Source organism: Camelus bactrianus, chromosome 13 (assembly GCF_048773025.1).
Source record: "Camelus bactrianus isolate YW-2024 breed Bactrian camel chromosome 13, ASM4877302v1, whole genome shotgun sequence".
NCBI classification, from domain to species: Eukaryota; Metazoa; Chordata; class Mammalia; order Artiodactyla; family Camelidae; genus Camelus; species Camelus bactrianus.
In genome coordinates this window covers 51,230,038-51,299,853 of record NC_133551.1, presented here as the reverse complement: position 1 = coordinate 51,299,853, position 69,816 = coordinate 51,230,038, and the positions used below count along the sequence as shown (strand labels likewise).

The window sequence follows — 69,816 nt, the reverse complement described above, 5'->3', positions numbered from 1 at the left end:
AAACATGGCCTTTGTCCCCCTAGGCCGGATAAGGCCTCTCTAGGGGTATTGGGTTAGCACTGCCCACGTCACTGCCTCTCAGTCTGATCCCTCCTCAGGGACCATCTGTTGAAGGCTGACACACCCTTTTCAGGGCACAGCAGTCTGGCCATCCCTTTACCCACTCTCCTAGTTCTCTGCAGTATTGTCCCTCTCCCTCCACTCCCACATCCCACAGGCAAACCTCACTTCACAGCTTCCTTGGCATTGCTACATACATTTCCCTCCTTTGAGGGAAAGCCCCATTTCACAGATGAGGATGCGGAGCACTGGGGGGGCTAAGGCAGCTTGCCCAGCCTACGCAGCTGCTGAGGAGCAAAGCCAGCATGGGAATCCGTGTCTTCTGGCTCCAAAGTCAGCATTGTTTTCCCTCCTAATTCGTATTTCCTGTCTGTCTGAATAGCCCTCCAGTCCCCCCAACCTTAAAGCTCCCAAGAGCTCAGCCAGACCTTGCTCGCTCCCAGGCTGTGATCTGGCCCTAACACTGGAAGGAGGTGTGAGAGCTTCTTGTCTGAGAGTCTGAAAATAAGGCAGATTTTCAAGGACCCAGGGAAGATATGTTGACCCCCAGGATCTGCTCCATGGGCCTCGAGGGGTCCCTAGCCAGAATTCTGGGGTGGTCTCCTGGGGGGAGGGGCAGCTTTCTAGGTGGTCTGGCGGCCAGTCCTGACCACCCTCAGCGCTCACCCTCAGTTCCTTTTTGGGAACTCCCCCATGAAGCCCTGGCAGGTGACCCCACTCATTTCCCATCAACCAGAGGCAGAATCACAAAGTCTCCAATGAAGGGCTCTCAGAGAGCACTGAGCCCACTGGTAAAATAAGGAAACTCAGAGAGGGGGAAGGATCTGCTTCAGGCCACACAGCAAATTAGAGGAAATTCCAGAACTGGAGCCAAGTCTACTGGCTTTTAATCCAGTGCTCTCCCCAGCGCACCCCATATCGTCATTGTCCCATCATGTATATTTCATAGCCAGTACTTTTTGCTCTAGACAGCACTTCTGTGTTCACTTGTCTCATTTATTGTGCAATAGCCCTGTGAGGGAAGTAGTATTGGGGCCATTTCCCATTTAGGAAAAATAATCATTTTATAGCTGGAGTGATAGAGACACAAAGTTCAGTCTTCAGACTTCTGGCTTTTCATTAGACCATGCTGCCTCAAGAATATAGCACCCTCTACCGAATGGGGACCCCTTAAGGAGCAGCATTAATTGGAAGTTACCTCGTGCCAAAGCAGGGAGCTGTGTGCCTTAGGTCCATTACCTCATCAAAGCCTTACCCTGTGAGGCTTTTATTAACATCACCATTTTGCAGAGGAGAAAACTGAGGTAGTTACGTGTCCAAGTTAATGGTAGTAAGAGTCACGCTCAGGTCTCTCTAACTTCAAAGGGTACCAGGAACGACCCGCAGACCCTGACCCAGTGCCTGACATGTAGCAGATGCTCATTAAATTTTTGCAGAGGGGGATGGGAGATGCTATATTCTCAGTTCAGACCCACATGTGTCAGGGGGCTGGGTTAGATAGAAGCTCTGAGGGTGATTCCCATATGTGGGTCCGGATACCACCACCAGGCAGATGCCCACAGTGACAGGGGCACCCTGCTCTTTATTCTTACATCTCTGAGTGTGGGGGATTTGCGCCCTGCCTCTGACCCTGGGGAGGCTGGCTGCTTCAGTCCCATGGCTCCTGCCACTGTTTATCTGGCTTTCTTTGTGCATGAAGCTCTTCTGTGAGAGATCCCTGAGGGCAGAGGCTGAGCAGGATACATCTGGGCCCCCCACGCCCAGCCCAGGGTCTGGGCCACAGCAGGCAGCATTCAGCGCTCCCTGAATTGAAGCATTGATATTTGCTGGGGGGAGGGCACTTTGGTGAGTGCTACAAAGAGGGGTCTAATAAGTCAGCTTCTGCCAGATGTCCAACTGCTTTCTCTCTTCTTGGTGGGGGTGGGGGGTCTGCTTGTCTAAGAATCTAGATAGTCTTCAAAAAATGGGCTCTGGGTTGGTTGAAAGGACAAAATGTAGTATAGGAAAAAGACTGCCCACTGATCCTTTATGCCATAGTCCAAATGCCACCACCTTCAGGAAGCCCTCCTTGCCACATTTGGTTGTGAGTGATCTGTCCCTCCTTAGGTTGCTTTCTCACAGCCCCAAGTCGGTCTCTCCTTCCATTTTCCATTTTGTCCATGGTTTTTGTGTGATCTGGCAGGTCACTGACCAGTCTGCAAATTCTTGGAGGACAGAAGCCAGCTCTGATCAGCCTAGCTCTCTGACACCAATTTCATGCCTCTGATTCATGAAGACCCAATGACACTGAATTTGAGACACTACCACCACCACATGGTGCTGGGCCCTTCCCCTGCTCCTAGCAGGCACAGACTCAAGGAATTGATTCTCTAAATAGCAGTTTCTGCTAAATAATTTTAAAAGGCTAATAAGTTGCACAGGAAATTGCACTGTATACCCCCAAACCTAATGCACTGGACATTACCTCCTATTATAAACCAGAAATAACTGGAAGCAGGTGGCAGTTTACTTGGGCTTGTGATTGAGGCAGGACCCCCTGGTCTCAGAAAACTGGAGATCACTGAAATTATGAAATACCCTCAAAAACACCCCTAAGAATGAACTGAATCCCCCTTCCAAATCTATTCTACAGTCAGGTTTGAATGAGCCAGGAGAGACCAGATAGGCCTCCTTTTCCCACTCACTGTCCTTTATTTTACTGATGAGGAGACTGGCTCACAAAGGGAAAGCAGTAGCCCAAGGTCACTGTGAGTTGGTGGCAGACTTGGGGCAGGGACCCAGGCCTGCAGACTCCTAGTCCGTTCCCTGCTGCTTTTTCAAGTGTTCTGGGTCCCTGACACTAATGCGCTGAGCTCTGTGCTAAACCCTTGACACAGGTTACCTCATTTGATTTTCCTAATAATCCTATGAGGTCGGTTCTCTTATTTAGACCCGTTTTGCAGATGAGGAAGCTGAAGCTTTGATTGTTCACAGAACTGGGAAGTAGCAGAACTATATAAATCCAGTTTATTCTACAGGTTTGAAACAGGGTCAGAAAATGTATCAAGGGCTGAAAGACATTGGCAAGGGTGGTTCAGTGGAAAGTGCACTGGAATTGGAGACTAGGACCCTGCACTGACGATGGGCAAATCAGCTACTATTTTCTGCAATACTAAAACCTTAATTCTCAAGTGCAATTTGCTCAAGGGAGATTTTCTTCCCCTGGAAGTCTTCCCCACCCCACCCCCCGCCTCGTGTATGTGTGTGTGTGTGTGTGTAACTATATGAAAAGTGCTAGGGTAAAATTAAGAGAGTATGGTTACTCTGAATAGTCAGTATAGTCCAGCCAAGAGGGTGGGATTCCAACAGTCCATGGGGGTTTCCTAAGATTTTCAGGGAAAAGTCCTCTCCGGTAGCCTCACCTGGCACTTGGACGGAAAGAGATCGCCAATCGGACCTCAGACTTCGACCTGAACTCTTCCTCCATCCCAGCATCCCGAGCCCTAAAGGGCCAAGAGCGCACCGGATCCCCGGCACTCGTGCGCGTAACCGTGGCGCCACACCTGCGTCTCCCGGGCCGCCCCAAATATAAGCCCCGCGCTCGCCGCCCGTCTGGCCGCTCCCCAGCCCGCTCGCCCCGGCGCGCCCCGTGCCCCCAGCCCGCCTTACCTCAGCTCGCCCTCGCGGCCCACGTCGATGGGTCCTTCGGATTCGCTGTCGGAGCCGATCGGCTCCCGGGGCCGCTTCATGGCGAGCGCGGGCTGCGCGGGTCTCCGCCAGGCGCTGCGGGCGGCGAGCCGGGAAGTCGGGCCCCGCCCCGGCCCCGCCCCGGGGGCGCCGCCGCCGCCCTTTCCCAGGGCCCTTTCCTGCGCCGCAGCCCCGGGCGCCCCCTCGCCCCCGCCGTGACGCGCTGGCCGAGCCGTGGGAAGGCCCCGGGCGGTCGCCGCCCCCGCCGACGGCTGGGAGGTCCGGCTCTGCTGGCCATCTTGGCCGCCACGCGCTGGGTGGCCTTGGGCAGGTGCCCTTGGAGGCCTCCGGGGAAGCCGGGGGTCCCCTACTGTCCCTGGTTCGCCCCGGGGCGCTGCCAGCCTGTGGAGGCGCGGCTCCACGATGCCCCAGCTTCTACAGAGGTCCACCCACCGCTCCAGCCTCCTGGGGTTCTGGGGACGGCAGACACGTCCGGTTTGGGGAGGTTGGTGGTGGTGGCAATGGCCTGATCCTCAGCAAGAATCCTCCAGCTTCTCCCAAAGGGGTGGAGAGTAAGTGGAATGTGTATGAGGGGGAGCTGCCCTCCCCCAAAGGGATGGCCGAAGTTGTAGCTGCACCACCTGAGCAGGACCAGCTCTGGCCAAGTTGCCTGAGGCCCTGTCTTGGTGGTGGGTGTGGTAGGTGTTCCTGGGAATTGATTCCCAGTTCACCAGAGGCAGAGCTGTCCTGGGAGGCCAAGAGCTTCTGGAGAGGGCCCATTCCTGAGGCTGTGGCAGGGCCTCAAAAGGGGGTGGGGAGACATCCTCCAGCCTTTCTTCCTCAGACCCCCTCTCCAACAATAAACCAAACTGTTCACTCAGTAGGGCCTCCAGCTGCCCTGCCCCTAGGGAAGGAGACTCAAGGAAGAGTCTCAGATTCATTTATCATCCTTATGGGCCAGTACCTCAGAGGGGCCCCCCAAGGCTCAGAAGGAAATGGAAAGGGGACATCCTAGAAGGTGGACTTCATGAGCAGGGAGGGGGAGACGGGAAAGCAGACTGATGTGGTGGGTCAGACACCAGTGAAGTGTCTCCCTTTGACTCACCCACCAGGACGCAGAGGAAGCCACCTCCTCACTTGGGACAATGGAATTGGTCATCTGAGAATTATTGCACTTTCACTCCCACAATAAGACCTGCTTGGGGACACTGGATAATGGTGGTGGGAAGGAACAGTCCTGTGCCCTCTTCCGCACATGTCCACAGACACTACCACGTGGCTGAGTACACATATGCAGACAGACACACGTGGCTGGCATGTGCAGTCAGAACCTGCAGCCTGTGCTTCCTCAGGAGGCCCTGGTGGTCACCCCAGCCACACCTATGGACTCTTCTTCCAGATGCCCTCAGCGCTTACATAACTTCTGTGAGCACGAACTAGTGGAGTGGAAACCTCAACCAACACAGAAGTTGTGCAATCCGTGCACCACACATTCCATGGAAAGGCAGAAATCAACCTTGCCACCTAGAGATCCGCCCTATGTAATGACTCAGGTCACAGGGACTGGCAGTGGAGCAGATTTGCTAGGGAAGGTCAAGGGCTCTGCTATAGGTATGTTCATGTGGGATGCCCCGGCTCATCAAAATGGAATGCACAGATGAAAAGGGAGTCTGAAGCTCAGAAAAAGGGGCTAAGTTGGATATATAAAGTTGGAAGTCATTAGGTAATAGGTGGCACTTAATGCTATAGGGGTAGAGGGATTACCCGGAAAATGTGGATGGAGACAGAGGAGGGGTTAACATTTGGCAAACACTTATTATAACACCTGAAACTGTTTTAAGTGTTAACTCACTTCATCCTCAACAACTCTATAAAGTAGTAATATTATTATCATCCCCACTTTACAAGTGGGAAACTAAGGAACAGAGAGGTGGAGTAACTCTAGCCAAGAGGGACAGAGGGTAGCTGGGTGGAAGGTCTAGCTCAGTGGTAGAGTGTGTGCCTAGCATGCACAAGGTCCTGGGTTCAATCCCCAGTGCCTCCAATAACTAAGTAAACAAACCTATTACCCCCCAAAACAAAAACAAAAAAACCCAAGATGGGCAAAGGGTAAATGGAAAAGCTGGAATTCAATAACTCAGTTTGTTTCCAGAGCCAAACCATGAGGCTTTATTTCCTATGCAGCTCTTAAACATCAGGCTATTAATATATTATATTATCTAGTACTGAGCTTAGAGCTGTGCCATCAATACAGCAGCCATGAGACACATGCAGCTACTAAGCACTTGAAATGTGTCTGGTCCGAATTACTTTGTGTAGTAAGTGTGAGATGAAAGAAAGAAAGGCCTGCAGGAAGGAAGAAACTATAGCGCAGGGAAATATATTCAATTTCTCATAATAAGCTATAATGGAAAAGAATCTGAAAAAAAAAGTATATATGCATATGTAGAACTGAACCACTTTTCTGTACACCTGAAACTAACATTATAAATCAACTATACTTCAATAAAAAATAAAATTAAAAAAAGAAAGGAAGGAAGGAAATCTCATTCATATTTTTGATATTGATAACATGTTGAAATGATAATATTTTATACACATAGGACTAAATAAAATATTAAAACTAACTTCACTTGTTTTCTTTTTAGTTTTCTTTTAATGTGGCTGCTAGAAAGTATTTAATTGTATATGCCACTCCCATTATATTTTTATTGGACAGTGCTAATGTAGTACAGGGTTTCTGGACCTCAGTCCCACTGACATGTGGGGCTGGAAAATTCTTTATTGTGTGGGGCTGTTCTGTGCAGTGTAGAAGGCTTAGCAACCCTGGCTCCTGCCTGTAATACCTGCCCCAGTCATGACAATGAAAAATGTCTCTAGTCAGGGGAGGGTATAGCTCAGTGGTAGTGCACATGCTTAGTGTGCATAAGGTCCTGGGTTCAATCCCCAGTACCTCCTCTAAAAATAAATAAGTAGTTAAACCTAATTACCTTCCCCGCCAAAAATTTTTTTAAAAAGAAAAATGACTCGAGATAATAGCAAATGTGCCTGGAGGAAGAAATCACCCTTGGTGGAGAACCACTGGTCTAGAAACATTCCAAGATTTCGATGTTGAGCAGAAGAGAGAGAGAGAGAGAGCTGCCTGAGGAGACTGAGCAGGAACAGCTGGGAGGTGGAGGAGAGCCAAGAGGCGGTGTCACAGGGGCCAGGGAGTGTTTCAAGTCCTTGGTCAAGATCATTTAAAATGTCAGTCAGGCCATGTCTCATCCTGCTCAAAACCATCCATAAGCCTCCCATTGCATTCAGAACAAAATGCCAACAGCTTACCATGGCCTGTACATTGGGTGACCATATCATTTATCATCTAAGCCAGGGATGCCTTTGAGAGTGAAAGGAGGCCACAGTACAAACTATGCCAGGACAGTCCGGAGCATCCGGGTATATGGCCACCCAAGCTCTGGGCCTTGCCTCTGCCTTGCTCACTCAGCCACGAGAGCCCTTCTTGCCCTTCCTCTGATATTTCATGCTTGTTGCTGCTGCAGGACTTCACATCTGTTGTTCTGTCTACCTGGAATCCTGTTCCCCCTGATCATCTCAGATTAGCTCACTCCATTCAGGTCTTGGCTCAAATGTTACATCCTCAGAGAGGACTCTCCTGGCCCCTTTCCAAAGAGGGAACTGATGCCTCAGTCACTCTGTGTCCCCTGACTCACATCATCTTACTTGATGGCATCTATTAATCTCACTGACGTTATATCATATAAGTTGATATGTCTGTTTATACAACTGGTAGTATGTCCTCCAGCAGAAGACAAGCTCCTGGAGGGTAGAGACTTGTCTCTCCTGTTCTGTGCTGACCCTCCAGCACCAAGCACAGTGCCTGGCATGTAGCAGGTGTGCAATAAATTCTTGCTGGCAGAATAAACTCATTTGAGAAGCTTGACTCTGATGGGAAAGTAAGCGAGGGCAATAGCTGGAGGGAGATGTGGACTCAGGGTTTGTTTGGTTTTTGCTTTTGTTTTGTTTTAAGATGGAATTGAGTAGGACATGGCTCAAGTAGCAGGAAACCATCCCTCCGTGGGACTTTTATGGAAAGGCTTCCACACTGACTGTAAAGTTCTTGGGGGTGGGAATCCTTTGTGTTATTCATTATTCTGTCCCTTAGTACCTAGTAAATTGTCTAGCACATAGTAAGCATTTAAAATTGTTGTGAAATAAATAAATGATAATAATAACCATAATAAAATGCATTTTTCGTCCACTCACCATGTGCCAGGCACTGTACTATTGGACATATATTAACTCATTTAAACCTTACAACAACACTATGAAAGAAGTTACTATTGTGTTAATCCCATTTCACTAGGACATAAGCAAGTTAAGTATTTTATCCAAGATCACACAGCTAGCAAGTGGTAGAGCTGGGAATCTACCCAGGCAGGTTGGCACCAGAATTCTTGCTGGTAACCACTGCATCATGCATTAGACTGGGGTGGACCAATCAGAAGCCTCCTATGGTAGGCCTGACAATAAGACTGGTTTAGAGGGGGAAGAAGACAGAACAGATTCCCGTGATGCTGGGCTCCTGTCTGAGTGATCGAGTGGTGAAGGTGATGGGCACCAATGGGAAACACAGGAGAAGGTGAGAAGTTCAGTGTGGCCATGCTGTTCACAAGACCCATGGGACACCTAGGAGGAGAACCTGAGGAGACATCTGGGCTGGAGTAGAGATTTGGGGGCTGGTAGCTTAAGCCACGGAGTACATGAGACGTCTCAAGGAGCTAGTGCAGAACAAGAAGGAGGAGAACCTAGCATAGAACCCCAGGAGCAACAGCCAGAGAAACTCTGAGAGGAGGAGGAAGATTGAACAACAATGAGCATCTGGGGCCAAGGTCAGAGAGGGCTGAAAACAAAGGCTCAGTGGCCAGTCCAGGGGCTCTAAGAAGAAGATGTGCAAACACGAGGTCACAGAGGCTTTGGCATAAATAGAGGAGGCAGAGGCAGGGGCCATACCTCACGGATCCAGAAGTTCTGTGGAGGATGCAGAAGCAGGTTTGAAGAAGGGGCAGGTCAATAAGAGAGGGCAGCACAGGCAACTCCAGAGGCCGGCAGGTCCTTAGGAGGAGTTTGCTTGCTGATGGAGAGGGGGCCAGAGAGATGCAGAGGGCAACTAGCCTCAGTCCAAAGGGAGGGAGGCAGAGAAAGGACCTCTACCTTCTCCACTTCCCCTGCCCCCTGCCCCAGAGTGGAGAGAGCAGGGGAAGATTTTCAGGGGCAGGTCTCAGCTCTAGTGACACTTTCTCAATCCCTGATCACACACTGGGTCAGCCCCTGTCTTCTCTCAGGACTGGCATTCAGACTGCTAGACTGACATGGCCTGGGCTCCAATGGTTGTGTTGCACGTGGGCCATATGCTGGAACATGGTTAGAGAACCTTTTGCTGGGCTAGATGCTGAGCCTCTAACTGCCAGATGGTAGAGGTATCAAGAGTCCCGGAGGGGAGGATGGTCATCAAAGAGATGCTCAGGGCAGTGGCTCATAGTTATTAACTGTGCAATAATTTATGTCTGTCTCTGGGACCTAAAGGCTAAAACCAGGCTGTTTGCTCACCTTGGCTCTCCACACCTTGCAGTGTCTGGCACATAGTAGGTGCTTGGTAAATATTGGCCAAGTGACTAGTGATGGGGAGGGGAGCTGGGGGGCTCCTGAAGGCTTCTGCCTTCTAAGTGGAGGAGGCAGGATCCAGCCCCCCAGGAAAACACCAGGGTCACAATGGACCTTGGGCCTGGGGAGAGGTAGTGGGTGGGAGAGTAGCTGGAGTATCTGGGTACCACTCAGCCCTCCCTCTGAGGCCCTTGCCCCTCTCCTTGTGTCTGTGGACACTGAGACGCAGAGAGGGGCAGAAACATCCCTAGGGCCACACAGTGAGGTGAGAGGTGAGCCAGGATAAGAGAGGACTTCCTGTGCCTTAGCCTTAGCTGTAAAATGGGATGATAACGGCTGTTCACTCCATAGGCTTGTTTTTTTTGTTTTTTTGTTTTTTTTTGAATTATGTTTATCTTCAAGGCATTTATTTTTGGAATTTTTTTTTGAAGTTGACAACACTGATTTAAAGTCTAGATATTTAAGCAAAATTTTATGAAGTCCAGCTCTGATAAAACCCCCATGTTCTTACATGTGCTAGGAAGGAATGGGGTGGAGGGTGGTTATTCTTGTATCTCATGTTCAGCAAGATGTGTACTTGAAGTTGACTAAAATTGTACAAGTTCACATGTCCATAGGATTGTTGTGAGGATTAGATGAGGTAAGATGCATAGAACAGTGCCTGGTGTTTAGAGTGAGTGTTTGGTAATGTTAGCCTTGGGCTCAGCCTCTGTCTCTATGCATTTTATCCCTCGGTAAGTCATCCACATCCATGGCTTTATACCTTTACCTATAAGCCAGTGATTTCCAAATTCATATCTCTAACGCAGACCACTTTTTTCTGAGCTTCAGATCCATATATCCAACTGTACTGTCCTTCTCCTTACACTCAAGTTGGTCCACCTATGTGCCAAGTCCTAGCCGGGTGTGCCGGGCCAGCCCTGGGTCTCCCCCAGGCTCTCTTTGCCAAGGCCCACATCTACAGGGCCTCCAGGCAAGATGTCAGGCATCCCCATCACCACTTTTCTGCTTGCCATTCCATCCTGAGAACAATCTGAGCCTCCTGGCCTCACCCACTCCCTGACCCCAGCTCCTCCCAGGCTCTTCCTGTCCTTCCCTTGCCCTCCTCCCCTGCTCCCCTGGGACCCATCAGTGCTCACTCCCCACCTCCCCAGCTGCCGCCACAGCTGGTCCCTGACGGAATGTACAGCTGCTGGGAGCCACATGTGCAGAACAGGCGGTGTGCAGCCACCCCTGGGGCCAGCGGGGGTGGGGGGTGGGGTGGGACCATCTGTCTGTGTCTGTCTGTCTGCCAGCAACACACACATGCACTCACACACTCTACAGCTCCTTTTCCAGGGAAGGTGGTGGACAGTATTGCTTTGGTTCCCTTCCCCATCCCTGGGCTGCAGGGTTCACCAGGGTCTTGCTCTACTTATGGGGGTCCAGAGGCCTCAGCTCGGGACCCCTGAGAGCAGACAGGCTGGGCTGGCTCAGCTGTCTTGATGCCCATACGCTCCCCAAGCCCCTGTGCCGACCGCCCAAAGCTCCGCAGAGGCTGCCTGGGGCCAGGATGGCCGGCTGGGTCATCAGAGCCTTCCCAGCTTTCCCAGGCCCCGGGTGGGGGGGGGCGGCGGCGGCCTGCAACAGAGGAAGCCGCAGGCCCGGCCACATTCCGGAGCCCAGCGCCCAGAGGCTCCCGAGGAGTCGCAGCCCTCAGGCAGCGCCAGCAGCATCTGTGCCGGTTCCCACACTCTGGCCTTTCTGGAATCTCCACAGATTTCTCTTCCATGTGTACATGATGTCAGCAGGACAGGGACACTGGGACTGGAGGGGGGGAGGGACTGAGGACACCAAGCTCCCTGAAGTCAGGTGGCCATGACGGGGTGGGAGTGGGGAGCCTGATCTTTGGTATTGCCCACCCCGTAAGGACCGGGCGACTTGGCCTCTGGCTCCCAAGCCTGACTGGGCCCTGACACTGACCAGTGTGTTCCTGTCAGAGCCCCTCAACATCTCTGGGGCCACAGTGTCCTCATCTGTACAATGGAGGTAAGACGAGAGTCTACCTTCTAAGTATAATATACAAGTGGTAGAATCCCAGCCTTGCTGGAGGCCCTTCATGGTCTGGACACAACTCACTCTCTCACCCCTTCCCTGATTTCCACTCCAGTCCTGCCATTTCTCATATGTTCTAGAACAGATAACATAGGTTTATGCTTCTGAGTCTTTGTCTTCTGTCCATCTTAAAAGCCTTTTCCTTTTATATCTGGAAAGCTCCTACTCAGCCTTCAAAGCCCAGCATAAAAGTCCCTCTCCAGGAATCTTGTCCAGTCTCCCTTGGGTGCTGGTGCTGCCTCCATGTACTTCCGTGGTGCCCTGCATGGCAGCTAGACCTCTCCACACCACTACTGTCTGCTTACCTCCCCTGATTGTGGCTCCTTGGGGAGCTGTCCTTCCTGGGATGGAAAGCCACCCGCAGGAATCCAGGCATAGCACCCCAAAACCTGTGGTATCAGAGCACAATCAGGACATGGCTCTAGGCCTGGCCCCTGCCCTGGTACTACCAGGTAGAGCTTCCAGCCTGTACCCTCTAGGCTGGTCTTCACAGGCAGAAGTAGCTTAGTCCTCACCAGAAAACAGCCACTGTCCCCCTTCCCCAACCCAGGCCAGCCAAGCTGAAGTCCCACTATACAGATGGGGAAAACTGAAGCCCAGAGAAGCAAAGTTAGCAGTAGAGACTGGATTAGACGCCAGGGCTCCTACCCCAGTCCAAAGCCCTGAGGCGTTTTTCCCTACGCCAACCTCCCTCCTGGGTGGTGGCTGGGAAGTGATGATGGGGTTGAGGCAGGGCATGGGTCAGGCGGGAGCCCCAGACTGGGAAAGCAGCTGTCCCTCGCCTCTGGCTGTGGCAGGAATTGGATTCCACCATATTCCCTGGTGGTGAAGGGAAACCACACTTCTATTCTACTACTTAGTTAATGATGGAGAATTTTAAGACCATCGGACTTAAAGCTATCCTGAGGGGCAGATGGGTGGTGGCGCAGGGCCTGTGGCCCAGAGAGGGTGTGTCATTCAGGCCTTCGAGGAGACAGATGCTAAGATAAATCAGAAATGCAAGAGATTTATTGAGGAAACCACTCATAAGGATGAAGGGAGGAGGCAGGAAGAGCCTTCTGACCATGATGGAGGTCTGACATCCACGAAGGAGGGTTGGGTAGGAAGAGCCTCAGACGGCGATGCAGTTCTGAGAAAGTCTTGTTCAGGCCCAGGGTAAAGGCTGTCCTTTAGAGGAGCCCCACGTAGGGCAGAAAGAGTCTGTCTCTAGTATCCCCACTGTGCCCAGTCACTGATGGGGAGCAGCCCGGGAACACGTGCTATCTGCAGGCCCGCAGGTGTAGCAGATGAAGGGGCTACTACACTCCTTGCAGCCAGTCCTCTGTCTCTCTGTCTCTGTTTTAATGGAGGGACTGTGGATTGAACCAAGGACCACGTGCATGCTAAGCATGCACTTTACCACTGAGCTATTTCCCTCCCTGCTGCAACCAGTTGCTTTGAAGGCAGATACGAGTGGTATCTCCTCCCAGCAGCTACAGAGGGTTGGTTCATGCTTTGCAGGTCACCCAGCCTGGTGAGCAGGTGACAGGTTCACATGCCCAGCTGTAGCTGCACCATCCCAACATTGGGGCGAGCTTTAAACCCTTTGGATCTTCACAGGGCTTCTAAGGAGGACTTTGTCAGATGAATGAAAGCATGAAGATTCAGATGAAGTTGGGTGAAATTACAGCGTTTCAGAGGGAACGGCACTGAATTTGGAGCAACTGCCTGGCATTCCATTTCCTTTTTGCATTTACTGGTGTGTGCCCTTGGACACGCTGCTCCCTGTCTCTAAGACTTTGTTTTCATTTTTTCAAGATGTGGATGAAAACATCTCATCCATGCCTCTTCTGCCCAGATCCAAAAACAATGGGGCAAGGGGAACCAGTAGTTTTATCTCTGAAAAGACGGTTCTGCTTCTTATGAAGTACCCATTAAAGGCCACTCCTCAAGCTTTTCCCCTGGAGTAACCCAAACAGCAGAAAATTATTTGTACCACCCCTGAGATTCAGGGGGGCGTACCTTAAACTAACAATGCCAGTTCATATTTTCTTATGTGTGTTTAATCTTAAAATATACACGAGAGAGTCAGTACTGCAGCACGTAAGATACACAGTCTGGAGCCAGACAACTTGAGTTTATAATTCTATTTTTTAAAATTATTTTCTAGTGGAGGTAGTGGGGACTGAACCCAGGACCTCACACTTCATGTGCTCTGTCACCGAGCTATCACGTTCCCCCAGACATAGTGAGTTTAAATCAAGCTCTGTGACCAACCATGGGCCCCGTGTGAGTTAGCTTACCTCTCTGGTCCTCGGTCTCCTCATCTGTAAAATGAGGATAACAATGGTAGGTGCTTCCTAGAGTGATGGGGAGGATGGAATGAATTGATTTGGATTACGTGTTTAGAACAGTCTATTCTCTTCACTGTTATGATGTGAATTTGTAATTTTATTTCTTGAGTTACCTGATTTTAAAAAAACAGATTTTTAAAAATGATTTGTGGGCAAGTAAAACTGACCAACAATAAGCAAAAGCAAAAAAAAAAAAAAAAAAGACAAAGAAAGAAAACATGTAGCTCTCAGGTCTTGGAAGAGCTTTGCAAGTGAAAAGGGGAGGGCACAGAGGAGGAGAAAGTCCCCCCTTCTCTGTCTCGTTGCTCCTTCTTTTTCTGCTCTAAGTCACAGTCACATCCCCACCCTGTTACAAGGATTTTGCTCTCAAATTCAGTCCAAGATTTGGTCATATCAGAAAATACAATATTCAGTTATGGCACCAGAGGGTTCAGTCTGTTCATCCAAGGTCCAGACAGGAAAGGGTGTCGAGCCACCACCCCTGCCCTTTCCTTCATCCTAGACATGGTCCACTGGCTACAAACCAGTGTAAGCAGCTCTGGTACCGCTGGCCATACAGACATAATAAAAACTTCACAGTGAGACCATGACATCTCAGAACACAAAGTTTCCATGACATTCCCAAGTAGGTGACCCCAGGCCCCCAGGAGAATCTGCTGGATGGGAGGTATAAGGAAGGGAGCAGGCGAGGAGACACATTTCTCCTTATCCCTGGTGACTGGGTGGAAAGTGGAGGCCTTTGGGTTGGAGAATCATGGAGGTAGTCTTTTTTTTTTTTTTAGTTTTCTTTTTATTATTATTATTGTTGTTGTTATTGTTGTTATTATTATTTGCATTTGGGTCTAGAGACAAAGGATTGATTAAAATAAACCCCCAGTGATACCAGGGTGATGGGGGTATAACAATATGTGGGAGCCAACCTCCAAGATGGGCTTCGGTTATCTCCACTTCCTGGCGTTTCACACCCTTGGGTAGTCCCCTCTCACACCATATCAGATTGGTCTTTGTGATCAATAGAATATGGCAGAAGCGAGAATATGTCACTTCCGAGGCTAGATCAGAAAAGACAGTTTTTTAAAGCAAGTCTGTCTTGCTCTCTCTTGGATTACTCTGGGGGAAGCTCAGGCCACCCTGTGACAAGGAACTGAAGCTACCTGCCAATAGCCATGTGAATGTGCCTTCTTGGAAGCAGATCCTCCAGCCCCAGTCAAATCTTCAGATGACTGCAGCCCCAGATGGCAGCTTGATGACAACCTCATGAGACACTCTGAGCCAGAACCACCTGGCTAAGCTGCTCCTGGATTCCTGCCCCACAGAGGCTGTGAGATAATAAATGTTTGTTGCTTTAAGCAGCTAAGTGTTGGGGTAATTTGTTACATAGCAATAGATAACTAATACATCATAAGACTCCCATGCCTCTGGTTTCCTTTTAGGAGATGTATTTAAAATACTTTACAATCAGTTCAGAAATGACATTGGCTGCTAACAGCTGGCCCCATCCTATTAGTCTTGAATTCAATCATTCGATTACAGGAATGATTGACAGCCACTGAGGCTGGGGGACACCGAAATAAAGCTGGAGATACTCCATTGGGCTGTGGGAGAAAGAATCGTGGACCTAAATATTGTTCAAGGGAGGATGTGATCTGTCTCTCATGATATATGGCTTTGAGGGGGCCTAGCTGAGGAAGTTGTGTTTGAGATGCCTGGAGGGGACCTCAGCAGACAGAGGTGAAGGAGACCTCAGGAGGAATGAAGGTGGTGGACAGAATGGAACAGAGGTATTGGCCCTGGGCTGGGTGGGCTGTGGAATGGGGCTGAGGTGCAGAAGGAAGGATGATGTGAGGGCTGAGGCTGGAGTCTGAGGTACCCGCTTCCTCCTCCACCTCCCCTGATTTCTTAGCTCCTCTTTTTCCTCCCACTCTATTCTCCCCCCCCAACCCCCAACCCCCAACCAGATAGTTCCAGATGGGGACATTGAGTCCACACCAAGAGCTCTGATGGAAGAATCTTGTCTTCTGATGGGCTCAGGCTACTGCCCATAAAATAATCTCTGAAGGTGGTCTTCCTGTGGGTGGGGAGGGTCTACAGAGAGACACTGGCACCCATGGATGGAACTGATCCCAGGTCTGCTCACTCCATGTGTCCCCATTGGCATTTCTTGAAGGGACCCTAATACAGTTTGTGAATACAATTGTGAGGGGGAGGAACAAGGCCACATTAGCTTATTTTAAAGGGCTTCTATTTATTCAAATGGCTTTTAAGAAGCGAAAGGCCACTATAACCTTGGGTACAGAACAAGCATGAGCAGTCAGAGGGATCCACACTGACAAGCTCGTAGCACCCTTTATCAAGCGACTGGGTGAAGGCTGCAGAGCCAGACAGAGCTGGGGCCCACGGGGGGCTGTTGGCGGACCATGGAGGGGCCAAGCTGGGGAAAGCATGAGCAGCCTCATCCTCAGAGAAGGGAAGTCCCACAGACAAAGCAGCACAGACCCCAACCATTTAAGGAGGCACTTAGCGGTTTACCATGGAAAGCAGAGAAGTTAGGTTATAAGGAAGACCAGGGCAGCCCATGTTTGCAAAAGACAGAAGTAGCGCTATCATAAAGCAGATGGTCTAAAACAGGGCTTCTGACAGACAGATACAAGCACACTATGTATAGAAGCTTCATTTAAAAATCTTGTTCTAAATTGTGGGTGCCAAGATGCTCTTATGTAGAAACTAGAAATTTGTAATATGTATGCTGTTAAGTTAATAAAGAAATTTGTGTGTACATAGTTTAAAACACAGCACGGACAGGTGCTGAGAATGAAAACAACCTTGGTGAGTTGTACAAATGACAGATAAAGCATTGCATCTGGAAAGTGTATCCAGTCTCTATTTTTAAAATCAGTAGTACTGTTGCTGAGTAATACTAGGTTTGTACGGAGGAAAATGAATACTTTTGAAACATTAGGGCTTCAAAGTCCAGTTTTTCTGTAAGTATGTAAAGTCGGTATATAGATACATCTTTTTTCTTGAAATTTTAATTGAATTTGTAATGAAAAATAGATTACCTTTTCACTAAAATTTAAAGGTGTTGCAAAACAAAATTTTTAAATTAAAAAAATTAAACACACAAGAGACAAATTAGGTTATCTCTAAAGTCTCTTGAAGATCTAAAATTCTCTGAGTCTAAGTTTAACTTCCTTACACTTTCAGTTACTCAGTTCTAAAACACCCAATTCACGGGGCCTGGGCTGGAGGGTGCAAACTGGAAACTCCAAGGCCAGATTTAGCCTGCAAGATATGTTTTCCTTGGCCTGCACAGTGTTTTCTAGTTCAAAATAGCTGCCAACATTTGAAAGTCAAAATTTCTAGCTTCTCTTGAAAAATGGTGTGGAATATCCAGAGAGAGCAGCCCACACTCCCACACGGCAGCAACCGTGTCAGACGACAGCGTATGTGTTCACCGTTTCACACACACCTTGCCTTATCCTCTTTGCTCACTGAAGGTTCCTGCCTGATCTTTAGAGGCTTGGGGATTTGTGACCCAGGCCTCCAGTCTATGGTGACCTCTTGATTTTCTACCTGGTGCAGCTACAAGCCTAGTCTTGAGGGCTTTGCCCTAATTCTGGCCCATGAAGGTGTATTCACCTGCTCGCCAGGAGTGTGGGAGTCAGTGACCCCATCTGTAGAGTTTTGGTTTGTTTCACAGTAACTGAAAATTCACCAGCTATATTTCACTTTCATAACTTGAGTCCCAAAGTGTTGGGGATGTCCTATCAGGAAGATACTTCCTGGTCAAGGCCAAGGGCCTGACTAGAACGTCCAAGCAAAGGAAGGACTCCCCGTCTAGGCTGGCCTGGGCCAGGAGGAAAGGGAAGAAAGCAGCTTCCCTAGCCATGGCCATGAGATGATCAGGGCAGCTGCATACAGTTGGCAGGTTTTACACGTGTTTAAGAGGTACCACTCATGATATGAATGGCTCCACCTGCATTTATGCGGTGCACAATCTGCCCAACTGTACATGTTGGCCTTGCGACTGTCAAGGGGAAGGAAGAAACAAATGGAGATGGTGAGGCAAGTGCAGCCAAAAGGGGTAACCCCAATTCTACCACTTTGTCCCCAAGGCTGCAGAGATAAGGAGTGGAAGGCAGAGGGTTAGGAGCCAAGACCTTGTTTGGCCAGAGGCTAGAAGCTGGAGAGATAGATAAGGGGCCTGGCCTCAGAGGCCCACATGCTGCACATGTGCAAATGCCCATGAGATGATAGCAAGGGCCAGAATTAGTCCCTGGAAGCAGGGCTGGCAGCCAGTATATGGGGCCCAGAACCTATAGTTAACAGAGATAACCATCCTGTACACACACACACACACAGAGTCATCAGCAGAGTTATCTGCCCCATTACACACACCCACATAAACATACATGCAGTTTTTATTCTGTTGCACACTCATACGAGTGTGTCCATACATGCAGTCACAGTGGTTGTTGGTAACAGCAATCAGCTTGTCACACAGGTCTGCTGAGCAAACATTTTTAGAGCACCTGAAGTCCCTTTTGGCTAAGCTACCTGCAAGAGTCCACGACAGCACCAAGGAACATGGAAGGAGAGAAAAGTTACCAGTGAATAAAACCATGAACTATCACCAGCAACGGCGTGTTGGCCTGCAGTGCCACCTAGTGGTGGAAAGGGTATTTGTACTTTGAAGACCAGGTGAAACCTTGGACACTGCTTCTCAGGCACCCCTTCTAAGGAAGCTGCCAACACAGAATGCCATTCTCTCTCCTCTTTGTGTTCTGCTTGAGTGGGGTGAGACCCTGGCATCCTCAGAGTTGCATCAGAGCATCAGAGAATGAACATTCAGAGCCTTGCATGCCCCTTGGAAAGCAATATCCAACTCCAATAGGGATGGCAAAATAGGTGTTCCATCTTTCATGCCAACTCCAAGCCACCAGCAGTGGCTGCCTGCAATGCTGGGTTGAGAAGGATTCTGAAGCCAAATCTAGGCTTAGCCTAGAAGAGTGTCACAGTGGAATAGCGCCGGCAATCATTCTGTAGGTAGGACTGCTGCCACAGTTGCCAGTCCCTAAATCTGCAGGTTTCTCCTGATCCACAATTCCATCATGAGGGTATGTGTGTTTGTTGCTCACACCTTCATACCACAAGAAAACTGCCATTCCACCTTGCACCAGAGTTTCACCTCTGACTTGATCAATAACTTCTGAGCCAGCTAAAATCCTCGCTGGGACCACCTTCGTGAAGAGTATGTTCTTGCTTCCACAGAGTATATGGATGACTTGTTAGATCTGAGTACTTACATCACTTCAGTTCATCCAAAACTAATATTCAGCTAAGGCCCATCCATCTAAGGGCACTTGTCAGTTTCCGAGAGGCCCCATGAGGGCAACCACGAGCTGACAAAAACAGAGCCATGCTGAGCAGATGCTGGACAGCCAGCTGGGCTCAGCCCTAGCCAGGGGTCCTGCTCCTGGCCCCTCACCCAGAAGCTTGGGAGAGCACACCCCAGTCAAACGTGTGCATCAACATTTCATATTACAACCGGCCATGAGTCACTCAAAGATAGTCAAAACTTGTAATCTTCAGTCCTCAGATGCCAAGGGTCTGCTGTGTTTAGCATCAAGGTTCTCAGTTAGTGCCTGCAACCCCTGACAATGCCTGCCAGTGGGCACGGAGCACCCTCCTGCTGCCCGCTCTGCAAATGCTTGGATGAACGTAGGCTCGTCTGTCCCACTGAGGAGTGGGCCAGGGATATATGCCTTAACCCAGGGGTCGGCAAACTCTTTCCGCAAAGAGCCAGAGAAATATTTTCAGCTCCTTGGCCTCTGTTGAAACAACTGAACTCTGTTGTTGTAGTTCAAAAGCCAAAGACATACGTAAACAAATGGGTATGGCTGTATTCCAGTAAGTTACTTTACAGAGCAGGTGGTGGACTAGACTGGGCTTAAGGAACCGTAGTTTGCTAAATCCAGTGTTAGCCCAATACAAACTGGGTTCCACAGAACTTGAGGTTGTCAAGAGGTGCTTCGGCTATGCAAACGTTTGGCCCTAATTTAAATTCCTCTTAGCAATTTAGGAAGCTATAGTAAAGATGTACCCACTCAAGTCTATCACAGCATTTTAACATGCAGGGGGTCAACAGTTAACAGGCTGTCAGGTGAACGCCTTTGCTCTGAAGCTTCTCTTGCTGTTTTCTATGCACGTGTATGGGTCATACGGCAAAACAGTTACGAGCCTGAGTCCCAGAGTCAGACAGACATGAGCTTGAGTCTTCCCGCTGCCACTTACTAGTTGTATGAATTTGGACAACTAACTTCACCTTTAGACCAAAGTGAGTGGACACTGACCATCACGCTGGCACAGCCTCCCAGAGGTCCTTTTTACTGGATCGTGGGAAGATGGAGCGACCAGGGGGCAGCTGAGACCGTGGCAGGGGTGGGGAGAGGGGATCTCAGGGGCTCAGGCCAGCGCTGTTGACAACCATATGGCAGCATTTCAGTATTTTAATCACCAGTTCGACTGGACTGGTGCACGCCAGTTGAATATCACGAATGCTGGATTCATCTTGGATTTAAACTTCTTGTTGGCTTTGACTTCTGGTGTTTTCCACTGCATCCCCCTCATTCTGATTGGGATCTCAGGAAGGGGAGGGGCTGTTTCGTAGGGACCTTAGTAGTCCCAGCGCCTAGTAACCGGGCTTCTGTTTTCCTAAGTGGCAGTTTCCATTGGGCCTGGGACTTTGTTGGCAAGCATCTCCTGGGACGTGTTTGTTCTGCGGGGCTCGTTGTGCTGCGATGCTTCTGGTTCAGCGTGTCAGGAGCCGGGGCCTCTGCCATGGTGCTGCAGGCCACGGTTGGGTCTGTGGCTTAAGTGCTCACTTGGCTTTATAATTTGCCTGGTGATACAATAAACAGCGCTCTTGTCCCCAGGACGTCTCCTGACCACTTCAAACAATCCGAAGGTGTGTCTGGCAGTTGCCTAAGCCTGCCCCCAGGACTTCTGGCCTTTTATTCCAGCCACTGAGAGCTGTCTTCCAGGCCTCAAATGCTCTTTTATGGTTTCAATAATAGAATTTGGACCCTAGTGTCTCTCACTGCCCAGGGCTGTCCAAGTCTATTAATGATGTTCCAGTGAAATCCACGGCTTGTATCTTGCTGCTTCTCACATCATATTTTCCTGCTTCCTGAGAGACCTGGAAGAATCAGCAGTGTTTATCACCAGGCCCTGGGGGCAGGACCTCTTGGTCTCAGAATCCCTGGGGTTCATCTTAACGAGGTGACATCTGGTGCTGCCTTCCCAGGGCTCCTGTCCACGCCAGTCACGTAGCCTGATGCCATGCAGTGAGCCTTGGTTGTGCCCAGTCTTGCAGGCATCTTATGGCTACCAGCTGGCTCTGTGAGCCCTGGAGGGTCAGCCCAGGGGTGATTCTGACCCCAGGGGGAGGGGAGGCAGAAGGCCTTTGTGTGGCTCAGCCAAGATCAAGGGTGACTGGGGTTAAGTTCCCTCTCTCACTTCCTCTTTGTTTCCTCCAGGCTTTTCTTAGGAAACGCTGTATATCTGGCTGGGCTGGGAGCTTTGGTTCTGCCCCGAGGCCTCCTCTCTTGCCAGAAGGCTCCTGGCTGTGGGTGGGAATGAACTTGTGCAAAGATGTCCTCATCACATGCCCTCCCCTGATAACAGCAATGCCGCCTCTGCCCAGCCACCCACGCAGTCTTGCCTTCCTCCCCTGGACCTGCCCCTTGGTGGCTCCAGCACTGAGAGGGAAAGCCCAGCCTGGACTCTTCTGACCCAAACTGTTGCTCATTTCCAGAACCATCTCAGTCTTCTCACTTTGTTTTCCCTTCTGGATTATCTTTCTGACACTACTACCTGGCCTTACACTGTCCAGAACCTTTGCCCAATCAAACCTTGGGCTGAGTCCTCACAAGGACAAAGGTCAGACCCCAGGTGGCCTGTCACCCCCTTTCCTGACCCAACAAGTGTTCCAGCTCTCCTGCACACACCTCCAGGCTCCTGGGCCCTCTGATGATACTGCAAAGTAAATTTCATATTTTATGATGAGACAAGAAAAATTTAAACATAAAAATGTTTTTTCTGCCTTTTGGCCTCCTCTTCCCCAACACTGTGCTTTATGTGTCTGCATTATGCATTTTTGACCAAACCTCCCCACCAGCAGGAATGCCTGCTCAGCCATAAAGAGCAACATTCTCCCAGCATCAACAGGACAACTCCTTAAAAGATAACATTCCTTCTTGATCTTGTAAGGGGTCACATGACCTGCCAGGATGATGCTTAGAGCTGGATTATGTAAACTGTCAATAATACATCATTGGATGTACAGCCCTGTCTCTCAAAAAACTTTTAAAACTGTGCCTTGATTTCTAACCGGCAGGACAGTTCTCAGAGCTTTCTGAGATGCTTCCCAGGTTATCATCTTCAAATTTGGCTCAAATAAGATTTTTCCATTTCTTTCTTAGATCGACTGATTAATTTTTCATTGACAATACCTTTGGCTTTCTTCATAAAGTGCTTGCTTACAGGTAGGATTCCACACACATACACACCCCCGCCTCGGGGAGCAGGGCAATCAGTCCCCATCACTGCGTCTGCTCACCCCTCTGGGTCTTCCTGAGGGACTAGCCGTTGGAGCTCCCACCCTCCTCCTGAGAGAGCCAGGCTGGTCAGCAAAGGAGGAGGCTGACTCACCAAGCAGTGACAGTGCTCCCTTGGAAGTGGTGACAAAGAGGCTGCAGGGGCTCCTGCAAGGACGGGGAGTTAGTTCATTAGTGCACCGCAGGGGGAGGTCACCTCATCCTGGAGTCCCCTGCACAGCCTCCTAGTGATGGAGAGCTCATTACCTCCACTCACAGTCCTGTAGCTGGAGAATCTTGCTAGTGCACCTTTCAGCTCCTTCCTCTCTATCTGGTCACTGCCCCAGACCAGACCTCCGCACACTTCCTGCATCACTCCAGGCAGGCCTTCCCTCCGGCTCAGCCTGGGCCATATCCCACCTCAGCCACTGAACTGTCTTCCCTGCACTGGAGCTCACGACAGTAAACACCAATTCTCCACCTCTCCCCCTCTAGCAGGGGCTGCCTGGCAGCCCAGCAGGATGCAATAATTGAGGGAGTGAGGGTTGAGGTGAGGGGTTTGGCAGGCAGGAACAACTGAACTTTGGCTAAAAGGCAAAAATTACAGGAAGCGCTGCGCAGGCCCACTACAGCTCCTTCCCAGGGAGAGCCTGCAGTGCCCCCTGCTGGCCGGAAGAGAGTTTGCGGGCAGGTTAAAGTCACTCCCTCCCTCCTTTCACTAACCCTGCACCAGGAATCTGATCTTGATGACTCAGATTAGGGGATCGCAGGAAGCAGATAGGTCATCTTGTCCAGGGGTCTCCAAATGCGTCAAATTATAGGTACGGCTGCTGTGGATGACTGTGCATCTTGCCCATTTGACAAAGGCCTCTGGGCTGAGGAGCCAGTTGGGGCTGAAATCCTGCCTACATCCTGCTAAGTAAGCTGTGTACCCCAGTGTGGTCTGGGTCAGCCCAGACAAAGGCCTGTCTTTTCATGATTCATTCTAGAGACAGCATACTTCTGGAATTTGTGCAAAAGGTGTCACATCTCCCAGTAGCAGCCCTGGCACAGAATGCTTCCTTCAAAGAGTGTGATCTTATAAAACCAAGCTTCTTTAGCTAAAGGAGAGTTGAAAACCTACCTAAAAGATGGAGAAACTGAGGCCCATGAAGGGGAGTCATGCAGTCAATGCCAGGACGGAGCTTAGAAGCCAGATCCCTTATCTCTCAAAGCAGTGTTCCTTGCATCACACTGAGCTAGTTTTAGCCCAAGCCTGTTTTGAAGCATCTTGGCTGCTCTGCCCCTCCCACTCTCAGTCTCATCAGCCCCATCAGCTTCCCCCTGCAACCCAGCTACTCTGCTGTCTTATTTCCCTCGCCAGGAGCATGGCACAGTGTTTGCCCAAAAGGAGAGCCGGTGAGAGTGCTGGCCCTGTCTGCATAATTTCCTACAAGTACCTCAATCCCAAGGATGAGGGCAGACATGCAGGAGGGCAGGGTGGTGACATGGAAGACAGGGAGCAACGTGGGCCAGTGAAGCTGGTGGCCCAGTTACTGGGCAGATGGGGCTTGCTTTGGAGGTGCAGTCCGCCGGGGTGTCTGTGCCACGCCGTAAGGCACGTGGGCAGCCACTGTGCCCATCTCCTGAGCCCCAGCCACATGGAACATCTGGTCATCAAAGAAGATATGTGGGCGGATCTTCTCCAGGAGGGGGCCCTTGGGTGCTCCCGCCAGGAACAGGGCCTCATCCGTCTCCAGGCCCCAGCTGCGCAGGGTCTTGAGAGCCCGGGCCCCAGAACTGGCTGCACTGCGAGCCGTCACCAAGTAGGTGCGGATGGGACACTCCAGCCGCAGGCCTTTGGAGTAGAACTTCTTCTGCAGCCTACCCAGTGCTTCCAGAAAACCCTTTAAGGGGCCCTACGGGAAGGCAAAGGAACACCATGAACTCACCACTCTCCCAAACATGTGGCCCCTCTCCAGCTGGGCTCCTCCCCAAAGCACTAGTGTCTTGGTGTGTAGGATGAGGGAGCTTCTCAGGATCCCTTCACCTCTCAGGTCTGCTATGCCTGTTTGGGCCACCATTGTGCATCCGTGAGACTGTAGGCACTTGGGACAGTCTGGGTGTCATACAGCTGTGACTGGGCATGCCTGTGTCAGAATAACCATACCAGGGCCACTGTTACTACAGCAGCCCACCAGGTCCATGGGTGTCTGTCCTGCAGCTCTGTAACTGTGGCCTTTGTGTTCGTCAGCAGGGAGGATATTAAAAATATTTAGTGACTCTGGCTTGGGCGCCCTTCCATCAGAATGGACTCCAGCTGCAAACAACTGGGACAGATGGACCAATGTGTCACTGCCGAATATCGAGCTTGCCCTGGGGGCACACAGGTGGCTCAGGGTGTCCTGCTCCAGCTCTGCAGGGCCAGGGAAAGGATTTACTTTCTATGGTGCCCGGAACAATGAAGCGTCATGAGGTCATGTGAATAAAGAACCAGGCGATGATGAGGAAGAACACAGTAAGGGCAGCTGGAAATCAGGAAGTGTGGGCTTCTAATCTTGGAGACCCCTCACTTGCTGGGTGACCTGGAGCCAGCAACAGTCCCCTGGGGCTCTGCCTACCACTTGGTGGAAAAACTGTTTTGCTCTGGGTTCCCAAGGATTTCGGAGGCAGCCAATGAGAGAAGTGAAATGAATACTGAGGGGTCACACCTGAAGCCAGCTGAGTTCTGGCAGAGAGGGGCTCTGGGTTACTGAGCACCGAGATTTTTGTTAAAAGCACAGATAGGGCTCCCAGGAGGGCTGGAGAATCCCAGCAGGTCCCACCTCAGGGAATTTCCACCAGGCTCTAGGGTGTATTCTGCTCTCAGGGAGACTCCGAGCAGTTTGAGGGGGAGCGAGGGTCCCTGCGCCTCCGGCCAAAGGATGGATGGCAGGAAGTGGGAAGTGCTGGTGTGGCCCTAAACAGAGGGCTCTCCCGGCCACCACACCAGCTGGTCTCCCTGCCCCGATAAGGCGTGCCAGCTCAGCCCTTCCTTTTCTCCAGTGAGGGAAACACGGGCTTCTTGAGAGGGTGGGAACACTCTCAGAGTGGTGGGGGAAATCCTAGAGAGTGGACAGGGTTCTGGAGAGAGGATGGCAGCTTCAGAAAGAGAGGGTGAGGCCTTCAGAAAGGGATGGGAACTTTAGAGAAGTGATGGAGACCTCAGAAAGAGGGTGGAGGCTTTGAGAGGGGATGCGAGCTTAGAGAGAGGATGCGGGTAGGACTGCAGTGAGGGGGATGGGGGCTCAAAGTCAGGGTAGAAGCTCACTGAGGGGTCAAGTGAGAGGGAGGAGGGCTGCAGGTCTAAGGAGGGGACCTGGCTGGATTCTGGGTCCAGTTTGGGGTTTGGTTCTGGACTGCAGGTTCCAGCCAAGGGCAGGTTCTGAGGAGAAACCTTGCTCCACCCAAGGGGTCCCGGAAGTGTGTGTAGCACCTGGGCCAAAGGTTTATTCTCGTGGGCTTTCTCATGCTCAAAGAACCTGTCCAGCCCGTGGGCCTTCACGATGCGCTCCGACTCATCCGAGAAGAGCACAGCATCTCCGTCGAAGGCCACCCGCAGCTGACTCTGGGATACAGCCACGTCCCTGCTGGGGCTGAAGATGGTGGCGGCTGCGATCCCTGGGCAGAGAGAGGCAAGCATTGTCTGCCTCCATCTAGGTAATGGGGTCCCCAGACACACGCCTCAGCTGCCTGTGGGCCAACAGAGGGCTATCTCAGGCTGTCCTTGCCCCACCTACTCACCCAGGACTCAGGGCCAGGCTAATGAGGGCTAATATTCAGAATATTTCAAAATTGACCAACAAGAATAGACAGTGGCTTTTGCTTTGAGTAAGGCTCTGAGGGCCCAGGCCTATGCCAGGGTTTCCTGTTTAGTTGCTGCTTTGAGGGAAGGTCTGGGAGGGGAGGGAGTCCCAGGAAACAGAGGGGCACTCAAAGCACTCAGGGCAGGAGCTATTTAACAATCAGTACAGAGGAATTTCAATAGCTTAATATCTAGGAAGGTTATGCTGTTATGGACCAGTTGAATGTCAGTCCCAGCTGGAAGGAAGGGTCCCCATGGCCCCTGCTGTCCTTCCAGGAGTTCCTCACGGGCCCTCGATGTAGATCTACAGAGGAGCCAGGAAAGAGCCCCAACCTTGGCTGGGCCTCAGTTAATCTCTTGCTGTTGATTCTGGCAAGTCACTCACTTTCTCTGCACCAAGATAAAATGAACGGTGGCCAGCCTCACAGAAACCTCACTAGCCTAAGGGTGCTATAATTAGGCCCAAGCCCTAGGCATCAGGCTAGGCACCTCCTCAGCTCTGAACCAAGCTAACATAAACCAGAACCACCTGACCCTGGGCTGGACCTCCCTCCTGACCATCCCCTGCTCCCTAGCCTGAGCTTAAACTATAGACATATAGAGGCACGCACGCAGGCCAGTGCCAAGGCCCTGACCAGAGGGCATATCTGTCTAGGGAAATGGCTTCTGGTTCCTGGTTAGAGAAAACCTCTTGGAGCTGGGAGTATATAGTTCAGTGGTAGAGTGCATGCTTAGGATGCACGAGGTCCTGGGTTCAATCCCTAGTACTTCCATTAAAATACATAAATAGATAAATACATCCTAATTACCTCCCGCTCCAAAAAAAAAAAAAAAAAAAAAGAAGAAGAAGAAGAAGAAGGAGAGCCTCTTGGAGCCCCAAGCAGCTCAGGGAAATAAGGCATCAGCGGGGAGAAAGGCCAGGCTTCTAGTCAGGAGACCTCATGAAAGAGGAAGAGAAAAGTGAATATATTGTTGGTTGATGAAGAAACCTGCCAGTAGCATTCAGCTTGGGGTTCTCAGAATTTATAGGGCAGGTTGTAGGAATTAAGGAAGGTACTCCCCTTCCAGTTACTATGGCAACCCCTAGCACCTGCTCAGAGATTTAGGACCAGGCCTCCCATCTCTGGAATCCCTTTGCCAGACCTCCTACTCTCCTTCCCCAGTTTGACTCACCTTCATCAATGGCTTCCTGTACTTTTTCTGCATCAGCCGACAAGTAGAGGTTGGTGTGGTAGGCCTTGAGGTAGCAGATGGGGCTGTTCCCGCCTGTCATGCAGAACCTTTCAATGAACAGGTCTGGAGAGGAGGTAGAGAGTACCCAGGTGATGCCTGGGTCAACCCTCAGCACCTCAGAGTGGTTTCTCCGTGTCCGATGGATGCCATCTTGGTTCTGAGTGTTGGTGGGGCAGCAGAGTGATTCTGAGTGGTTTTAGGCCAACATTCTCCCTCTCTGAGCCCCTCCATCCCTTATACTCTGGAGGGACTGCCTGGCTCCCAGTAATATCCCCTTGTCAGGGAATCACAGTACTACAAAAGTGAGTCCCCAGCCATGACTTGTGGTCCCTCCTGGCCATGGCTAATTGGACAGGGGCAGGCACCTGACCCAAGCTGGACCAATCGGATTCTCTCCCAGCCTGGACTGATAGTCACCTCGTATCCATGTCTGTGCAGGTTGTAAAATGTAGTTTGTTGGTAAATGGCTGCTTCTCTGAGCTCACTGAGTCACCCTATTTCTACCCCAGCTCTTCACTCAGGAGGATCCACAATAGAAGGGCACAGCGGGAGCCCGTCAGGACCCTGCCCCAGGACCATAGGTGGTGCCTGTCCTGATTCCTCGGCACCTATGTCACAAGGGGGTTAAATATTTTGAATATCATCCCTGTTGCCAGCAATTAGGATTAAAAAATGCCAACTGGCAAACCAAATCTTACAACCCATAAAAAAGATCATACACCATAGTCAGGTTGGATTCATCCCAGAGTCACAAGGATGGTTCATACACAACTTAATCAATGTGATACACCACATCAACAAAAGCAAAGACAAAAACCGCATGATCATCCCAATAGACGCAGAAAAAGCATCTGAGAAAATTCAACATGCATTCACGATAAAGACTCTCACCAAAGTGTGTGTAGAGGGAATATAGCTCAACATAATAAAAGCTATTTATGACAAACCCACAGCCAACATAATGCTCAACATTGAAAAGCTGAGAGCCTTCCTGCTAAGGTCTGGGACAAGACAAGGATGCCCACTCTCACCACTTCTATTCAGCCTAGTATTGGAAGTCCTAACCACAGCAATCAGACAAGGAAAAGAGATAGAAGGTATTCAAATTGGAAGGGAAGAGGTAAAATTGTCATCATATGCAGATGACATGCTACCCTATACAGAAAACCCTAAAGGTTCCACACAAAAGCTATTAGAACTGATGAATGAATTCAGGATACAAAATTAACACACAAAAATCTGTTGCATTTCTTTACACTAACAATGAAATATCCGAAAGAAAGTTAAAAATATCAATTCTTGTACTAGCTTGCAAGAGCCAGATGTTAAACTTCCAGGGATTTTTGGAGCCAGTTAGTGTTCAACTGTGGGTAGCTTGACATCAGCTATGGTTGGAATATTTACACCCTGAAGATAACAGTGCTACAATCAGGGCTCTTTGGTTTGTTTTTTTTTTTTTTTTTCTTGAAAGAGCCAGTTTACTAGCATCTGGCTGGGCTTGAGGTTCATGGGTATACCTGCATCCTGCAGAGGTGAGGCCCCCGCTCGGGGAGTCTGGCAGGGGCCATGCCATGGCCAGACCCACATGCTCACCGTAGTGGTTGATGCTGTTGATGAGACGGACCCCCACTTGAGCGTGGTTGTTGGTCACAAGGACGATGTCAAAGACATCCTCACTCTCGGGGTACAGCTCCCGCAGCCGCTTGTTCACAGCCTCCAGAGCCTGGATGGAAGAGTGGACCCTCCAGCTCAGACCCCCAGGGACTGATGCCTGGAGTTGGTATCCAGGGTTGGGGAGGAAGGGTAAGCTGGGATCCAACAGCAGGGAGAGGAGGGGAGGTCAGGGGCCAGGCTCGGGGTAAGATCAGTGGACACGAACTATCTTCTAATCTCTGCCATTGTGTGGGTTAATTATTGCCCAGGGCTGCGGCACTAAATGGGTGAGTGGGAGCCAAAACCCAGCCCATGTTCCATATACCAAGCTGGTCGCCTGGCGTGGGGCTGCATCAATCCAGAGGGTGGGGTGACCTCGTCTTCTCACGATGGCTGCCACCTCACCAAGCTGTGCTCCTGTGGCATCTACTCAGAGGGGACCCCTTGTCCTTACTCAAACACCCGTGGGGGCGCTTTAATCTAATGCCCACGAAGGCGCTGTGTGGCCAGTGGTGGAGCGGCGCCTCACCTTCACGAAGGGGAAGGCCGGCCCGGGGCTGAAGGGCTCGTTCTCATGTTCCAGCTGGTAGCGCACGTACTCCTCCACGCCCTGCTCCGTGTAGATCCGCTGCTCCTCGTCCATGCGGAACAAGGCTCGGGAGGACACGGCAATGGTGACCGCATTCTGAGGCTTGGGCTGCATGGGTGCAGGGGAAAGGGCCGTCCCTCAGGAGGCAGGTCTCATGTGCCAGTCTCTCTGGGGACTGGAGACTGGGGACAGGGAGAAGACCCAGATCCAGCCTCTGGCCTAAGGAGCTCCGCCTTGGGCAGCAACAGACCTAGATCAGCACCCTTCGTGCAGGCCCCAGCTGGGAAATGAGGAAGATGATGGCTCCCTGCTGAGGAGGACAATCTGACAGGAGGCACATGCCCCTGGGGCGTTTGCAATCTCCTGGACCGTCTGGACATAACAGAAAAATGAACATAGTGTGTACACCCAAAGTATAACTGATGCTCAAGATGGTTTCCATTATAAAATGAGAGCTACATGTCCTGAGGAAGAAATGTTCCTAGAAACATGACCATTATATAAGAACATCTGTCTCCAGCCCAGATCTTTCTCCTGAGCTCCAGACTCATATATCTAACTGCCCCAGCTGACTAACAGAAACTCAAACTCATCATGCCCAAGGCTGAAGTCCCAGCATTCTCTCCACCCCCAAACCTGCTCCCCTCCCCAATTCCTCATGCTCACCATCCACTCATCACCTAGGCCAGAAGCCCAGAATTCAACCTCAAGTCTTCCTTCTTCCTCATCTCCCTTCCCCCATCATTCAATCACCAAAACCTATCAACTCCATTAGAATGCATCCACTTCTTTCTGTCTTCCCTACCATGGTCCAGTCCATCACCATCTCTCATCCCCTCCAATCTGGGGTCTATATAGTTGTCAGGGGATTTTTCTCAAGCTCAGATCTGATCATGCCCCTTCTTACCCACTTTCAATGGTGCCCACTCTTCTCACACTTTGGTCGGCAGCCTTGAGTATGAAACAGGAAGCCCTTTACAACAGACCCCTACCTCTCTCTCCACTCTCCCCTTCCTGTTAACCCACTTTGCTCTATCTGAACTTTCTCATGTCTAAGCACACCCTCCCCTCCTTCTCTGAGCTTCTGCACATGACGTTTCCTCTGCGTGATCTGCTCTTTCCCTGACTCTCCATCCACCTAACTTCTAGCCAACCTTCAGGTCTCAAACTAATGCCATCCCTAGGAAGCCTTCTCTTACCTGTAGTCATGGGCTTGCTACCTTTCCTTTGGATTTCTTTTTTAGTAAAATTTAACACTAAATTATAATTGTTTACTTAACTACTTGTATTTCCAGACAGAGTTCTGGAGGCAGGGGCCAGGCTTAAGCTCTCAGGGAGCAGGAACCAGGATGATCCTGTTCATTTATTGCATCTCTAGTGCTCAGAACTCTGTCTAGTACATAGTAAGTGCTCAGTAAATAGTTAATGTCTCTGAACATTTTAAATAATGTATTTTAATGAGAAACAGTATTTGCCATGACAAATTTAACATGAACTAGAAACTCCACTGCAGTGCCCTCAACTGTTCAATTGCTTGATATATACAGTACAAGCTCAGAGAATATTGTTTTGGTTGATGCAAATTTGACAAACATTCATTGGTTCTTTGTGCTCAGCACCTGGGCTCTGCCTGGGAATGGTCCTGGTAGAGACTTGGCTCTCGACCTCAGAGTCACAGGCTGATAGGGGAGAAAGATGGGTAAGCAGAGAGGCAAAGGGGACTGAAATGAGTGCTAGAACACAAGTGAAAGCAAAGTCTCAATGTCCAGGGCTCAGAGGAAGTTGTCATGGGAGAGGGAGACATTTCAGCAGAGCCTTGAAGGAGGAGCGGGATGAAGGAAGGCATGAGGGGGTGTGCACATGCACTGGCCTTCACAAAGGTGAGCAGAGCTTTGGGGATATAAGTACAGTTGAGTTTGGAAGAGTAGGCAGGTGCTAGATTGTAGAAGGCCTTTCAGGGCCCCTGGGGGCACTCAGAACTCCTTCAGCACCTCCAGAGGAATGAGGAGAGGGGAACGCCAACACTGGCAGCAGCTGGACCCTTCATAATCCCTGGGGAGGACCAGAATGTGGGTCCCCAAGGGCCTCACAGACACCCGGAGTCCCACCACATGTCTGTGACTTGAGCAGCCCTGGGACCACGGTTCCCACTTTACAGATGAGGAAATGTGCTCAAGTTGGGGGCAGGACTCAAAAATGGACCTCACATTTGGGCCTGCTCCTGAGAGCCCTGTGGGCCATACACTCAACCCCATTGCCTCTCTAGAGTCAATCCTGGGTCCCAATCAGTTGACAACATTGAGTGATTATTATGTGACAGGCACTATGCTGGGGACATGGCAGGAAACCATACAGGTGTGATCCCTCCCCCTATGGGGCTTGTGATGTACGCCCAAGGCAGAGATTTGTGCATCCTTTTGAAGATCACGGTCCAATAGACCTTTCTGTGATAACAGAAATACCTGGTGCTCTCTGTCTCTCCATGTGGCTGCATGTGACTAGGGAGCTACTTAAATGTGACCCAGTGAGACAAAGGAACTGAATTTTTAATTGTATTTAATTTTAATCAATTTAAATTTTAGTATCTATGAATGGCTAGTGGCTAATGAAACTTTAGAATTTCAAAGTAAGAATGGAAGACCAAAGAGTCCCCAAGTTCATGAGGCAGACCTCAGTTCGCATTTGACTTTTACTCCAATCAAGATGGTGTGTAGGGCCAGCAGGGTGAGATAAGGCATTGGCAGAACAGGTGTCTGTCCTCTGGGGCTCAGCCCAAGTGCCTCTCCCAGCTGCCAGGTTCCCCCGTGTGTCTGTGTGTCCTTGGGCTGGGTACCATCCAGCCCCCTCAGCCACAGTGAGGAGGAAGGAAGCAAGGGAAAGTTAAAGAAAAGGGGTGTAGAGGGATGGCCAGGGATGCTAAGGGTATGGTTGGAGGAGCGGGCAGACCCACTCTTATAAACCCAGGAAGCCTGTTGGCCTTCAGAGCAGGAGCTGAGCTTGCCTCGCTCCCCTGGGTTATTGCCCCAGGGACAGGCCCATCACCCCTTCAAGGACAGAGAGCCAACTACCCTCCCAACCCCTTCAGGCAGGTTCCCAAGCCGGCCGCTCCAGCCCAGGCAGCCAGCCAAGGTCTCGCTTCTCACTTTCTGTCTCACAGTCCCTGCCAGACTGCCTCATTCTGGGCCTCCTCTGGCTGACCTGCCCAGACCCCATCCCATCCCACCTCTGGCCATTGTGAGAAAAATATCCCAGCTGCCTTGGTCCCAGGAGTCTCCACTTCCCTGTTTACAGATGGGGAAATAGGCCCAGAGAGGGGCTGAGTATTACTCTAGGTCATACAGGAAAGTCAAGGCAAATCCAGGATAGGATCTCAAGTCTCCAGCCTCTAGTCTGGTCTCTGTCTACACAGTAGAACCCCCCTCCCCACCATATACCCCTCCAATCACTCCCAGAAGACCTCAACCCCCACTACTTCAGGTAGTGCCCTGGGACACTCCCTCTACACATGGCCTTTCCTTTCCAGATTTGGGAGAAATGGTGAGGGGCACCATGTCCTCAGACTGAGGTTCTAAGGGCAGGGCTCTCATTTCCCCCAAGAATGGAGGTCCTCAGGAAGGACCCTGCTTCCCCGCTCAGCCTGCTCTGACACTGTACAAGTGAAGAGGAGTCTAAGGGCATGGAGGGAGTCAGCTGCTGTGGGAAATACGGATCCCAGCTGGGAGAGACGAGAGGCCTGTCCTGGCTCCAGGCAGAGGCGAAGAACAGGCGAAAGAGGCTGGTCAGAGCTGGGGAGAAGCCAGGCACTTAGAGACCCTCTTGGACCTCACTGCAGACGGGGCCACCAGTTCCTCCAGAAATCAGAAAGAAGCCCAGATGCCAGACTGAGTCTTCGGTCAGAAAGCCCCTTACCCCAGACCAGGGACTCAGCCTGGGAACACTGGGCTCCAGGGAGCCAGGGTCCTGCCAGCTCTCTCTGCTTCCACTGGGCTGGGTTGGGGGGCCCAGCTATTATTCTGGTTTGGGGGGACAGGGGTGGAAGGATAATGGAGGGCAGCCTAGCCCCACCCAGCCTGCCTGGGGAGCTCTCATTTAGGCCGACGTGATTCTAGTATTGGGCCCAAGATAGGAGCATAGCCAAAAGCTATTATTTCTAGAAGGACTTAAAGGGAGAAGGGCTGCTGGAGGAGAGAGGAACCAGACAGGTCTAGACTGAAAAAGTCACCTGACCTCCTGAGGTGAGGGCCTCTTATAGACCTTCAGAGGCTAAATATTTCATTCAGGCTCCTGGGGATGAGAATAACCCTAGGCCAGGCCCTAATGGGGCCCAGGAGGCCCAAAGACCCCGAAATAGCCTGTGGGGGGAGGGGCTACTGCAGGAAGGAGTAGGGGCTGGGAAGCCACCAGTCTCCTTGCCTTCCAGAGAACAGCCAGGGTCGGGGCGGACCGAGCGGTCATAACTGATGACTGGGCCCAAGCCCCCAGGTTCTTTGGTGCTTGGAGAGGAAACAGATTCCTGTGCTCCACTCACCACCCTCATCCCCATTGTCCAAACCCTCCTTTCCATCCCCCAGGTGGTGACATTAGCCCAGCTTCCTTCTCAGGCAGGGACCAGCCTCCTCACTGATCTGCCTGCTGCCAGATGCGTCCTCTCCAACCCATTCACCACCACACACCCTTGGTAAAATGGACCAAGTTAATCCTTTGTTGAAAAATCTTACAATAGCTCCGTAATAGTTTTTATATACTTTTTAAAGTAGGTTGACATTTTTTGCAAATGAACTGAGGGGAACCCCAATATGTAAACCATATAGTACTATATTTTACTGGTATAAATTTACTTTACAAATTCAAATGTATTACATGTTTACAATATGTTTATTGTAATGTCAACCAAAGAAAACAACACAGTTGTTTGGGCGATGACAGATTTGAAACTAGGGGTTTAGGAGGCCAGGGCAGATTTAAGCTTCATCATCTAGTCAATTTGTTTCTGCGTTTGTCGGTTTTTGCATAGCATCGAGAACACCCCGATTCACACCAATAAGTGGTTGCAAATGGTAAGAGGTTTTTTGTTTTGTTCTATTTTAAACCACAAATTTCAGGAGACACAGCAACAATTTTCGGCAATCTCAAGATACTACTGTTCTGTTAAAACAAATCACAGGAAAAGCTTCATACTGAGGTTTGCTAATAAAATAAAAAATCAACTTGTAACATTAGTTAATATGTTAGAAGTCTCCAAGGTGCTAAAATGTCCAAAAACACCTTTGAGTGAGTTGAGTTTTATTACATATTTTTACTTGTTTAAAACATAGTTTGAGGGGGGAAGATATAGCTCAGTGGTAGAGCACATGCTTAGTATGCATGAGATCCTGGATTCAATTCCCAGTACCTCTATAAAAAAAAAAAAGTTAAATGAATAACCTAATTACCCCCCCCAAAAAAACCCACTAAATAAATAAATAATTTTTAAAAATAGTTTGGGGAAGAAAGAAAATGAATTGACTTCACATGTGTGCAGACCCCCTGAAACATGGGGCTTCATGGAGCCTAGTTTTAAGACCTGTGACCCTACTGAATAAGGTCCAGACTCCTTACTGTGGCACTCAAGGCCTTCTGTAGGTCACCGGCATTCTCTCCAACCCTTCTCCTAAAGATCCTGCATTCTCTCACTCAGTTTCAAAGACATCATCGCGCCTTTTACCCATCCTGTTTCCCTCTCTGCCTTGGAAAGCCTGCCTACTCAGGCTTTAAGGTCAGCTCAAACACCACCTTTAAAAGCCTTCCTTAGTTGACAGCCACTCCCTCCCTTAAGCTCCCAGTAGGGTCTTTCACCTGAGCACTCACCACGTCCAGGGTCTCTGTGAGCTCCTGAGGCAGGGACTCAGCTTAATTCATCTCTCAATCCCCAGTGCTAAGCAGGACTGGAGATGCTGCAGGGAATGACTGTTGACAAGGTGGGCCTCATGGGAAGGGTCTTTGATGGAAGCAGCAGGATGCTTTAAGGTCAAGCTGGAGTTCTTTGGAGGATGCTCAGAGCCAGCTTCTATCCTCCATCCCTATCCCAGGCTCTGAGATCTGGGAAGCTGGAGTGAGCAAGGCCCAGGGGCCAACCAGGGCATCATGAACTTGTCCAATGGGGAGAGGAGATTTCCGCTCTGTGTGAGTACCGGAGGACTGAGACGACCACGCGGGTCGCGGAAACGTTGATGTCAGCGAGCCTATGAGGGGAGCAGAGCCCGGACCTGGAGCATATAGTCCAGCGCTGGGACCCCAGAACCAGGGACGCAGAGCCCTGAGCGCAGATCCCAGTGCAGTTTGTTTTTTTGTTTTTTTTTTTTCCTTAAGATGCGGGGAGGGTAGGACTCCGAGTCCCCAAACGCAGATGCTTGGGTCCGAAGCCTGGTGCCCGGATGGCAGACACCGGAGCGCACAGCAAGGAGCCGGGTCTTCAGAGTTGGGTTACCTGAGCCCAGGGCGCTCCCTCAGGCGCAGCGGACCGGCTTTGCCAACAAGTGCTGTCCATGCGCTCCAGGCTGCCCCAGCGGGGAGGGGCTGGGCCGCGGCCCGGAGCTGGGCCCTGATGACAGTGTGGGGGAGGGGGATCTGGCGTGGAACCCGAACCCCGGGGGAGAAAAATCCCGAGCGGAGCTCCCAGAATAAACCCAAGCCAGCGCCAACGGCCTGGTGTGTTCTGGTGCTGCAGAGGTGCCCTTCTCGGAGGGGCACCACGGGTCCCTCTCCAGAGGGCTGACGACCCCTCTCCCGGTGATCATCCCACCAGCCTTCCCCCATACCCATGCTCTGCCTTTACCGATTTGGGTTTCTTCTTGGGCGCGAGGTTGTCGTAGAAAGTCTTGGCTTCCTCCCAGCGCGGGGCCGCGGCGCTCTCTGCCCCCGGCCCGGCCTCTCGGGTCTCCCGGGGCTCCTCGGGTTCCATGCTCCGGCTCTGACTCGGTCGGGCCGGAGCAGGCGGCGGCGGACAGCGGAGCCGGCGGGGCTGGTCTGCGGGAGGGAGGCGCGTCCCGGCAGTGAGAAGGGGGCGGGCAGCGGCGGGGAGAGTGCGCGTGCGGGCGGGGTTGGGGGTGGGGCGCTGGGGTGCTCAACTCGCCCTGTCGCTCGCCGGTGTGTTGCTGCTGTTGCCGGTGGGTGTGTATTTCGGAACAGCTGAGCTCCGACCCGCCCACGCTCGAAGTGAATGGGGGCTTGGACCTTCGGGCTCGCAGGAGGAGGGGGCCTGAAGCCCGACCTGCGGGCCGCAGTGGACTCGAGATTGCGGGGATCGTGTTCTTCGCAGGCCCTCCAGGGCACCGAGAGAGAGGAAGCTTGACAAATTTTTCCCCAGGGTGGTGATCTCCAAAGGAGAAAATGAAAAGCTAGCCGCCACCGCCCCCGCTCCCAAAACAAAAGCTACCTCTCGTCTTTCCCCTCTGATCCCAGGACCCTGAGACTGAGCGGCGTCCCCTTCCTTCAGACCCTAGTCCATTCGCTGAGGGGGAAGAGCTGAATGGACAGCTCCATCCACTAGCAAGAGCCTGCTTCTAGCCGGGGGCACAGGGGAGGGCCCAGCCGGGCAACTCTTCCCCACCAAGGCGGAGGGGCCCTTAAAGTCGGTGGCAAGAGCAGGCTCCCCTCCTCGTGGCGGGGGACACTGACCAGAGGGACTCTCAGGGACTCTCGAGGACTCTGAATCCTCGTTCCTGCTGGCCCCTTGATGGCCAATAGGTGGCGCGCACTCCCAGGTCCCACCTTCTAAGCATGGTTAGTTTACAGGCCATGAAGCGGCTAAACTGAAGGTAGGTAGAAAAAGAGCAGGGAAACTGAAGAATCTCGGACCACCATCTTGGAGTTCTAGGACATTGTCCTCTTTGGCTTAAAGTCTGGAGTGCAGGCACTAATGCCGCCTATTCCAAGGCACAGGCCATGAAGCCCACATGGGGCATCTCTGTGTGTGCCTGGAAGTGTGCACAGGTAGGTGGGAGCAGCAGGAGAAAATACTGGCTTAGCCTGGAGGATATCTCACTGGGATTGGGGTACAGAGTGGGAAGATCTGCCTAGCCTCCACTGTGTCCTGGGAGGAACTAACCAAACCTTATTTGGGAGGAAAGGGGAAATAATAATAATAAAAAGTTTTAGGATTGGGGGAGTGCATTTAGACTTGCACTTCTCCAGGCTTGGTAGATTGTTTCCATAGATGGCCCCAAACTCTCTCCAATCCTGCCTGCCCTTTGGCAATGTGACTTGGACACCTCCCATCCAGAAGTGGAGGTGAATCTGAGTTGACCCAGTGTCTCCCTCTGACTTGCTTTGGTTATAATAGAATGCTGTAGAAGTAATGCTATGCAGTTTCCAAGCTTAAGCCTTAAGAGGCCTTTTAGATTTCATTTTTGCCTTCTTGGGAGCCAGCTACTATGTAAAGAAGTCTAGACTATCCCCCTGGAAAGGCCACATGGTGAGGCAGAGAGACCCCGGAGGGTAAGAAGCCAGTGGAGAACAGTGGTTTCCCAGGCGACTGTCAGCATCAATTACCAGGCATATAAATAAGGCCATCTTACTGTCCCAGCCCCAGCCCAGTTTCCAGTGGGATGCAGCTGGGTAAATGATCCCAGCCAACAGCACATGAAGCACTAAAACCTCCCAGCGGAGCCCAGCTAATCCCACAGAATCATGAAAAATGATGCATTTTTGTTGTTTTAAACATTAAGTTTTGGGGTGGCTTGTTACACAGCAGTAAATAATGAAACTCTAGGAGGGTTCAGTTATTCTCAGGTGCCTCATGGAGGAGGCAGAGGAAGAGGTCACCCAGTGAGAATGTATATATAGTCATTATTGGATGGGTGTGAGCATCTGACACAAAGGTGAACCATCTCCATGCTGTCCAGTGACCTTTGACCTGTGTAGCCTGGTTTGAAAAGATGATGAGCCGATCAGATTCCTCTTTCTCAGGAATTTCGAATTGGGAAACCGGGAGTGGGAAGTCAACCATGGGAACAGGCGCTAAGGAGGCTGTGAAATACAGTTGGCTTCCAAGAGACCTGGATGAGCTGTAGCAACCTGCAGGTGTATGCAACATAAAGCTAAGAGGGGGTAGAAACTCTGTGAGCCTAACGAGCCCATCAACAGACAAAGATGGGAAAGATGTACAGAGGGCAGCAGAGACCTCAAGAGAGAAAAACTGTGCTGCCATGAGAGGGAGCTGCTGTTGGTCCTGACAGTTTCTCAAGTCCTAGATAAAGTCTGGCTACAGTGCCCATCTCTAAATTTCCATGAGAGTCTCCACATCGCTTCAACAAATGACTCTCATAAAGCTGGTGGATATTGGATTTGCTTGACTGGCAACCTTTCCCACCCTCTTCTTCTAGTAACAGGCCCTGCCTCCCTGCCTCCCTGGTGTCTAGATCTGCGCAGTTGTAGAACCCTATTTCCCTGGACCCAGTGATTGAGCCAGGGATGGGCATGTGGCCTCAACTGGGCCGCTTTCCCACACTCTTATATAGGGATGCTGGGAGATTCGGCTCTTTCTCCTTTGGGGTTATTAATTTGGGACAATGTGAGCTGAGAACCCATCTTTCCCTGTGGCAGGTGAAAGGGTGTGGGAGAAGCCCATCTGCAGAGGACTCAGGATCCTCGCACCTGCACTGCCCCCCTAGGCAGCCCTGTTGGCTAGTCTTTAGCAAGTCCAGGGGTGGAAGCCACCTCCTACATGAAGCCTCCCTTCATCCTTTGCTTGCCTCCTTCATGGCCTCCCAGAAGAGACCCTCCGTCCTCTGAAACCGAGAGCTCTGGGTTTGTTATCTCCTTTTTCATACTCTGATTTGGATTCACTCCCATGAATGAGAAAGCACAATAAGCAGTGGCCATGAAGTTAGGAGATGAGTTCAAGTTCCTGCCTTATCATTCTCTTTTTAGAAAACAAAAACAAAAACAAAAACCAGAGACTTAAATGTGTGTTTGGCTCAGCTGACTGAGAATCACCTGGGAAGCTGTTTGATAACTGTGATGGACTGTGTACACACATGGGGCCAATTGTTTGAGGTCTAGGAGGGCTTCACAGAGAAGGAGATCACTGAGACAGGGGACTGGCTGGCCCAGGGAGAGGCAATGGTTTGTGCACAAGCACAGAAGCCTAAGAGATCCTTCAGGGAAATGGAGGGCAATTCAGGGTGACTCAAGTGCAGGACAGAGCAGACTTCTGCAGTCAGCAGGTGCCAGATCATGCAGGGCCATGAGGGACTTTAAAGGGGCTTATTACGCTGAGGAAGAGGGGAGTCTTGGGAGAGTTGACATGGTCAGATTTGTGCTTTAGGAAGATCACTCTGGGTCCTCAGGGGCAGATGGCACAGAGGACAAGCCTGAAAGAAGGAGGTGGACTGACCTGGAGCCTCAAGATAGGCAGGAACATGGCTCCCCCTCCCCTGAGTGTGGCTTCAGCTGGAAATAGCAGCCCCCAGTTCTCTGGGTTCTGAGTCACCTCGTTAGGTTCATGGTTGCCCTGAGGCCAGGTCAGCCTCCTTCCTGTGTCCTAATTGCTTCCTGCCAAGGGGGCTGGCCCCCCCCCAAGCGTCCTTGAGAAAACCTTTGTAAAAGTAATTGAGCGTTTCAGGAGGAAACAAGCATCTCCAGCTGCTGCTGCCCTCAACTCTCTGCAGGAAACAGTGCCTCTCTGGCTAGTGGGAACAGGGGGTGTTCTGAGAAAAATATTTTGCCACCAACTCTCATCCCCACCCTCACCACATTTGGTCAGTGGAGAGGGGTCTCGGGGCTCTGGACTCCTGTGGATGATGGGACAGGTTCTGCACTGCACGGCGGCCCTGACCAACAGGGCAGGTAGGAGCTGAAATGCAAGCTGTGCACCCCTTGCCAAGCAGTGCACTGTATCACAATGCTGTATTTGTTCAGAGGGGGTATATTTTTCTCAGTAGCCCAAAGATGCCACCTACTGGCCCAACTCCACACTTACGGGGCTGCTTCCACTCAGAGGGGCACTTTTTCCTAATTTGTGCAAAGGGTACCAAATGGACTGACTGTGATCCTGGCTCTTGGCCTTTCTCCCTGCTGCCCACTGTCCACACACTTGGGCTCTGATGATGCCTTCCATTGGTCAGAAGGAGAAACTGAATCCAATGTCTGCTGCCACTAGCTCCCATCGGTGAAGAACTGCTCTGCCCACAGGCCCCACAGACCAGCATCTGGTCTGGCCACTGATGAATGGACCAAGGGCCCCCACCAAAAGCTAGGCTGAACCAAACAGATTCTTTTGGTTGAGAACTGGATTAAGAGATGCAGAGGGAGTTGGCAGTTGCTGGTAAGTCTGGATACAGAGTTGGGAATGCGGCTGCTTTGCTCAGGGAAAGCAAGGGTGTCTGAAGAGAAACAAAGGAAGAGAGCACAGATGCGAATTTTGCCAAAGGGATGAGAGCCAGCGAGGCCCAGAGATGAGAGGGCAGAGGCCCCGTGGACAGTTACTGTTCTCTTGAGGCCCAGCTGTTCTTGAATTTCCATCTTCAGGGTCCCTTGTAATCTGCTCACCCCTTTCTTTGAACTAGCTCGAGCAGTCTCTGTTTCACGTAACCTCGAACAAGGACCTCAGCCCCAAGGAGGTGGCTGAAGTTCCCCCACTGTGTGGGCTCCCCCAGACTTCTTCTCCCCCTTTCCCCTTACCCACCCTGTCTCAGCTGAGGGAAGAGAAGGAGCCCCCCAGCACGGTCACACTTTTTATTCACTGTCAGTGGAAAAAAACACACGACACAGCATGGGGTCGAACAGCGTGGAGAGTCACTGCAGGCACAGCCAGGAGCGGAAGGGGACAAGCGGCCACTCAGGAGAATGAGTTGGGAGGCCCCCTCTGCGACCCAACCCCCCTCCTTCTCCAGGCCTCTGCGCTCCTGAAGCCTCCACTAGGCAGGAAGGGCCATACACCCTGGGAGGCCCAGTCCTGCCCCCACATTCTGGTGAAGGTAAAAGAAAACCCTGAAAATGTCAGGAAGAAAATCCCGTATTTTTCTGAGACTTTTCAACTGCACTATTTGAATTTCTTTTTTTCAAAACTGATGAATAAAACATGTAAGAAATGTATTCTTGCCCCTACGGTGATCTCTAAAGTCAGCACAAATCCTCACCCAGGGTGGATCTTCAGGAAATATTTGTTGCTTTAATACATTTTTGAGTAAAAATACAGTGTCAGCTTACTACCCTGCCCAGCTTCTTCTCTTATTCTCTCTTTCCCTTCTCTCCCCTCCCCTCCTTCTGTCTCTCTGCAGCAGGATGAATTTCTAACTCTAGGGACTCTGTCATTGTCAGGAAAAGATTCAGTGCCTTTTGCTTATGGGCTTCCTTTTGCTTAACTTTTGATTTTAAAGTAAGTCATATAATCCTGACTACAGCTCAAAAGACTAGAGAGGGCATGGGCATCTGAAGTCACCTTTGCTGATGATTTTTAGAGATAAGAAATAAAGGGCTCATCAATTAGCCCAAAAGGATGAATGAGGACAGAATACAGTTAGAAGGCAGATTTGGGGACCTTGCAATTCACAGAGTTGCTGCAAGAAGATACAGAATTTCAGTGGAGAGTTTGTAGATATCAACGTTTGAACTGTCTGTATATTTTTGTGTCTATGCGGGTCATATTTCAGTCTCTGCTAACCCTGTGCTCTGTGGCAAGTCTCTCAGCTGGGGCAGGGATGGGAGGCTTACCTCTCCTCTCAAGGCAGGGCCGGTGCTCTACCACAAGAGCTCCCAAGCACGCAGTCCCTGGGGCATCCAGAAGCATGTGGGAGCAAGCCCTGGCCTGCCTGTGGCTCCTCCCATCAGCAAGATGGTGGTCCCAGTTCTTGGCCTGGTATAATATATTCATGCTGCTGGGATGTCTGAGAAGCTTTGGCCTGAATAGGAAATATCACCCATGGGTATGTGTCCAGAAGCTTGGAATGATCAAACATGCCCTCATGGGTAGGACTGGGACTTGCCCACCAGCTAGGAAAAACCAAAACAGTTTTCTCAGGGATGAAGATGGTGGTAAAGACAGTGCAAGATGCTTCCAGGGTTGAGTCAGAGGCCTCCTAGGACAGCACTGACCTGTTAGCAGAGCTGCCCAGAAATAGAAAATGAGATGATTGAAAATGTGGGGACTTCAACCAAGCTCTTCTTTTTGGAAGACCACAGCCTCAGAAACTTCTTAGCAGAAGCAAAAGACCAAAACCAACTTAGCTTGCCCCAACAGTCAACTTCTGTACAACTCAGAGTCAGAGAAATAAACAGGGAAGAGACTCTGAAGGAAGAAAGGCTCGTGGAGCCTTGGGTTCAAGTCTTGACACTGCTATCTCCCAACTGTGTGAGTGATCTTGCACAAGGAACTCCCCACTCTGTGCCTTGGTTTCCAAGTCGGGAGAAATGGAATGAAAAACCCCTGTTTCCCTACCGTGAGGGCAGAATGAGATGGGGTCGATGGCAAGCCTTTGAAAGCCATGAAGTTCTGTGTGATTGTGAGTTAGGTCAGATTCAATGTTTAGGGGATAAGAGCCCCACTTTGTAAAAAGCCTCTCACTGGAAGTCTCAGCTGAGCCAGACTGTTGGACCTCTATGTATCTCTAGTGCTGACGGGCAGCACAAGGCACACCTGATGGCCAGCTCCTCAGAGCAATGGACAATCCCTTGACATTACTGGATAAAAACTCAGTTACTGCCTAAGGATGTGAATTCCCCAGCCTTACCATGTGGCTGGTCACAGGCAGAAGGATAGAAGAGGGTGGCAACCCAGTGAGCTTGCTACCTCCAAGGGCAGCAAGAAGGAAGATCCAAAGGAGTTTGAGACCAAAGGTCAGCATCCCAAAGAGTTTCCACCTGCAGAGAGGGAGGACAGGTGAGCACTCAGGGGTAAGAGGTACGTTGCATCTCTTTCCTGCAGATACCATCCCGCACCCCTGGACTCAGCAATCATTCCCTGCTCCCACCCTGGGCTGACAGCACCTGTGTACTAGGCTCTTTTCACCAGCAGTTCAAGAGGAAATCCACTATCATAGCACATCGAAGCTAGTTTCTGATTACAAGTACAGGAGAAAATAAAGTGAAAGGCTTGATGAAGAAGCAAGATTAATTTTCTGGCAGCCAAAGCATGCAGCTGTATAGCTCATGGATCCAAAATTGGAAAGCAGACATTGGAAAGCAAAGCCAGTGCACTTGGAAGATGATGAATTACCTGGCAGATTTAGGATTTGGGGTTAGAAAAAGCCTTTCAAAAGGAGCATGCCCAACACATTTTTAAGCATTTGGCCCATAAATGCAGCTTGGCAGCCTAAACAGTGGCCGGCTGGTCCTCTTCTTCTAGCTCCTTCTGCTTCTGTAGCAGTGAATGAACAAGCCCGTCCTAAAACTAGACCAAATCCAGACCGGAACTACCAAGATGTGGGAACTACACTTGTCTCACTCTCTGCAAGCCTTGTGTTTTCTGTTTCTGAAGTCAGCACCCAACTGGAATAAATGCACAGTAGGGAGCTGCTCGCTGAATTGAAAAAGATCATGAAAAAGGAAGCAGCAGAAGCTGCTGATGGTGAAAGCTCAGGACTTAGCCTGATAAGAAAAAGCATCATCTGGTAAGTTGCATGGTATTTTCTCTCTTTTTTCTCAGCTCTCTTTTCCACCCTGAAAATTAGCATTTTCTATATTCATGTAATCATTTTCCAAGAAACCAAATAATATAAAGTATACTTTAATATCCTCAACTAACTAAATGGTTTTAGCTCTTTTAAAGGGTACTAAAAAAATAAGTATTATGTAAATTTCCATTTTTCTTAAAATTTCCACTGACATAGTTTCTAGACTTCCAAACACTTTTCATTTCATCCTCCTGCAGCTCTGCTTGGAGCTGAGTGGAAAGATTTAATAGTTCCTTTCAAACTAACCAGCCTTACTGCACCCTCTGCTCATCTGTGCTCGATATCCCTGTCTGAGACCCTGATCACTGGAAGTTTGCCTCACCAGAGGGCTCGGAATGTGTCTTGTAAGCTACCATATCCTAAGTACCCAGAGGTTCCTGGCATTGGACAAGTGCTCAATAAACGTTAGCTGAAGAAAGGACTGAATGAACACTCCAAAGGCTGGGGCCAGAGGGGCCAGGAAGAGTCGTTGGAGCAGGGCAGAGACCACTTTAAGGGATCTGGGTCCTCAGCAAAGGACAGACCCAATTTGGCCCTTTTACTGGGGTCTGTGGGACCATGTCCTACAAAGTACAATCCCAGGAAGAGCAGAATTTCAAAGCAGAACCCAGCCAGCCCCCTCCTTCATCCTGCATCCTGGGGCAAAGGCCAACTCCCCTATGCCTAGTGGATGTTGGTTCTGGGCCAAGGGGCTGGGGCTAGACCATAGGATACCTGAGGATCTATCTCTTTCCCAGGGTGAGGTGGTCCCTCAAGGATCTTGACTGAGGAGAGCAAGGGCTTGGGCAGAGGGGTGGGTGGGCCAGAGAATGAGGCTGGAGTTCCCCTCCCCCTGGGGAAGGGCCAGCCAGAGAGGTCATTGGGTTGGGAGGTGGCCATGACCCTCCTGGCCAGGGACCCTGCCCCTCACCAGCCTCTACTTCTGCATGTCACACTGCAGCAGCAGCACAATAGACGGGTCACTCTTTGCTGCTTCCTTGAACTCCTCCAGTGTAATCTGGTCGTCCTTATCCTGGTCCATCTTCTTGAAGATCTTGTCTACACGCTGCTGGGGTGTGAGCCCATCCTGGTTCATGCGCATCATGATCACGGTGCCCACCATCTTGTAGATAGCCTGGTGGGGCCAGGAGGGAGGTGTGAACACTCACTATGAGAAGGGAGGATTGGGGGTATCGGGGTGGGCAGGGAGAACACTGGGAGATGGTGAGGATACTGGAAGGTGATGTAGAGTCATTAAGACTGGATGTTTAATGAGCATCTCACACCAAACAAGTCTAATAGCCAACTGTTCACCAACCCGCTCCTGCCCCAGCATGCTATGTCCCAGTTAATAGTAAATTCATTCTTCTGGATGTTTAGACCAAAAACCTTGATGCCATTCTTGACCCTCCTTTTCTCACACCCATATCCAATCTTTCAGCAAATCTCGTCAACCTTGATTTTGCAATAGGCCCAATATCCAGCCACTTTCAACCACCTCCACTGCTCCTCCATGGTGGTCACCTCCATCCACGCCTGACTGGACCACTGTGGAAGTCTCCGAAATGGTCTCTCTGCTTCTGTTGCCCTCCCACCCCCTTTCTACTCTCCACATAGAGAATAGAGAGAGCCCTTAAGGGCCTCCCATCTCACTCAGAAGAAAGTCAAGTCTCTGCCCCAGACTATGATGCTCAGTGATGGGGCTCCCAGCTACCGATCTGACCCGTGTCCTACCACTCTCCCCTTGCTCACGTCTCTCCTACCATCCTGGTCTCCTGGCCACTCCTTGAGCACTGGAAACACAGTCTCACCTGGAGTCTTGCGTATGTCGTTCTCCACACACAGATCACTCTTCCCCCAGACACCTACGCCATTAGCTCGCTCACCTTATCCAGGCTACTGTTCACATTTCACCTTCTGTAAAATTGCTTTTCCTCCATCGCTCTCTCCCCTTACTATGCTTTGCTTATCTTCTTCATAACATTTACTGCCTGACATAGCATAGGTTTTGTTGTTAAATTTTCTCACTGGAAAGAACATCCCATGAAAGCAAGAACTTTGAACGGTGCCTGGCGCGTGGTAGGCACTCAATATATATTCGTTGAAAGAATAATGAGTTAAGAACTTAGACTCTGGAGTCAGACTCTTTGGATTAGAATCATGAACTTCCACTTGATATGTTTCCTCATTTGTAAAATGGGATTTCTAACAATCCCTACCCCTTAAAGACCCCCTGGCACAAGACCTGTCTTTCACTTGAGTGCTCAAACAATGCTAGTTGGCCACTGGATCCTGGGAGGCGGGATGGGGACAGCGGTGGGGTGCAGAGAGGAGACTCTTGAGGCCCGAGAGGAGGGTGGCCCAGAGAAGGGCTCGGCAAGCAGTGAAGACAGGGAGCGCGTCACCGCGGCACACCCGGCCTCTCGGATCCGCCCCAGCGCACCTCAATGATCTCCAGCATCTCCAGGCGCGTGATGCGCCCGTCGCCGTCCAGGTCGTACATCTCAAAGGCCCAGTTGAGTTTCTGCTCGAAGCTGCCGCGGGAGGTGACCGAAAGGGCGCAGATGAACTCCCGGAAGTCGATGGTGCCGTCGCCATTCTTGTCGAAGGTGCGGAAAGCGTGCTGCGCAAACTTGGAGGCGTCGCCGTAGGGGAAGAACTGAGGCGGGGACGCGGAGGGTTGGGGCTCAGCGACAGCCTTGCGCTCCCGGCCCGCCCCCGGCCCCGCCCCGCCGACCCGCTCCCTGGGTGCCTGGCCACGCCCACCTTGATGTAGAGCTGCTGGAACTCCTCCAGGTTGAGGATGCCGCTGGGGCAATCCTTCAGGAAGCCCTTGTACCACTGCTTCAGCTCCTGCTCGCTGAACTCAGTGTTCTGAACCAGGTCTTCTAGCACCTCTGGGGCCAGCTTGCTGTTGGTCTTCCCCATGGCAGGGCCTGGGGGACAAGGCAAGACCCTCACCTCAGCAGCTTTCCCCTAGGTCTCTGTAGGACAAGAGTCCTTTTCTCCACAACAGCCCCCTCTCATAACAAACTCTACATTCCCACAGCCAGGACCCCTCCTTCCACAGCAGGGTGGGTCCCGCTCCTGTCACTCCCACCACCCCCCAAAATCCCCACCTCCTACAGCTGGTCTCTGTCCTTTCAACCCTTCCCATAGGAGCTCCTCCCTCCCTCCCTGCCCTTCTTTACCCCCGACACACAAAATGGAGCCCTTCTCTTCATTACACTCCCCCATAATAGGGCCTCCTCTCTCCCCAGAAGGCCCCTCCCTTCTCCTTACAGCAGACATCCTGCCCTGGCAACCAGGATCTCTAGCCTCGCAGGTGTCAGCTCTCCTCCTCACTGACCAGTCTGCATGCCACAATCTTCGTCTTCTCCTCTCTTCTTCCCACCTTGCATAGCTCCCTACACCCATAGACGATAGTCTTAATCCTCTCCTTGCTATTCAGAGCTTTCTGCCCTCAGCCCCTACCTGCCTCTGCAGGATCCTCTCCTACCAGGAGTTCCCCAACACTGTCTCCCTAGTTCTTCTTCAAAAATCCCAGCAAGAAGCTTCTTTCCCTTGTTCCTCTGTGCAAATAGAAAGCCTAGCTGGTAGCACTGATGACCCTGATTGCATTCTGCTTTTCATTAGTCCACTCATTCCCCAAGCATGTAGTGAGGCTGTGTGCTAGGCCCTGTGCCAGTGACGGGGATGAAGTAGGCATGAGCCAACCTCCACTAACTCATAACTGGGTCAGAGAGGTAGACGGCTAATTGTAAAGGGCTTTCAATCCATGCCAAGGAGTTTGGCCTTTACCCATGGGGGACAGAAGCTCCTGGGGTTTTAAAGCAAGGGCTAGGAAGATTGTATTCATTCCACAAACACTTATAGATTGTTTACGCTATGGTAGGTCCTGACCTAGGTGCTGGGGAGAGAGAATGTGTTTCAGGATTTTTCTTTGGCTACAGTGTGCAAGATGACCTGGGTTGGGGGAAGGAGGGAGAGCAGAGAAGGTCCTGCTGCACAGTTCAGGTGAGAGACGATGACACTAGGGTAGGGGTTGTGGACAGACTGAGAGATGCTATGAGGGAGCATTGACAGGACTTGGTAACTGGATGCGGGAGTGAGAGGAGTTGATATAATTGCTTAGATTTGGGGCTGAATGGATAAAGGTGGTGTTGCTGAGAAGCAAGTTTGGGAGAATGAAGAGTCTGTCCCCAGCTGGAACATGAGCCCCTCAAGTAAGCCTGTGCCAGAGGAAGTTTCTGCAGAGGGAGGTACAGGCGCTCGCTCCCCAGGAAGCCTGGCTGGAGTGAGGCTCCAGCGGGGCCCAAAGACTGGGTGGACTTTTTATCTGACCTCCACGGGAGGAATGTCCATTTCATACATTACAAAGCTACTGAAACAGTAGAATCAGGATTTGAGCAAACTTGTGAAATCCCAAGGGCTTTAGCTTGAGGGTCAGACATTTCTGTATGAGAATAGCCACCTTGTTCCTCTGCAGTGTGTGACAGGGATTCACATCACAGTTTTGAGTTTTGGTTTCCTCATCTTAACACAACGCTTCTTTTGAAACGTAAAAAAGAGCACATCAGGGGCATGTTACAAATGAGATTAATTTCCTTGTCCCTCCTCTGCTCTCTCCTCTGTACAAGAGTGCCTTAAAGAGCAGGGGGAAGAAAATCTCCACCCAAAATAGGGGGTAACAGAAGTCTACTAAAATGACAAAATTATAAAAATACAGGACCATGCTAAACTCTTTCCTACTAAGAAAAGATATCAAATCACACTATTGGCATGAGAAGCACATTGTACAGTTGGATACTTAAAAATTTTTTTTCTGTTGATGCTTTCATATCAAAATCTATGTTCTCATATTTAAACCTAAATGAATGGTAAATTTCCCTCTAAAGCCTAAATTTCCCAAGACATGACCTGGGAGGTGAATTTGACCTGCCTGGAGTCTCTTTGGGAGGGTGCCAGACTCCAACTGTAGGGTAGCCTGTCATGAAAATACTCTGGAAAAGGAAGCTCTCAGACTGGCAGAAGGAATTCCATTTCCACAGCCCACCACATGCCCATGTAGCTTCTAATCTTTACTGCTGGGAGTGCCCTAGACAACCAGATCTAAGATTGGTCAGTTCCATGCCCCCTCCCTTGCTGTGTGACCTCAAGTGAGTTACACGATATCTCTGGGCCATAGGAAAGATCAAGGAGCAGTGGGGGCAGCAACATCTTCCCCCACCTACCACCCCCAGAGGATGATGAATTCTCCAAGCTCCCAGGAGATGCCAGGGAGGGGGAGGTGCGCCATTTTCAAGAACCTGGAACTGTGGGGTCCAAGACAGCTGCTCTGGGGCCAGAGTCAAGGATGCATCTGGAACAGCCATGGGCAGAAGGAGGCAGGCTCCATCCTCAGCAGCCCCCTCCCCGAGTCCAAAGCACACTGAAGGTTCAGGGTATGGTTAAGGAAGCTGGAGAACCCAGAGGTGGAGCTGTCTGATGGGGGAGGCAGAGCGGTTCCCTCTGTCTCCAGTGGGATGTGTCTGAGTATCTGCGTAAGGGGCTGGGTGTAGGTGGGAGCACGTCAGTGTATGAGACTGCAAATCTGCCAGAGAGCATGCGTCTGTGTGTGTGTGTGTGTGATGCTGTCTATGTGTCTGTGTGGCTCTCACCTTCTGTCCCTTTTCTCCTCCCTACCCTGTGCTGCCTTCCCACCATTATCTGTCTCCTGGGTCCAAACCTGTTCTCGGTTCCCATTTGATCCTAGATCCACTGAGGACTATGCCCCCTCATTCATTTGTTTCCATTCCTTCTACTGCTCTTAGGTCTGCAGGCCAAAGCTGGTGGTGCTTTTTAAGATTATCCCCTTATTTTAGTGAAAACTGGAACCCATAGAGAGGAGAAAACTGGCTCAGAGTTATACAGCACGTCCATGGAAGGGTCTAGATGAGCACCCAGGCTGAATCCATGCCCCCTGCCTGGACCGCCCTCTCCAAATCATGGCTCCTCTTTCCAGTACAGACTCCTATCTGCCTTCCAGGAAAATCATAGCTCCGATCCCTCTTGGCCTCAGTGGGACTATCATGCTGGATCCAGGCCATGGTGTCTGATACCCAGGAAATATCCACCCCTTGGGGTGACCCACCAGCGCCTCTGACTCAGCACATCTACAACCAGACTCACCCTGAACCTGTGATGGTCCTTCTCTCTACACCGCCTTACTCCCCTCCATCATCGGAGGGGGGAAATGCGATCATAATTGCCTAGAGTTTTTCCCCTCTCCCTTTTCCCAAAGTCCAACTTGCTACAAATCCTAATGTTCTTTCTTTTGAAGTGTTCCTGGAGCCTTCATTAGGTCCTCTCTCCCCGCATAGTCAGGGCCAGGGGCACAGCCAAGTGGGCTGAAACCTAGCCGGGGCATTGCTTGCCAAACCATGCCCGTGGGCTCAACTCCCTCTGCGGGAGAGCCTTTCCTTCTGATTCCTCTGTTGCAAGGGAATGTCTTTTCTGGTTTTGCCCAGTAGTACAATATAGGCTTGAGGCGGCCATACCCATGGGCCCCCTCAAACTCCAGAATCTTCTAGAATCCAGTGTCAAGGTGCCCACCTGTCTAGCTTCACATCCCACTGCTCTCCTCACAACTACATACTTTCAGGTTAGTCTGCTCACAGCCAGAAGCTACCTCACCTATTGCTTAGCTGTTTTCATCTTCCCTAACATTCTTTCTTCTCTTCTGGGCGGAGGCAGCTATAATCAGACTTCAGGCCAAACTGAAGCCCACTTCCTTATGATCAGCCTCTCTCTACCTGGACAGTGGACAGTCAGCAGCATGGACTTGGTAGACCCTGTGAGGCCATGGAGTTGAGCCCCACTTGTATGTAGACTCCGGAACTCTCTGACTCTCACCTAGTGCTCTAGAATTCCAGAATGAAGCCTGATTTGGAAGAGACCGTTGCATTAAACCCTTGCTTGAACAGAGAAAGTTCTCCAGGCCTTTTGCTCCCTGGCAGAGAGCTTATCCCCTCCTGATATAACCCAGTCTGCTTGGGAGCAGTTCAGACAGTGAGAAAAGTGCTTCTCCCAATATTCCTATTTGTCCTCTTGTAGCTGTCCCACAGCTCTGCCCTTGGTGGCAGCACAGAACCCTGCAGAGACCTAAAGAAGACAGAGATGTTCAGTGATTGTCCCTTCACAGATTATATGGGAGAGGCAGAACCCCCTTCTTCCTCCTTGGAATGGTGTCAGGCAGTTTTGCCTATCTGCATTCTCCTGCCATTGCACCCACTTAGAGACAATGGAACCCAGACCTGGGGAAAGGACCCAAGGTCCAGTAGAATCCATCAGCAGGAATGCGAAGGCCAGAGTCCACTGGGGGCATGTTCTGTTGGAGCCGTGGCTCTGCTGAACATGAGCAGGCTCCTCTTGAGAGGAGCCGTGAAGGAGCTGGCACTGCTGTCTCCTGGGCTCAGAGGCTTCTTTCAGAGGCTAGGCTCAGGGTTGTGGGCTCCAAAAGGGGAAGTGGCAGTGAGGGTGGGAGGGACTGAAGGAGGCAATAATCCCACACCCTCATCCAGCCTCAGAGGAGCTGGTGCTGAGACTGTTGCCATGGTGACAGCAGCTCCCTGGTCAGGAGATTTTCCTCTTTCCTCTCCTCCCTTTGCTCTTCTCCAAGCAGCAGCCATAGCAGCAACAGCCAGGTCTTCTCTTGCTTCTTATTAACGAGAGGCAGGGGATGGTGAATAAAGGGTGGGTCTTGTTGGCCACCTCCACCTTGGAGCTGCCCATGCCATGCGGGCTGGTGGTCTAGGAGAGGTTCCTAACATCTGAGAAGGAACCTGGGCCTCAAGAGTGTGTAGGAAGGGCTGGCCCATACCCAGGCCTGGGTAAGAAGCAATGTCCTTTTGGTAAGGACTAAAGCCCCCCAGGTCTCCTCTCTGAAATGTCCTAATGATTCAGAGAAAGGGGGAAAGGGTCCTGCTTTCTCATAATCAGCCACAGAACCAGCGTGTGTCAATGTTGGAAGGCTGTCCAAGATCATCTCATCAAATCCACTCTCTGTCCTGCACCCCGCTTCCCCCATTTCGTGAAGGATCAGAGAGGGAAGTGACTTGGCCAAAGTCAAACAGCAACTGAGGCAAAGGCAAGATATGAACCCAGCTCTTCTACCTTCCAGGTTCAGGCTGCATTAGGGCAGGAACGATATAGTCCACATGGAGCTTCGGCAGGGTCTTGGGGGAGCCCCAGGGAGATAGGAGAGAGGGAGCAACTGGGCTCAAGAAGGGCAGAGAAAGTACAAGTTAGAAAGATATTTGAAAGGTAGGATGGGAAGACTTGTGCTTTGGCTGTGAGGGGTGAGGAAATGGAGGAGGCTGGGACTTAGGCAGCAGTGACCAACAGGTATAAGTGCTCTGCTTGGGGGGTGGTGTCCCTGGTTTATCCTCCAGCCAGGTGAAAGAGGCCTTGAATGGGAGGACCTGTTGAGAGTGTCATGAGGAGAACTGGGTGGTGGAGCCTCTTCTCTCCCCCAGGTGTGCTGTAACCTGTCAGCTTGAGAGGTGGAGGTGTGGACAGTTGGAGGGGACAATGTGAAGTGGGAGTGGGCTCTCTGTGAAGGTGGAGGCTGACATTGCGATGTCAAGTGCAGTGAGCTGCTGGTGGGGCTGGGCTATTGTGGAGGTGGGAGGTTGCTATGGGGCTGAGTGGACTATCCATCTCTGAAAGAGGGAGGGTAAGGGGTTCCTCCTCTAGCATCAGCAACACCACACCCCCAGGGGTGTGTGTGTGTGTGTGTGTGTGTGTGTGTGTGTGTGTGTGTGTTGGTGGTCAGAACAGTGGTTGCTCTGGGGGTAAGGAGGCAGCTGTTCCTCCTTCCCGGGACCTGTACTGGAGTGGGGGTTCCCTAGCCAGGAGCTGGCCCTCCATATGCTGCCGCCTATGGTGGAGCCAGGGGTCAAGGAAATGAACCAGAGAGGGCAGGAGGGCAGGAGACCAGGATGGGAATGGAGAGTGGAGGGGGAGGGGACAAGGGCCTCCGCCCGGCCCTGCCCGCTTTACCTGAGGCCGCTCGCCGGGTCGCTGGATGGCTCTCAGCCTCGGCGGGCCGCGGGGACCGAGACTGGCTCGCGGGCCGGCCGCCAGGTTCTCCAAGGTCCGCGCCGGAGCCGTCTCCCAGCTCTTGTATCACTATGTGTCTCTCGGAGCCGACAAGATTTGCATAAGCCCCGCCTCATCCCGGGCAGATTGGGCGTTGATTGGCTCGACTGAGGCGGAGTGGCAGGCGGGGTTTCAGGTGGGGACAGGGTGGCCAGAGAGGCCCGGCTACATGAGCGCGCCCCGCCAGCCCGCCACACTGACCTTCCTGGAGCCGCGAGGAAGGGAGAGGGCTGTATCTTCATCTGTATCCCGCCCTGAAGCTCAGTCCCCGGGCCATCGCCTGAAGTTAAAAGGGTCCACGATTGAAGTGGATTCGCAAAAAACCACCGCACTGTTGCTATGGAAACAAGAGAGCCATAGCCGAGTCGCTAAGCTTTTCCTTCTTGGGCCCAGCGGGGGTAGGGATGGAAAAGGGTATGAGTCACAAGATGTATCCGCCCTCCGCATCCCACCGAAAACCGGAGGAGGACGACGAGGAACTGAGTGGGGAATGGAATAGATGGAGTGGTCAGCGACCCACGCCTTCCCAACACCACCCCTCAACACACCCACTCCTCTCATGCCATGGCATCGAGAGCAGGACGAGTCGGCGAGGATGGCGAAGTACCCAGCCTCCACCTAGCCCCACGCTAGTGGTGGGCCCGCTCAGCCTCTGACTCCTATACTTCCCCAGACAAGCTTTCCTTTTCTCTCACGGAGTCCCAAGAGGCTTCCCGGGATCTCCCCTAGATGGACCTCTCTGCCTACCCCACAGACCCCTCCATTCCCCACCCTCCGGTCCTCCCGTCCCGTAGACGGGCCTGTCCCCAGCCGCCGCCAGTCTCCGGCCTCGGATGTTGACACAAGCCCGAGGTGGTTTACACTGAGCGGGTCTGGAAGGTTTCAAGGCTCTGGGAACACCGCCTCCCCGCACTTGGGGGTCTCCCCAAAGCCCAGCCCGACTGTCCCAGTTGCATTGGCAGCTGAGAGCTCCCGACCCAAGGCAACAAGAAAGAACGCTTTATTCCAAACTAGGGGCAAAAGGGGAGCAGATAGCCTCTGGCTAGGCCACGTGACGGGGAGGGACTTCTAGGCATCTGTCAAAAGTAGGGCGGAGAGTCTGGGAATTCGTCCAATCCAAGTAGGGATGCTGAAGGAGTGGAGAGGCGGGGCTTCTGCTAATCGAGCAAAAGTTGAGGTGGGTAGGCGATAGGGGAAGAGGACCAGCTCGTCAAGAGGCGAGGCTAGAGGTTTTGCTTTGTTTTGGCTTAAAAAACAGAAATTTATTTCTCAAAGTGCTAGAGGCTGGGAAGTTCAAGATCAAGGTGCTAGCCAGTTCAATTCCTGGTGAAAGGCCTCTTCCTGGCTTGCAGATAACCACCTTCTCACTGTATCCTCACATGGCCTTCTGGCTGATCGCAGAAGCTCAGAATCAATTGCTGAAAATGAGGCGTGGGAGATGCCCTGTTCTCACTGGCCAGGACAAGGTCACTTGCCTACTCCTAGAACCGGGAAGTAAAGTCAACTCCTCCCAGAGTGTGTGTATCCAGAGAAGGGAAGGAGAGTGTCTCTACCCAGGACAGAGGAAGTTCTTAAACTATAAAAACACATACAAGCTATAATATCAGAGGGCTGACAGGAAACAGATGGCACTCAAAGAGACAACTGAAGATAGGGAACTATTTACACAGATATGGGCAGGGTTGTGAAATCAACAAGGTATTATTCCCAAGCATCCTGGGACTAGCACCAGTGGAGAGCCATTCCCACTTCTAGGTCCCAAAGGGCAAGAGAGGGAGCAGGCAGAGCTGTTACTGTAGGAGAGTCTTCCAATGGGAGCCGTGGCCTTTAGTAAAGGAAGACAGTCACTGCCAACACCAGGCCTGGTAGAGAGAGACTGAGGGTGGGTGGAATAAATACATTGACCTGCTTCTATTCCTATGTGCCATTCTCCTACTCATGTCTCCTATCGGCCAAACACAACCAGAAGCCAGAGGGCAAAGTAGGCCAACTGATGCAAAGTCACATGTCAGGGCAGCATGAAGAGGGTAGAAACGAGAGGCAAGCAGAGAACAAAACGAATGAGGAAAAAATAGATGATATCGATATAGATACACACATACACATGAAGGTAAATAGCTATCTATATACAGACTTTCAAGTGCACAGACTTTCAAATTAGACAGCTCTTGGACAAGTTACTTAACCTCTGTGTAAATGGACATAATAAAAAGAACTACTCGTTGTGTGAGGAGTCAGCAAGGATAAATTGCTTAGCAGAGTGCCTGGCCCAAGTAAGCACTATGTTCACATAAATATATAAATCACTGTTAAGGTGCTCCATTTGTTGGGGCAGAGGCTAAGCTGCTGTAACAAATAGATCCAACCATTATCATAACTCAAATGCAATAGAAATTTATTTCTTACTTATGTACAGCCTAGGGTTGGTGTCAGGTTGATGGGTAGCTCTCCTTAGTATAGGGATTTGGGACCAAGGCTCCTTCTACATTGGGATTCTATGATTCCCTAAGATCTCCAGCCAGTGAAAAGGGAAAGAGAGAGTGGAGGAAGCTGGAAGTGGCTCATATCACTTCCTTTCACATTCTGGGGAAAACAGAAATGATTCTAGTATTTCACAGAGTGAATTTAATACAAGAGATTGGACACAAAAGTATTAGAAAGGCCGGAGGAACAAAACACAGACAGTAAGGTTACCCAGAGACGTCTAATTAGGTGATGCCATTACCACCCCTGGACTGAGGGGCACTAGGTAAGATGATGCTCTCCAGAGCTCCTGTTCATTGCATTGTGCACCTGCTGCAGTCACTACTAGAACACCACCACTGCTGCCCTGCAGGATGCCAGGAGCTCACATCCATGCTGATGCTGAAGTCTGCAAGTCTGAAGTCACTTGCTGCTATTGTCACTGCCAGAACTAGAGTTCAAGAGTGCCATGCTGGAGTGCTGGCCACTGCCCCCACTTCTGAAAGACTACTGCTTGGCCCAAGAGCCTGCACCCACCCATTGTTTTTGCTGCTCTTACCACTGCTGGAGAAAGGAAAAAAGGCTTTCCTTTTCTGTCTTACAAACTCTGACCAGTGCCTCTGATTGGCAAAACCTAACAGAAAGCCAATTGATAAAGGAGTCTGAGAAATGTAGTTTACAGACTTCCAGCCCCTGGCTATACAGAGGAGGGCATAGTAGGATGAAAATAGAGTTACGAGCAAGCAGATAAGTGGTTGGTAAATTCAGAAGGCTGGACATCGTAGTTTCAGCGACCTTCCTGAAGTATTTGCTGAGAGATGCCCAAATTCAGAACTAGCCCGAGAACACCTCTACCCTCCCACTGGATTTCTATAAAGAGGACTGGGACCAGAGGACACTGCGATTGTAAAGAGAAACAAACTAAGCTCTCCTCTCATTGCTTGTGAGTGTATTCAAATAGTTCCCTTCCTGATAGCTCTGGGAGGGAGACCCCAAAATTAGCTCATGAAGTTTTGGGGTAGCCTCAGTATAAAGAAAAATCCTCAATTTTCCACCTCCTATGTTTTTCTTTCCTGTGTGTTTCCTTTACTCTCATATCACTACCACACTCACACAGAACACTTCACTTTTGAGTCTTCTGATCCCCACACCAAAGCAATTCTCTGTGATACCAGCTGGGTGTCTTAAAATTTTAACTCAATTCTGGCACTATCTACCTGGAGATAGAACTTATAAGCTCCCACAGGTTAAGGGCTTAGTCCTACAAACTGCTCCCATCCTACTTCAGATGCCAATCACAAGTATTTGCTCCCCAGGTCCCCCACAATTTCTATCTGACTTGGCTACAAATCATGGGTTCCCATGGCCCCCTCCTTGTGATCAATTAAATTGCTAAAGCTGCACACAAAACTCAGGGACTTACTTACATGTACCAGTTTATTAAAAGATATGATAAAGGATACAGATGAATAGCTTGATGAAGAGATGCATAGGGCAAGGTATGTGGGAGGGCGCAGAACTTTCCTGTCCTCTCCAGGAGCATCACACTCCAAGAGAACACCTCTTCCAGGTGTTCACCAACCAGGAAGCTCTCTGAGCCCTCTCTTTTTTGGGTTTTTATGGAGGCTTCATTACACAGGCATGACTGACTATGCAATGGGTGATCAATTCAACCTCCACCCCCTCTCCCCACCCAAGAGGTCAAGGGATGGGATAGAAAGTTCCAACCCTACAAACACAGGGTTGGTTCCCCTGACAACAAGTCCCCATCCTTAGGTGACCTGAAGACATTCCAAAAGTTACTTCATTAACATAACAAAAGACATCTTCCTCTCACCACTTAGGAAATTCAGAGTTTGGAAATTGTGCTAGAAATGAAAATCATATATAAATATATACATATACATATACATATATTTCTTATTATAACCCACAATATCACCCTCAGGAAGGTGATTCTGACTCTTATTTCTCAGTTCTATCTCAGCTGACCCATCAGGTATGTTATCTGCCTCAGTGCTGCAATGGCAGGGATAGGACAAGATAGGAAAAAGAGTTGGGGAAGGAAGTTGTAGTGTTGATGCCAGTTGGCGAGAGAGTAAAGCGTGTGCCCTGGAGTGGTCAATTCCTGAGAGTTACAGAAGACAGAGCCTATAGTCCAGTGCTGACCCATTGAACTTTCTGTGACAATGGAAACGTTCTATATCCACGCTATCCAATATAGTAGCTACTAGTCGCTTGTGACTATTGAGCACTGGAAATGTGGCTAGTGTGAATGAAGAACTGAACTTAAAATTTTTACTTAATTTTAATTTAAATATGCACATATAGATGTGCTTATTCAAATGGACAGCACCAGCTACAGCACTTGAAGTTGGAGGTAAAGAGACTACATAAGATTGGGAGCTGTAAGTTTGCTGGAACCACTGCCAAGTTCCTTGGCATGCTGCCAGCTGGGGGAAAGGGTGACTGTTTCAAGAGACCACTGACACCCAAGAGAATGGTTTGCGATCAAGTCTCTCAACAGCAGGGCCTGTAAGGATCTCATTGCTGGCTCTGAGTCTACAGACAGTGAATGGCATTAGTGGTGGCAAGGCTGAAATTCACCCAGAACATGCCAGAACAACATACCAGTCGCTAAAATATTGAAACATTTCCATATCAGTTGGCAAGTAGCCACTTCCCTGAATGCCACCTGTCACCCCAGCTACCCTGCCTCCACCCCTAGGACTCCCTGGACTTTTGAACCACCAAGGGGAACCACCACCGCCCCTCAACTTCTGGCCTGGCACAGTAAGGAGCTTTCAGGACTCTGCTTCAGGGACTGGCCAGCGACTGTTCTAATGAGTGAGTGCCTGTGTCATTATGGTTGTTAAATATTTGGAACATCACCCGTGGGGCTAGACACTGAAAGCATGGCAACTGCTATGTGGTTACTTGTGCAGGGAAGAGTGGTTATGACCCACAGGAAGAGGCTTGCCCCAGCTCACCATGGGCAGTCACATGAGGAACCTGTTTTTCCCTTTCTCCCTCCTCCCTGAGACTCATATCAGAGAAGAAATCACGAGGAAGAGGGTGAGTGTGTAAGAGTTCCCTCCCTGCCTCCAGCAACTGGAGGCTTAAATTTGCCCTTCATGGAATGGGGGCTGGGAAAGAGCTTTGAGTCAAATGTGAAACTGACACTTTAATTACATTTCAGTCATTAAAAGTGATGGAAATGATGGGCTCAGGGTTGTGGTAGGGATGGGGGGAAGGTGAAAGGAATCAACTCCCTTGATCCAGGTGCCAGCTTCTCCTGTCTGCCATTGCCCATCTCTGGTACATCTTTTCCTCCTCCCTGGCCCTGGGATGCTCAGCCACCGAGCCCAGGGCAGGCCTTGTCTTTTGGCCAAACACACACATACACCCTAACATGTCTGGCTGCCTCTTAAGACTTCCTGGGACCTGTGGGAATACAGGAACAGATTGAGGCATACAGGAGTCAGCCTGGCAGTAGAGGCTGTGAGCTACCATGGTAGCCCCACAGCCCCAGTCTGTACCTGGGCAAATACTTGTCTCAGGTTGTGTTGATCAGGCGTCATCTCCTGGGAATTTGGAATTTTGAATGGAGAGGCACAGGAATCTCAGTGTCAATGGAGCAGAAGCACGTTGATGGCAATGCTCTAGGGAGAAAGCCCTGCCATCTCTTGCTGTGGGGGGCGCTAGGTCTGCCCTTCTGTGGCAATTTCTTGGGTGTTCAACCCTGTCTTGGAATCCATGAGCTACCCTACGACCCTTCTAACGTTCATCCCCTGCTCACCACACCTACCTCCTGCCCTTTTCCCCTTAAGTTAGCCAGAGCTGGTTTCCATGGCTGGCAGCCAAACCATTCTCAGCTAATGAGGGCCACGTAAGTTCAGAGATGGAAGGTGCAATGAGAAGCAGGAGCCAGCAGAGGGCGCCCTCAGGTCACTTTGAAGGAGTCTTAGCGGGGCCCCAAAGGTTCTGGAGTCCTTTGAAGAGAAAATGCATGGCTCTTCCTGGAAGTATATATTCCAGCAAGGGCAGAGGGTGGGGCACACAAGGAGATGGTGAGATGAAAAGCTGGGGCCTCTGTTCCAATCGTAGAGGAACATTTCACTCACTGTGTGACCTTGTACAAGTCACCTAACCTCTCTGGTTTCCTCATTTGTAAAACTGAGATAAGACTAGAACCTACCTTCCAAGGTTGTGAGGATTAAATGCAACAATGCATTTTTTAAAACTGAAGTATAGTTGACTTACAATATTGTGTTAGTTTCAGGTATACAGCAACGTGATTGAGTTATATATTTATTTCAGATTCTTCTCCATTATATTGTATTGCAGGATGTTAAATATAGTTCCCTGAGTTATATGGTAGGTCCTTGTTCTTTATTTTGTGTATAGTGATGTATATCTGTTAATCCCATACTCCTATTTTATCCCTCTCCCCACCCTCTTTCTCCTCTGGTAACCATAAGTTTGTTTTCTGTCTGTGGGTCTGCAACAATGCATCTCAAGTGCTTAGAAAAGGGCCAGAGATAGAGCAGAAAATGACAAGTGACAACAAAAGAGGGCCACTGAACAGTGGTCACAGACTTCAGATGCTTCTAGAGAACAGTGATGTTATCAAGGGGCCCTTGGTGCAGAGGAGGAGGAGGGGAAGGGGTGAAAGGAAGATTCTGAGGGCAAAGATTGTTGCAACAATGTGGAAAAGGTAAACGGTGACATCTCCTTTAAGGGGACGGGAAAGGAAATTAGGACAAACACTGGAAAAACTGGGGATAGGCATATAAGTCAAGAGACTTCCTCCCCTCACACAGGCCTCTGGTCTTTGTGAAGCAGGCCATCTGCTCAGTGAGGGGCTGGATGGGGGAGGCTCAGCACTCTCCACCTCCATAATCCTGGACCTCCTTTTTCCTGTGTTTCCTATTGTTGCAGAAAAGTGTGTTAAAGCTCAGTTGTGACAGCAACCTGGATCAGGGCAAAAGACGAAGCAGCACTTGGAGAGTTGGAGAACGCAGGTTTATTACATCAGTGAGCCCAGAGGAGTTAACACTCCAAGCTCTGGACCTTGTCTGTTGGTTTACACAGACTTCTATAGGCTGCCAGTTTACACTTTGCAACATCATATGCAAATAAGGTATGACAACAGTTGACTAATTAGGAACAAGCTTTGTAGAAATGGACCAATCAGGAGGGAGAGAAATAACCAATCAGGAGTGAGCTCCATGCAAATGAAGCACTACAAATAGACCGATCAGGAGTTAGCTCAGGGAACCAACAGAATTTTAGGGGTAAGTTTCACTTTCCTAGAAGTTAGCCGTTTCAGAGGCAAAACGTGAGACAAAGCTGCTGGGCCAGGGAACGGGATGGTGCTGGCAGAAGAGTAGTGGCCGTGCCTGGGGGTCCTGCCGGTTTTTTTTATGGGGCTTCCCACCTCATTATGTCTTCTTTTAACTTGCATCATTCATTCATTCCTTGAATGCATATTTATTAGATTAAAAGTACTAATGGTAAGTAAGAAGCTCTGAGGTACAAATGTGAACCAGACTGTATTAGTCAGGCTTTTGAGAGAAATAGATTATATGTAAATGCTTTTGACTATATATACATGTACATATACATATACATATACATACACATACACATACGCACATACATATACACTCCTATGATTATAGAGGCTGAGAAATCCCAAGATCAGCAAGCTGGGGACCCAAGAGAGTAGATGGTTTAAATTCCAGTCCTAGTCTGAATCTGAAGGCAGAAGAAGACCAATGTCCCAGCTCGGAGACAGTCAGAAAAGAGAGCAAATGCTCCCTCAGCTTTTTGTTCTACTCAGGCCTTGGTGGACTGGATGAGGCCCGGGAGGGCAGTCTGCTTTACTGAGTCCACTGAGTCAAAGGCCAATCTCATCCAGAAGCACCCTCGCAGATACACCCCATGGCCCAGCCAAGTTGACACATGAAATTAACCATCACAAAGACCAACGTGGAAACCCCTCTCATGGAGTTCACAGTCATACAAGAGCAACAGACAGAAAAAGTAAACTAATAATTATGTAATTACACATTGCTGTCCCAATATGCGGTGAGGAAAATGACAAGGTGCTGTGATTGAGCAAGGGGGTGTGGAATTCGGTACCAGATTGGAGCTGTGGGGGAGCACCTCCGTGAAAATGGCACAGGAAGAATTGGAAGTGGTCAGCTGAGTGAGAGAAGAGGAGGGGTGTCTTAGGCAGGGGGGCTGCACGGGCAGAGACCCTGAGGTGAGGAAGAGCGAGTCTTCACACGAGCTTAGAGGAGACCTTTTGTTACCAAACTTGTTCTGCTCGCCACGTGACAGGCCAATAAATTGGGAGACAAAGTGCTGGGGCAAGGAATAATGACTATTCGGAAAGCTGGCTAGTAGAGAAGATGGCAGACTAAGGTCCTGCAGAACCATCTTCCCCAGGTGAGAATTCAGGCTCCTTTTATACTAAAAAGGGGAAGGGGTGTAATTGGTTTTTGCAAACTTCTTGGCATCAGAATCCTTTATTCTTGCAGCTGTCCATGTAGGCCAGGTCATGGTGTCCCTGTAAACCTCCAATGAAACAAATGTTATTTTTATTTCTGCAACTTTTTATCTTCATATGAATGGAAAACTGTTAATGCCCTTAAAGGTTAGAGCCTTGAGAATAGGCTATTTTGTATATTTCAGGCTTTAGGCAACATTCTTTTACACAAAATGCAGAACTAAGCCCAGGAAACAGAGCACAGGGCTAAAGCCAAAGGAACAGATCTAATATGGAATCAGATTTGTTCTTCCCTACTACACTTTGTGGCTGAAGAGAAGGGAGTTCACTGAGAGAAGAGTGTGGCCAGGAGTTTGGATCTTACCCTAAGAGCTGTTACTGCGTCCAAGCTCATACTGCTCGCTACATGACAGGCCAATAAATCGAGAGGTGAGTTGTCGGGGCAAGGTATATCGACTTTATTCAGAAAGCTCGTAGACTGAGAAGATGGTGGATTGGTGGACTAGTGGACTAATGTCCCAAAGAACCATCTTACTTGCATTAGAATTTAGGCTTCTTTTATACTGAAAGGGGAGGGGGTGTTGTTGGTTGTTACAAACTTCTTGGTGTTGGAATCCTTTATTCTTGCAGCTGTCCGCAATGTCGGGTCACAATGTTGTAAACCTCCAACAAGACAAATGCTGTTCTCTGTTCTGCAACTTTTTATCTCTATATAAATGGAAAAGTGTTACATCTTTAAAGGTCAGAGGCTTGAGAATGGGCTATCTTGTATATCTCAGGCTATAGGCAACATTCTGAATTTGTTGCAAAAGCAATAGAATACAAAGGTTAAAGTAAAAGAAACAGATCCTACATAGAGTCAGATTTGTTCTGCCCTATTACAGTGCCATCAGATTGTTTTGTGGCTGGAGGTGGGTAACATGAACCTGAATCACATTTTAAAGGATTACTCAGGCTTCTAGGTATAGAGTGGGTTGGGGGCCTGAGAGCTGGAGTGGTTGAGGGGATGGTCAGCTGGTCCAGAAGTGCTGGCACCCGATGGAGATGGGTGAGCAGATAAGAGCTGTTGGGAGGGAGGAGAGTCTGCAGACCTGCTCCCACGATCTCCCACATCTAGAGCATGGAACGTGACTGGGAGCCTGGCCCTTATTCTGGATATTGCGGGCATCTCGGTTCTTGGTGGAGAGGTGCCTGTGCAGTAGGGTACTGGGGAGGGGGAAGCCTGGGGGAGCCGGGCCATGGAGGGGGAAGCACTATGCTTTGTCTTCTCTTCCTAGGAGACAATAGGGAGCTAGACTGAATTTTTGGGTCACTTCTGAATCTGAATTCCAGCTCCTGCTCTTGGATGTGTAGGAAGGTAAAGAACAGGCTTCAGGACAGGTGTGAATGGAATCCCAACTCTACCCCACACTCCCTGCTGGGGCTTCACCGATACTTGGTGTTCTCTATGAAGCAGGATTAATCATGATCCCAGGCTCACAGGATTTGTTGTCAGGATTCAGTGAGGTGATACATGAAAAGATACATAGCTTCGTGTCTAGCACATAGCCACAACTCCACAAATGGAGGCTGCTTCCCAGTGCCTAAAGAAACTTCTAGTTTCTGGCTGAGACTGGAGGTGATGGACCTGGGGCTGTGTGATCTGGGCTGGATCTGCAGCCTCACTCACCCTCCCTTATTTGCAGACAGAGCCTGGATATTCTGGGCCATCCAGCCCTACTGAGTGGGGCTGAAGAATCTGGATCTGGAAAGCAGAGAGATAGCCTAGGGCCAGAGAAGGTTGAGGCCTGAAGTGACCTGGAAAAAATCCTGTTGTTTCAAAACTGGAAACTCTGGGGTGACCCCTGGGAATCAGCATTTTGTGTACACTAAAGTTTGACAACTGCTGACTTGTCCATCTTATTTATTAAGTTCAGGGAAACTGGAGGCCAAAGGAGGAGAAATAAAAGCAGAGTAATGGGTGCCCTTGGGTGAGGAGCATTGGATGGGAAAGAAAGGGCCCCAGAACAAACCAGTTGTACGCAAGGTGAAGACATAGGATTTGCCTGCATCAGGGAAATGGTTTCCCTATTTAAAAAGAACAAACACAACGCTTCTACAATTTGAATTCTGAAAGAAGAATTTAATGGTGGAGAGACCTCTAACTAAATCACCAGTTGCCCCGCCCTCCACCCACCACGGGCCTCAGGCACTAGGCTGACTGGGGCTGCTAAGAAGGTTTGACAGTTGTGACAATTGATGAAATATTGAAATACTAAGGTACTGTTTGGCAACTGGTAAGTAGCAACTGCAACAAATAGTACGGTTAATTATTTATAAGTATGTTATAACATAAGCTCATTAGTTCATTGGATGCCATCATGAACACTGATAAACGGGCCTCCTAAAATAGCCACAGTGAGGGCACTATTTACTGCCTCGCCCACATCCCTGCAGACAGCACACAGCGCAGGGCTCATTCTTTAGGAAGAACTTTGCTCTGTGCTTTAGAGGAATCATCAGTTTATCTTTATCCTCGAATTACTCACTTGTTAGTGCTTCTAAATAGTTTACCCTATACTTTGGTTTTATTGTGGGTGTGTTCTAATACTTGTCTAAGTAGTAAGTCAGCAGGGTTTGGTTTTGTTTTGTTTTAATTGAAGTACAGTCAGTTTACAATGTTGTATCAATTTCTGGTGTACAGCCTAATGTTTCAGTCATATATGTATACATATATATATTCATTTTCATATTCTTTTTCGTTGTAGGTTACTACAAGATATTGGATATAGTTCCCTGTGCTACACAAAAGAAACTTGTTTATCTGTTTTATATATAGTAGTGAGTATCTGCAAATCTCAAACTCCCAATTTATCCCTTCCTACCCCCTTTCCTCCCTGATAACCATAAGTTTGTTTTCTGTCTGTGAGTCTGTCTCTGTTTTGTAAATAAGTTCATTTGTATCTTTTTTTTCTGATTCCACATATGAGTGATATCATATGATATTTTTCTTTCTCTTTCTGGCTTACTTCACTTAGAATGACAATCTCCAGGTGCATCCATGTTGCTGCAAGTGGCATTCTTTTATTCTTCTTTATGGCTGAGTAGTATTCCATTGTCTATATATACATCACAACTTCTTTCTTTGTTTTCCTAAAAGATCCAGAACTTACGGAAACATTTTAAAGATGAACACCAATGATAAAGAGACAATGGTGTTGGGATAAGTGTTTCTTTTAAATATCCAAAATGAAAACTTTATGAATATGGGGGAGACATTTTTAAAAGATATTAATAATTGCTAGTGAAGTAAATGTGGGCTCAATGTTTATTAAAAGTTGAAGGTGGTCAACTTGTACCACTCAGAATGGCAACTATATTCTGTTAAAGTCCACAGACAGTATGGATCAGGGTTGGATCATACAAACAGAAACACTATGAATAATGTAGAAAAAGGAATTTATTAAGGGACTAGGACTTATGCAATTGTAGGGAATCATTCAGGGTAGAGTTGGGGGACAGCTTATCTCTGTTCCTAGTGTCTGGGGCCTCAATGGGGAAAGTTTCACAGATGAGTGCTAACATCATCTGGAGACAACTTCACACACGTGTTAGGCGCTTGATGCTGCTGTTGGTGGGGACCTCAGCTGGGGCTGTTGGGATGTGGACAAGTGACTGAGAACTGGCCTGCGGAATGTGAGTGGAAGTGGTATGCCTGTCTTCTTCACACAGACCTCCCAGGCATGATTCTTTCTCTTCTCTATTAGCTGAATGGAGAGGACATCGAGAACCTAGAAGAAGGCAGAACCTAAGGTAGGAGAAGTCTGAGTCTCTGAATGACCGTACAGAGCAAAGCCCTCACCATCCTGCATCAGATGGTGACATGAATGAGAAATAACTTCCTGTTAAGTTCAGGAATTTACATTTGGAGTTATTTGTTACAGCAGCTAATGTTAATCACCTTAACTAAAAACCATCTCCAGTCATTTATGAAGGTACAAATGACTGGAGATTTTCCCCTAGTGAGATCTGGCGTTGAGAACATCCATGGTGGTTTTTCTCACAATCACAAGTGTTACACATGCCCTTTTTATAGTCACAGGTTGGTCTTGTAGTTCGTATTATCTAAAATGTGTTTGATGGCATTTTAATGATCCTTTTTTGACTTTTTTGACTAACGCTTACAACTCAGAGGTCATTTTATTGGCATTTTGTTAGGGGGAAAAAAAGAGAAACTTCTTTGTCTTTCTATCACCAAGTTTACAAATCATTCATGTCTGGATCCATTTCTTCTGCCCCCATGAAAATGGAAAATGTTTGTCTCCTATCTAAAGGCAGTCAAGGTACAAAAGTCCTCCACTCTACCAAATCCAATAGCAGGGCCATGTTGGGGAGCACTAGGGTGGGTCAGGAGGTAGGAGGAGTGAGAGGAAAATGTGGGCGAGTCTTTATTGTGGGGGTTGGTGTATAGCTCAGTGGTAGAGTGCATACCTAGCATGCGTGAGTGCCCCAGTATATCTCCGTTAAAAAAAAAAAAGTTTAGAAAAAAGAGTATTGTGGTTTTCACTGCAGTTTAGGGTTAGCTAGTTTGAATAATTTCAGTGGGCTCTGGGGTATGGGGACTGTCCTGATAATCACTCCTGGCCCAGGAGTGATTAGGGCAGGTGGCTAATGGCCCAGAGTGTGAGAGCCAAACAGAGGAGGTGGTTGGGGTCATGGGGTCTGGATCAATTGCATATGAAAAGCACCCTCTAAGGCAAGTTGTTTGCCATCTCTAAAGGGGATGTTAGCTAACCCTGGAAGCAGTTCCTCCAGGATCAGTAAGGCCTCAGGATGCCCAAGCATTTAAATAACTTCCCTTTGTTCTTGTAGCCCAAGGGGTAGTAGATGCTTCCTTCTTTAATTGCTGCCTCCAAGATACCTTACTATCCTTTTCTTGTCTTCTCAGTTAGCCAGTTCATAACTTTATATTGAGGTAACAATTCTTTAGATAAAACTTCAAGCTCAAATAACCAGTGTAGTTTCTCTCTCCTGATTGGGCTCTTCCTGTTACAGACACATGTTCTAAGTGACCTTCGAATAGAGAATACTGTCTAACATCGCTGGCACTCAAAAAAATATTTGTTGAACTAATAGCAATAACGCTTAGTGAGTTCTTACCATCTCAGGCTTTGTTCTAAGTGCCCTACATGTATCATTTTGTTTCATCATCAACATAATCTCATGAGTTAGGAACTCTTATCCCTATTAAAAACAAAAATAAGTGCTGGTATGTAGTGAATATCAAACTAACTGTACCTCCAGGTAAGGCAGAGAAGCTTGATCCAATTCAAAAGTTAGGCTATGTAATATTGGGGTCTTCAGATTAAATGTTAACCGACAACTCAGGACAATTAGCTAAAGCATGGAGGGTTTACTCTCAGGTAGGTCATATACAAGGAAGAACAGGCCCCATGAAGATGGGCTCCCAGTCCAAAGACAAACATGAAATTCTATAGGCAAAAGGCACTGTTTCAGAAGGAGAGGTGATGGGCTGGTTTCAATAGATCTTTAGCTTTTCAGCACAGGATTGTAATGAAACTGAGCCTCAGTTCCATTTGTGGCTTTTTAGGATGCTATTGACCCAATAAGTCCATTAGATTAAGTCCAAGTAGTACAGCTGAGACACAGATCACAAATACAACAGTGGTAGAGTTCATGCTTAGTATGCACGAAGTCCTGGGTTCAATCCCCAGTACCTCCATCAAATAAATAAATAAATAAAAATAAACCTAATTGCCCCCCTCACAAAATTAAAAATAAAAATTAAAAATTTTTAATTAAAAAACAAAACAAAACAAAAAACAAAAACAAATTTATCATCAGGCTGTTTTTTTGTTGTTCTGGTTTTGTTTTGTTTTCTGCTAATTCTGATTAGTTTAAGAGGACCTTGGTTTGGTTCCTTCTTCTGGGACCCTGACTGATGGCTTTCTTGCATTTTATTAGTAATGCAGCTGCAGTGTCATGCAGTGAACTGCATACGCTCAAGACACAGCAAAAATTTCCTTTATCACCTCTTTTTTACTGGTGAGGAATCTGAGCCACAGAGCAATTAACTCTCCCTTGGTCACACAGCTGGAAAGTGGTAGAGCCAGATGTTGGCGGATTTGCCATGGGAATCAGTTTTCTGCCGCCATTCTGCCCTGCAGGTACTCGGGTGGGCCTAGTCAAGCAGGATGATTTTTGAGTTGTAAGAGTTGGTACGTTTAACCAGTTTGGTATACTGCTTTTACTAGAGGGAAAGAGAGAATATAATGTTAAGAGCATGGATTGTAGTGGCAAATAGATCTTGGTTAAAATTCCAGATCTGCTTTATGCGGCTTACAACTCCCGTGAAATGAGCAAATTACTTAGTTTTTCTAAGACTCGGTTTCCTCATCTATAAAGTGGGGGAAATAATACATGCCTAAATTAGCACTGTGTTGAATGTCTTTTAGGTCATTGTTTTTAAAATAGCCTACTGATTTATGATCCATGACTGCCCCCTAGCGGTAAAATTAAAACATGACCTCCATAACCATGCTAAATACAATCCCTGAAAGCCTTTTTCTTCCCAAACTGTCCGTACAAAAAGCCAGTAGTTTCTGCAAATCAAATGGTCTTCAGTGTCTCCAATAGCTTTGAACTGCAATATCAGACTTCCTCAAAGGGAAGCAGGAAGGCTTGGCAGAGTTGGGTAAGGCAGGGAAGAATGGCACCAAAAAATTGATTACCATGACCCACCACCAACAGTAACACACACACACACACACACACACACACACACACACACACACACACACACACACACGACTTGAAGTTCATCAGGCTTCACAAATTTTCCACACTTTAAAGAAACAAATGATCCCTAGCTTATGAAAACTACTTCAAATAACCCTTCCCCCACCAATCCCCCCCCCCAACAGATGAAATCTGACCAGTTTATTTTATCAGGCTAAAATAAGTTCACTATCTTTTACCTTAAACTTTTTGGATTTTGGAAGTTTATAAAGATGATGCAGTGTGTAAGCTGTGTATAACACCCCCAGCACAGTGGGGACCAGCCCCCTGCAATCAATTTGTTAACGTTTCAGCCGTAAAACATACTAAGTGGGATAAAAGCTATAAATAATCTCACATTAGTTCAGATCAAGTTTGGCAGCCATATGAGTTTGCTGAAAATGTACCTCTTTCCCTCAAAAGGCCCTATTGCTAGTTTTCAGAACTTCTTGAATTTTGGAATTGCAGATAAGAATTGTGGGCTTACAGAACTGATGCCAAACCAATCTGCGATGGTGGTATGAGAAAGGAAAATTGAGCCCAAACTCATGAATATATTTGCAAAAAATCCTAAAA

General features: G+C 49.6%; 3 protein-coding genes across 7 annotated transcripts in view; all 3 read right to left on the bottom strand.

Annotated features, from left to right (window-relative positions):
• Positions 1-3,926, bottom strand: part of HEYL (hes related family bHLH transcription factor with YRPW motif like) — a 14,889-nt gene extending 10,963 nt beyond the window's left edge. The window contains exon 1 of one of the 2 annotated variants that reach the window (XM_074376780.1): positions 3,709-3,926. In XM_074376780.1, the coding sequence (XP_074232881.1) occupies positions 3,709-3,788 (80 nt within the window). In that variant the 5' untranslated portion in view covers positions 3,789-3,926. The remainder of the gene's footprint in view (positions 1-3,708) is intronic. The other variant, XM_074376781.1, reaches the window with a different exon arrangement.
• Positions 3,927-16,042: 12,116 nt separating this feature from the next.
• On the bottom strand, positions 16,043-36,765 carry NT5C1A (5'-nucleotidase, cytosolic IA). Of its 4 annotated transcripts, XM_045520281.2 has the most exons (7): positions 36,527-36,677; positions 35,560-35,933; positions 29,653-29,820; positions 29,064-29,193; positions 27,411-27,533; positions 25,869-26,053; positions 16,043-24,312 (listed from the first exon to the last, which is right to left on the bottom strand). In XM_045520281.2, the coding sequence occupies exons 3-7, from the start codon at positions 29,764-29,766 to the stop codon at positions 23,947-23,949; spliced, it is 918 nt and encodes a 305-aa protein (XP_045376237.1). In that variant the 5' UTR covers positions 29,767-29,820; positions 35,560-35,933; positions 36,527-36,677; the 3' UTR covers positions 16,043-23,946. The 4 variants fall into 4 exon arrangements, with proteins under 4 accessions (XP_045376237.1, XP_045376236.1, XP_010958123.1 ...); XM_045520280.2 differs by lacking the exon at positions 35,560-35,933 and having other exon boundaries at positions 27,411-27,503; positions 36,527-36,765; XM_010959821.3 differs by lacking the exon at positions 35,560-35,933 and having other exon boundaries at positions 36,527-36,761.
• Positions 36,766-41,413: 4,648 nt separating this feature from the next.
• On the bottom strand, positions 41,414-53,683 carry HPCAL4 (hippocalcin like 4). The gene is made up of 4 exons (XM_010959820.2): positions 53,385-53,683; positions 47,109-47,278; positions 46,786-47,001; positions 41,414-45,477 (listed from the first exon to the last, which is right to left on the bottom strand). The coding sequence occupies exons 2-4, from the start codon at positions 47,268-47,270 to the stop codon at positions 45,280-45,282; spliced, it is 576 nt and encodes a 191-aa protein (XP_010958122.1). The 5' UTR covers positions 47,271-47,278; positions 53,385-53,683; the 3' UTR covers positions 41,414-45,279.
• Positions 53,684-69,816: the final 16,133 nt, after the last annotated feature.

Coding starts and splice junctions, on each gene's coding strand:
- NT5C1A (XM_010959821.3), bottom strand. CDS start 36,652: ATGGAACCCGAGGAGCCCCGGGAGACCCGAGAGGCCGGGCCGGGGGCA. Junction 27,534..29,063: donor CAACAGCATCAACCACTACG/GTGAGCATGTGG, acceptor CCTCCTCTCCAG/ACCTGTTCATTGAAAGGTTC. Junction 26,054..27,410: donor ACAGGAAGCCATTGATGAAG/GTGAGTCAAACT, acceptor CTCTCTGCCCAG/GGATCGCAGCCGCCACCATC.
- HPCAL4 (XM_010959820.2), bottom strand. CDS start 47,270: ATGGGGAAGACCAACAGCAAGCTGGCCCCAGAGGTGCTAGAAGACCTG. Junction 47,002..47,108: donor TCCAGCAGCTCTACATCAAG/GTGGGCGTGGCC, acceptor TCCCCGCCTCAG/TTCTTCCCCTACGGCGACGC. Junction 45,478..46,785: donor AGATGCTGGAGATCATTGAG/GTGCGCTGGGGC, acceptor TGGCCCCACCAG/GCTATCTACAAGATGGTGGG.